The sequence below is a fragment of the Vicia villosa genome, linkage group LG3 (assembly GCF_029867415.1).
Source record: "Vicia villosa cultivar HV-30 ecotype Madison, WI linkage group LG3, Vvil1.0, whole genome shotgun sequence".
Classification (NCBI taxonomy): Eukaryota; Viridiplantae; Streptophyta; class Magnoliopsida; order Fabales; family Fabaceae; genus Vicia; species Vicia villosa.
This window is the reverse complement of record NC_081182.1, coordinates 22,613,489-22,685,577: the sequence shown is the minus strand read 5'-3', so window position 1 is coordinate 22,685,577 and position 72,089 is coordinate 22,613,489. Positions and strand designations below refer to the sequence as shown.

General features: G+C 34.4%; 2 protein-coding genes across 2 annotated transcripts; both read left to right on the top strand.

Moving 5' to 3' along the window:
- Positions 1-47,990: 47,990 nt before the first annotated feature.
- On the top strand, positions 47,991-48,305 carry LOC131657713 (stress-response A/B barrel domain-containing protein UP3-like). Its single transcript, XM_058927079.1, has one exon. The coding sequence runs from the start codon at positions 47,991-47,993 to the stop codon at positions 48,303-48,305; it is 315 nt and encodes a 104-aa protein (XP_058783062.1).
- A 2,842-nt stretch (positions 48,306-51,147) lies between these two features.
- LOC131655138 (RNA-binding protein involved in heterochromatin assembly dri1-like) lies at positions 51,148-52,258 on the top strand. The gene is made up of 3 exons (XM_058925043.1): positions 51,148-51,626; positions 51,738-51,856; positions 51,966-52,258. Exons 1-2 carry the CDS (start codon positions 51,211-51,213, stop codon positions 51,835-51,837), a joined length of 516 nt encoding a protein of 171 aa, XP_058781026.1. The 5' UTR covers positions 51,148-51,210; the 3' UTR covers positions 51,838-51,856; positions 51,966-52,258.
- Positions 52,259-72,089: the final 19,831 nt, after the last annotated feature.

Sequence of the window (72,089 nt, the reverse complement as noted above, 5' to 3'; positions counted from 1 at the left end):
AAGCAATCAGATCAAACAATTGAAAACATCGAAATGATCTATACTCTAAAGGTAACCCCTTTTGAAAACATTTTGAATTTGTATTCCCCAGCAGAGTCGCCAGTTCTGTGGACCGTCCTTTCGGGCCATACCCCTCCGTGGGTGGGATACGTGAACTGACTCTTTTTTGTCGATCGGACGCTTTCGCGTCACTTTTGAAAAAGTTTACAGAGTCGCCACCGACCTTTTATTTTATCCAATGAAGGAAAGGTTTATAAAAGAAACAGAAAAAAGACCTTTGAGAGATTCTGGGTAAGGGGGTAGGTTATACAAAGGGAAGGTGTTAGCACCCTTTGTATCCATGGTTATCCATGGGCTCTTTAGTTTGCTTAGCTCATTTGCTTTACTTTTCAATTGATTCGGAATGCTTTACCTGTGTTTTTGAAATACCTTTGCAAATAGAATTTGTAATGATCCTTGTGCGGATATATACAAATGCTTGTTTATCTTTCGAAAGATGTTTTGAAAAGATCGTTAATTTTGTAATGATCCGTGCTTGGATGTATACAAAATATTGTCTTTTGGAAAATTCGTTTTGAAAAACAACAGTGTATGAGAATTTTGTTTGTTTTGATTTTGAGCAAGCAAACTAGGAGGTCTACCCTGAGTTAGGAGGTCTTTATCCTTGTTCCCTTTAAAAATCTATCCATTCGTCGGATATAAACAAAAGGTTCGATTTTGTACTCGAAACAGTAGAAATGTAACTTTGATTTTGAAAAGAGTGAAAAGGGGTTACCCTAGGAGGTGCAAATGTGATTGTGATTGAATTCAGATATTTATCTTTGAAGTTAGTGATCTGACGGTTCAGTTTTATCTTTGACATACACGCAGTTTATATGGGTGCTGGAAATTAAAATGCGGAAATGTAAAGTGCAGAAAGTAAATCTACGCTATTACATCGATTGTGCGGGAAATGTAAACTAGCCTATTTACATGAATTTGACATCCTATACATTTATCTAGGAATTTTAAATTGCAAGAAATAAAAGGCATTTTTTTGTATTTTTTATGATTTATTTTAAATATAATTAATGCATTATTAATTAATTTAAAATAAAGAAAAGATGGAAATATGATTAAACCTAGCAAATAAGTTTAAAAATATGTACAAAAAGTTTGTTAATTGATTTTAGAACAAAACTAATTTTTTTGGAATTTTTGAAATTTGTTTTTGGATTTTTTAAGTTAATTAAAACATAATTATATAAATAATTACACAAATAATTAAAACTTAATGATAAAATTATCCTAAATATGTACAAAATTAGTTTATGATATATAAACAATATTTAACACAAAGAACAATTTTTTATGATTTTTTGACTAATTAAAATAATTAATAAGCAAATATATAAATACATACTAATTAATTATGAAAAATATTGAAATTTTGAAGAAAAATAAAATATTTTTATTTCAGAAAATAATATATATTTTTAGAAGTTTAAAATATTTTTTGTGGAATTTTTGGAAGTTTTTAACTATTTTTAATTAATTTATCAAAGAAACTAAAATAAAATAGAAAATAAAAGAGATACTTATCGTGTGTGAAAATAAGTGAAGGTGCATGGTGTGGATCACTTGTCTGGTGCGTTGGATTGAGGGTTAGTGGAGATCAAAGGCTCAGATTGCATGGAACATGGTAGGCCTAGATGGAAGTGATCACGTGGGATCACCAAGACTTTTGATAAGTCAGCTGGGCCCCACTATGCACGCGTGGATGTGAAGAATGGTTGACTGGCGAATGAGAGGCGCCAGAAGTGCCACGCGTGATGGTCAAACTTTCCAACATACTATTCATCTTCTTCAACCTTTTACCTATGGATTTAGCTGCGGATTTAGCTGCAACATTACCTGCGGATTTTCTTTGCTTTTTCCATACTTTTAGCAACCTGCAAAGACGTTAGTTCCAAACAATAAAAGCAACCCAGATCCACTAATTAGGATGCTCTGAGTTCATTGGTGGTGTTAGTTTTGATTGAAACCCACTCTATCTATGAAAACGAAAGCTTTACATCTTTAGAGTTTAAAAATGGCATACGATGCTCTAGGGTGTATGGCTCACATGTGATACGTTGGATCACCTCTATATCATGTTATTAACCCATTGAAATGATCAGTTTGTATTATAGTTAAGCATACATATGAAAACGAAAGCTACATGGCTATGAACATGAAGATGATCGTGAGCATGTTTAAGGTTGTTTCAATCACATGTTATGAGTCAATCCTTACCTATGATGTTATACAAGAGTAATAGGATGATTATTTTGTATTGATAGTAGCTGGAATATGGAATTCGAAAATTACAAAGTATATGGAAATTTTGAGAATTTTTGTGAGATTTCTTGCTATACTCTTGCTCTCTTCGTGTGTTCCTCTCTATTGTGGATGTAGAAGAGCTCCTTTTATAGCCCAAAGGCTGCTTGGAAGTGAAGCAAGAAGCTTTGTTGTCTTTGTTGAAAGTTTGGTTTTTTAATATTTAAAAAACCTTGAATTTTGACTAAGCCTTGACTCCATTCAATGCTCTTGCCTTGGGCATCAATTTTCTGCAGAAAAATGAAGACTTTGGAGGTGTGTCATACTTGGAGATCAAGCCATCAATTATCCATGCAATTTCCTTTAATTTTAATCTTAAAATAAGATAAAATTATGTCAAAAATGGATAATATAGATGTGGGCTTTGTCTTGGTCGTGGGAGGCCCATAGTAACATGGCAAAGATGTTTGGACCATAAAAACTTGGACTCATTTGGAAAAAAAACATTTTTGAGCAATGTTGATTTCATGCATTTTCCCAAAATTTAGCCAACTTCAACAAGGTGTAAATCCTTCAATTTTTGTCATATGAAGGAGATCTTGCACTTTTTGGAAACCTCAAAGAGTCCTCTAACCAATGTCTTTGGTCTCATATCAAAATGATTTTTGGTTCTCCTTGTGTGTCCATTTGAAAAAAGTGTCTTTTTGTTGACTTTGAAAATGACCTGTAATGTCTTTGGCCATATTTTTCAAATGGTGAATGCTATGACCATGGGATCAATTGCATTTGAAAGATAATTGAATTTCCTTCAAAATGAGCTTTGGTTGACATTTTTTGGATGAAGGATGAGAGAGTTATGATCAGTCAAAGTTGAGTTGACTTTTCAGGCAAAAACCCTAATTTTGAATCTTAGGGTTTTGTTGATTTTTGATCTTTCCTTGATGAATTGTGATCATCCAATGATCAAATGTTGAATCCTTTGACAAAATATGGACTTTGACAAAAAATTTCATTTTTGACTGTCAGTTGACTTTTTTGGTCAAACGGGTCGTCTGTTGACTGTTTGAGCTGCTGACGGTGCGTCTGAGTGAATTGAAGTTTGAAAATTTGTATGATGGTACTTTGAGATGTATGGATGTATATGAAATCCATTTGAGCTCTCAAAAACTTGTTGCTCCTGTTAAAACAAGAAAAACCCTGATTAGGGACTGTCTGTATAGGAGGCAGTTAAGCGTACCTGATTTTTGTGCAGTGCTGAGTTTCTGCTAATCATGTGATATTCAGAAGACTTCTAACACAAAAATCTTGGAAATTTGAATTGTGAATGATTGATTTGATTGATTGTACAAATCACTGTGAATTGTACTGTCTGCAGTTTGTCTGTCAACCGACTGTTCGTGTACTGAAGCAGCAGTTAAAGTGAAAAAAAAAATCAACTGTCAAAGTTAATTTTCTTTTTTTGTTGTTATTTTTGTTTTTGTTATATGTGAAGCATGAAAAATTTATTTACATGACTTGTTAGAAAACAGAAACATAATAACAGATATTTACAGTATGCGGGTAAAATTACCGATAATAACCTGAAAATTGTTAAATGCACAGAAATAGAAATATTTGACTGGCAGAAACACACAAAATATTATCTTAGTAATTAAGCAATATTATGACAAATAGTACAACATTTAATACTGACAGCATAAATATTACATACTATTGAACAGTACGACGAATAGACGGTACGTTTAAGAAAATAAGAAACACGGCAAACTTTAAAAATGACGGTTGATGAACCATGCTATGATCAATAACATGTAGATGATTGGGAGCATAACCATTGCAGGTCCACACTCCTCAGGACTATGCAGGCAGAAGAAAGTCATGATCACCGTAGCAATGGTGATGACTGTAAGAAACAGTGTCTCTATCCACTTTGCCATTCTTGTCAGGGAAGAAGAGAAAATAGATATGAGGTAGGAATTTGAAAGATGAATTGGAATTTGATGTGAGATTTTATGAAAGAAAATGAGAGGTATTTATAGAATGGAAAGAAGGAAAGAGACGTTGGGGAATGATGTGATTCCGTACAAAAGGAAAATTTGAGTGGTAGTGAGATTTGAAAGAAAGTGTAAGGTATTGTTGGGAAAAGAGAGATGGATAGAATAAAGTTGAGATTTGAATTTGAAAGGATAGATTTGAAAAGATTTTGAAAATAATGGAATATAGCACAAAAGTTAGTGGGAAAACAAAAACAATTGTTACCAGTACAGTGTGAGTTTCCTGCTTTTGCGCCTGCAAAAAGATTTAACCCTGCATGAACTGTGTTAGTACTATTTATCTGTAAAATAAATAAATAGTATTTGTGAGGTAAAGAACAGTATTTGGCGTTTGCGTAAGAATAAATTCCACTGTAAGCCAAGTTACTGTGTAAGAAAAATTCTGAAAACCAAGTTCTTCATATGTCAGGATATTTTGAAAAAATCCATGTTTATATGAGACTCTTAGTTTTCATATTGAAACTTTCCTGAAAAAAGAAGTGGGCAAATTTTGGGGTATAACAACAATATTAAGATATTTTGTTTGCAAGACTTTTGAAAGTTCATTTGTGATATCAAACAACTTTAACATAAGCTTCAAAATGAAAGCAAATTTAAAGCTCTCCATTTTTTCTATCAAACCTGCCGCTTGAGATGGTCCACGTCCATCTTCATCAACAATACTAAGCACATCTAACACGGATGACCACATTTGATCCAAACGAGTCAAGGTAGTATAATGTGAACCCCATCTAGTATCCCCGGGTCTAGCGAGACTAGATGATTGGTGCAAGCCCTTTCCTTGAGATATCTCACCACTCTCAAGTCTATTCAAAATATCTTGGTGTTATGCCTCCTTTAAAGCATCCTTTCTCTTGCAAGATGCACTTGTTGTGGTTACAATCAAGGAGATGTACTCAAAGAAATCATGAATAGATTAGCAACTACTAGCAACAGACATAACCACCAATTTCAAACGGTGAATATAACAATGAACATAGAAAGCATAAGGGTTTTCATCTAGAATATTTCTTTGTAAACTATATATTTGAAGCCCATCATATCCTTTCCCTCGTATCCTTGAAATAGATAACATGTGACGATCGAGAATACCATAAAGAGCATCCTTTAGTGCCTCAGATGTAGTATATTTGACATGATGTAGAGAAATAAACCGTTCCACAACTTTCCCTTTGTCGTTCAAGAACCTAGAAATATAAATAAAAATTCAAATGTATTCATCTAAATTTGAATGAAATTTACAAGTTTAAGTTAATAATTGTAGTAGTTTCAATTACAAATCATTGTACTAATCTCAACATCACTGTCATTTGTTCTTTGACAGATATATCACGTGACTCATCAATAAGCACATAGAATTGTCTATCGCCAAGCTCTTCCATAATCACCTTGGTAACTTCATTTGCACAACACGTTGCAAGCTCCTTTTAAATGTCACCGGAAGTCATTATGCAATTTTTTGGACCACGATCAAAAACATCTCTCACTTTTTCATCATTAGATTTTACCAAATCCACCATCTGTCTAAAATTTCCCTTGTTTAGAGAAGTGGAGCTTTCATCATGGCCACGAAAAGCAATGCCTCGTGCTATGAGATATCTAGTACAATCTAAAGAACAAGTCAAACAAATCTTATACAATTCTTCTGATTCCCTAGTTGCTTTAGCAAAGATACTTGTAACACTTTGTCTTTGATTATTTTAATCGTCATAGTGCTTCATACATGAATCGTGCTTACTATCATGAATACCAATATGATCTTTAAAGCCTTTAGATGCTTGCTTCCATAATTTAAATTCGTCTTTGTTGAAGACTTCATAACCAAAGTGTTCAGTCCTCTTGGGCGGCTTAAAGAGAAAGCAATAGAAACAATAAGTTGCATCCTTCGACTCACTGTATTCAATCCATGTATAATTATTATACCATGCTTTACAAAATGCTCTTAAAGACTTTCCAAATTGAGTACGAGAAAATCTTGCTAAATCTGGTTGCGTTGGACCCTTCAATATATATGCCCTCCTCACTTGGTCTCGAATATCCGGAGCATACTCATGAATTTGTTTCCTACATCCTGGATCATGCACAATCTCATTTGGATTAAACTCATCGCCCACATTAGGGGGTGTTTCTCCTTCTTCGGCTTCCGGTTTCTTAACATTCACTTTCTCAATACTTATTCTAGGAACCAAATTAAAAACCGTATGAAACTAACTTGAAAGTAAAAACCGTATCTCATTGATTCATTGAAATTAAATTAATTCATTGAACAAAATTAAAATTAAATTGAAGAAGAAATTAATTTATTGAATACAAAGCAAAACATAAATTAAATTTATCAAAGAAGGCAAATCAAAGCATAAACAAAATATAATTTCAAAAAACTTAACATTTTTATATTTTTTAAAACAACTCCGAATTATGACAGTACAATACCTATATAAATTTGAACCCAAAATAATTATAATTTGAACATTTTTATCAAAATATAACAGTACCTTTTTTAATAATTTGAACCTATATTACAGTACCTATATGCAGTACACAGTATTTGAACCTATCCTAAACCTATAATATATATAATATAATAATAAAATATTGTTTCTTAACTAGCTTCCTATATATAAAATAATATAGAACCGCCCTCCAAAGTATCTTAACTCTAAAATTGAAGAAGAAGAAAAATTAAGAGAAGTAATTACCTGTTAGGCGCTATCTTAAAAGTGACGAAGAGGGGAGAGATGAAATATGAACAGTCAGAGACAAAGAGAGGAGGAAGCCGGTCTATAGTACTGTACCATGATTAGTTTTTTTTTTTAATTTTTGTTCTAATTCATAAATAATTAATTGGGTTGGACTTGCCTAAACCATTGGGTATTCATCTATTTTAGTTTTCACACCCTTGATTTTATTAATTTTGCCCCTGGTTTCTTCTAAAAATTGACTATTAATTTGGAGGAAATACAAAGAAAGTAGGGGTTGAGCCTGTCGCACGCTCGCGAAAATGAACAGAGTCGCCACCAATATATTTATCCCAAGGAGGGAAAGGAATATCAGAAAACCTGGATAAGGATAAGAGAAGGTCTTGCGACCAGGGATAGGGTACGGAAGTCGGTTACGCAAGGGGAAGGTATTAGCACCCCTCACGCCCATCGTACTCGATGGTATCCACCTATGTTCGTTCTATTCTAAGGGTGTATAAATCTAAAGCTTAATTACTAAGGGAATGCATGCAAATGAAAGAAAAGAAACACGGGGAAAATAAGGTTTATAAATAATTGTGCTCGCTTAGGCCCCGCGACCCAATGCCTACGTATCCTTTTCAGGAATCAGAGCGCCGTAGTTCGGCTCTTTAGTTTTTGTTTGTTTTTGTGTTTTTTAGTTGAACAGTTACATTCGCACTCCGCTGCTCGACCTCTGGAGTCTTAAGCTGGGAATGGAGCGGAAATAACGTGTCTGATTAGGAGAAAGAATGCCCTGAAGGCAAGAGAACGAATGCCTCGGAGGCAAGAGAGAGAAGAGAGAAAATTGGTTTGTGTCTTTTAGGTGTAATTCCATGATGGACGAAAACCCACTACAAGGCTTCGCATCACTTCCTTACTTTGTTTAGGTTTGAGCCTTTATTAGATATTTTGAAATGTTTTTGGTTAGGTGTCTTTTAAGGGAAATTAATTTGTGACTTGAATCATGCCATAAAAAAGAGTTTTTTGAGTATTTAGAGAATGCACATCGAGGCCTACGCCACAATCGTTTCTCTAAATAAAATACAGTTTTTGAATATTTAGAGAATGCACATCGAGGCCTACGCCACAATCGATTATCTAAATAAAATACAGTTTTTGAATATTTAGAGAATGCACATCGAGGCCTACGCCACAATCGATTATCTAAATAAAATACAGTTTTTGAATATTTAGAGAATGCACATCGAGGCCTACGCCACAATCGATTCTCTAAATAACAGTTGAGAAATACACCGAGGCCTACGCCTCAATCATTTCTCTTCCGCTAAGTGGGAAAGAACATACATCGGGGCCCACGCCCCAATCATTTCTTTCACACTAAAAAAGGGCATTAGCATGATTCGTGTCGTCCTTTATTAATGTTTTAAAGTTGAAAAGAAAAAGGAGAAGAAAACTAGCCTAAAATGAACAACTAGCTTAATGTTATGGGAACCTCTAATTCCTAAAGTTGTCATGGTTTCTACCTGATGGTTAGGAGCAAAAAGTGACATGAGAGTATAAGCATAAGCGGAGATCGAAACTACAAGTAAAAACACAAGTAAATAACGATACAAGAATTAGTATAAAGTGGCAAACATAAACACTTGAAAATATGGTACAAGACATGAAAGTGAACAATGCAAAATAGTACAAAAATCGAATTTAAAATACTATTATTTTTTTATATTGGTTTTTTATGAACGAGGATTGAATTAGATCAAAACACAATTAGCCTAAACTAATATTTTTAGTGATTATTTTTATGTGTCAAAAATCATGTATTAAAGTCTAAAATGATGGTGAAGATAGTTAGTTTTATTTACTAAAAGGAAATGGCAAAAGTTTAGTTACCTAAATCAAAACTAATGGAAACAGGGGAGTGTGAATCGAAAATGGGATTGTGAATAGCAGCAGAGGCGTTAGGCCAACAAGGCAAAGCCCAACAGAGTTTATTTTTGTTCATGTTTCTTCAGCATACCAAAAATGGTGCGTATGGGCCTCATGGGGGTGGAGATAGCGGATTCAGCCCAATGTTTATTATTCAGATTTTAAATGCCCAATTTTTATTGTCAACTATAATGAATCAATTAAACATTAAAACCTTATGTTATCAATAATATGCCAATTAAACCTTATAGTAATTGTAATAAATTAACTAATCAGATTAATAACACTAATTAATAAAAATAACAATGAAATGAAAAAAAAGGGAATTAGGGTTCATAAAGCGACCTTTCGACTTCTCTCCCTCTCAGCCTCGTCTCCTTCTACCTTCGTGAAACGGCGCCGGAGAAATCTTCTTCTCCGAGCGGCCACCGTCGCATGATACCACTCAAACCACCATCTCTCTTTTTTCGCCCTCCGTCTCGGCAAAAGATCTTTACCGTCTCCTCTCATAACACAAACCCTAAAAGCCTAACGAAACTGATCAAGCGATGAAGAAGACGAATCTCGCATCAAAACTATAGGGGAAATATCCAGGGAGATTCGCCCTTCACAACAATGACGAGAACAAGCGAAGAAGATGGAGAACATAGACTCAGAGAGCTTACCTGAGGTGCGAACTGGAGATGACCTTTGAAGAAAACCAGAGGTAATATTAAGCATCCAATCTTCTTCAATTCGCTGATCTTCTTCTCGCTCTTTGCTATTTTCTTTTTCTGAAACTCTATGAACCGCTATTGTAACCTTGAATGAAGGTGATGAAAACCGTAGTTGCTTGATGAAGACGATGATACCGCTGAGGCGTGTCAAAGATTGAAGCTTGGATGAACGTGTTCTGTAGATTGAAAGAGGCTCTTAGGGTTTCTTGTGACTGAAATGGAAACACATTCAATGGAGGTCTTCGGTTTTCAGTTTTGAGGAATTGATGAAGGAAATGGAGCGTGAGGTATGAAGTTGCAGTATGAAGGTGAAGGTAGCAAGATGGAGGTTGAAGAGCTTTGAAGTGATGAAGATGGTGGCGATTTGAAGGTGATTGAAAATGGTGAAGAAGCTGAGAGTGGCTGAAGAGTGTGAAGATGATGAAGAATGGCTGAGGATTGAATGAAGCGAGAGGATTGAAGAATTGTGGAGTTGTGAAGTGAAGGAAGAGGTGAATCGTGGAAGAGTGAAGAGTGTAGAGATTGAGGTGATGGAGAAGTGAAGAATTGTTGAAGAGTGATGAAGAATGATTATGGAGGAGATGAATGAAGAAGATCCTTTTGCAGTGTGGTGATCCTGATTATATAGAGGTGAAGGTTGAGACTCTCTCAGATTCCAGGTTAATTAGCATCTGACTTTCTCTTATCTGTTGTTCTGTTAGTTAACTGATTCTGGTTGCAACCCTGTGTAACTGATTTTTTCTGCTGTTAAAAAGTTGTTTAGAGATGGTTAGAAATCTGTTATAGGTAGTTAGAAGTTTGTTATGCAACTGAAAGTTAGTTAGACTTCTGTTTTGGTGGTTATGTGAAAGATTGTTGTTAAGTTAGTTACAAGGTAATTTGATAGCTGATTTAATTGGAAACTTGCTTTGGTAGATATCTGAATTACTATGAATTAGAACAGGTCTGAATAACTGAATGTGTGGGGCTGGTTTTGATGGGTTAAATACTGAATTGAACTTGATGATGATAGATATAAGTACTGAGCTGTGTGTCTGACTGTTTCTGTTCATCCCCTTCTGCTGATAGTTTTTTTTTTCTGTTTTTGAACTCTTCTGGTTATGCTGATTCGGTTCTCAATGGAACAGGGGTTTGGTTTGATTTATGCAGGGCTAAAAAAGTATTATTCTTTGCTCTTGAATGTGTAAATGATAAACTGATATATTTGAAATGGTTTGAATTATGGCAGGTTTGCTGCAGAGTCGGTTTATCCGGAGGTTGCAGCTCCGTTTGGACATGACACAAAGATTGGTCCATATGGAAATAAGTCATGAAGCTGAAGGGGCAGTGACTCAATGGAAATAAATTGAAGCAGGCTTGGAATCAAGATAGGGCTAGAATAGGTTTATATGTACATGTTTTTTTTGTAATGACAATGATGTCGTAATGGATATTGGACTCTTGGTTTATGGATTTTGAATGAGTATATAAATGTATCTTTGAATAGAATTTGGATAATGGATGTTTGAATTTGCTCTCGGAATTGTGATGGTTTTTTAATGAACTTTGAATAATATACTCAAAGCGTCTAAGTTTCCTTATGAGTTTCTATTGAGATTCCAATGTATTGTCAAATCAAAAAATGGATGAATATAATCTTTTAAAGAAGGAATAGATTTCTCGACCCATGAAAACACCTGATTATTAATCCACGAAGTAAGTTCGACAACCCAACTGATTACTAATTATTTAGGGAAACAAGCTCCAAGCCAAGAATTTTATTTGGTTGCTCGTATAAATGAATCATGAAGTCCCTCTATCTAAATATCACGTACCACCTGCTTCTTTACTTATGACACGTGGACGAATAAATAAACCTCATTATGATGTTTCTCCGAGCTCTTTATTATTATACGGGATAGGGAAATAAACCCTGATCCATATTCCAGGAGAACTTCAATTGAAGCGGACTTACAAAAGATAATGAAAGCCTAATTCGTCCCAAGACCTTTGATCTCATGCCAAGTGATTGATTAATGAATGAATGATGTATTAGATGATCTAGTGAATGTATGCAGATGAATGTGAAACTTTAAGCCAATTAGAATAAAATTAGATGGGCAAATTTTGGGGTGCAACAGCTGCCCCTATTTAATCATCTTAAACATGAAAGTGAGATTGGCGCTAGCCTTTCGAACATTCAAGGTAGAAGAAGATTAAATATCAAGAGAACCTGAAAATTTGCCTGATGAGAGATAAGATCCACTGGGGAAGAAATGGTGTCAACTCCACTGAGGAAAAGTGTATCAATTATGGATTGAACAAATTAACTCTGGGTTAGAAATGAAATAAACATCAACTCTGGGTTGAAAAAGAAAAGTGGGTCGACTCTGGGTCGAAGGATAAAGGGAAGTCAACTCTGGGTTGGACGAGAGGTGAACATCAATTCTGGATTGAGAACAGAAAGGGAAATCAGTATTAGTGGGACAAGATATAGGCATCAACTCTGGGTTGAGAGAAGAAAGGATGAACAATTAGAAATAACCGTCAACTCTGGGTTGAACGGGAAGAATATAAGGTGACCGTCAACTCTGGGTTGAGTGGGAAAGGAAAAATATAACCGTCAACTCTGGGTTGAGTAAAAAGATAACCATCAACTCTGGGTTGAGGAAGACAAGTGGGTCAACTCTAGGTTGAAGAATAAAGGAAAGTCAACTCTGGGTTGAATAAGAGGTAAACATCAATTCTGGATCGAGAGAAGGTGATTCAACTCTGGGTTGAAAGAGGAAAGGTGAACAATTAGGAATAACCGTTAACTCTGGGTTGAGTGGGAAAAGGAATCAACAATGAATAACCGTCAACTCTGGGTTGAGTGAGAAAGGAAACAAGATAACTGTCAACTCTGGGTTGAGAAAGAAAGGAGAAAAGATAACCGTCAACTCTGGGTTGAGAGGGAAAAGACAAAAGATAACCGTCAACTCTGGGTTGAGTGGGAAATGATAAGAAATAACCGTCAACTTTGGGTTGAATAAAAGGTAACCGTCAACTCTGGGTTGAGAGGGAAAGGAGGAAAGATAACCGTCAACTCTGGGTTGAATAAAAGGTAACCGTCAACTCTGGGTTGAGAGGGAAAGGAGGAAAGATAACCGTCAACTCTGGGTTGCGTGACAAAGACAACAGATGACCGTCAACTCTAGGTTGAGTGGGAAAGAGAAAAAAGATAACCGTCAACTCTGGGTTGAGTGGGAAGACAAAAGATAACCGTCAACTCTGGGTTGAGTGGGAATAAGGAGAAATCAATTCTGGATTGAATAAAAGGTAACCGTCAACTCTGGGTTGAGTGGGAAAAGGATAATCAATTCTGGATTGAACAAAGGACAACCGTCAACTCTGGGTTGAGTGGGAAAAGGATAATCAATTCTGGATTGAACAAAGGACAACCGTCAACTCTGGGTTGAGTGGGAAAGAAAGACAATAATCAACTCTGGGTTGAATAAAAGATAACTGTCAACTCTGGGTTGAGTAAAAGATAACCGTCAACTCTGGGTTGAGAGAAAAACAAAAGATGACCGTCAACTCTGGGTTGAGTGGGAAAAAGGAACTAATCAATTCTGGATTGAATAAAAGGTAACCGTCAACTCTGGGTTGAGAGGGAAAGGAGGAAAGATAACCGTCAACTCTGGGTCGAGAGGGAAAAGATAATTAACTCGGAGTTAAAAGATGAGTGGAAAGTCAACTCTGGGTTGAACACAAAAGTATCAACTCTGGGTTGAAGAAAGATGAACATGATTGACTTTGGGGGATGACACCACAATGGTAACTCTGAGTGATCCAGTGGAATATCAATTGATTGCTTGTAGGGACCTCATCTGATGAGTAACATGGCTTATGCTTCACATGCAAATGTTTGATTTATTTGTGCACTTCTGGAGATGCTATGCAATGATTGCTATATGCAGTGTACTGATTGGATGTTTAGGGTTTCTGCTTCGTATGGTGTAGATTAGATGGAGTTCTGAACTCTGCTTGATTCAAGATAGGGTGGATGCCCCAGCTTTGTTGATGATTGGATTATTGAGGGAGGTATGCCAATGAGAATGCGATGATATGCATGATGTATGTATGATTATGAATGAAATGATTGCTTCCAGGATACAAGGAGTGAATGAAGTGTGCCCTTGCGGAAAAGTCATTGCTTGTGAAATTGTTGGCGAAGGTGAGGTGTTTGGCTTGACCCCTCGACACTTGTCTCGATATCTGACACTTGATAGAAGATGAAGAGATGAATTATTACTAGCTTGCCCCAGCTTGTAAGATCTCTTGAGAAAGAACTTTGATATGCTTGAATCATGGAGATTTGCAATGGTCTTCCCCAGTGTTGATCATGGAACGAATGCCCCAGATTGAAAGGAACTCTTCCACCTGATGGATGTTTCAGATATTTGCTTAGTGGATGACCAACCTTTGCCTTTGTAAGATCACTCGGTGGAATTTCAATGTTAACTTTCCTTGGTATCAAGTACTTGCTTTCATATTAGAGACAATTCTGTTTTGAAAGAGATAATGAGAATGCAATGCACATGTTAATCTCAAAAGAAAAGTTTTATTTGTCAAAATGTTGTATTGATACTAACACAAATGAAAAGCAACATTAGGAGTCAGTTTGACATGATTTTTACAGTTTGTATGCTTTCGGAACGAACCTTGCTTCAATTAGGACTTTTGAGGGTTGTAACGTGGCCGGGTTCACGGTTTGAGAAACAAAGGATAAAGGCTCAAGTTCTACTTAACCCACCCCTCTTCGTGATGTCCTCCAGTCCTACGTTCAGTTAGTTTGACACGAGTGTTCATCTTTCAGGAAGGATTGTGATGGATGAGGATCCTTTGTAGCTTGGTGGAGGTGGCAGCCACCCTTTGATTCTTTTGTTGATGGTCACAACAACTTGTCCCTTGGAGGATTTTTCTTTTGCTTTGTTTTTTACTTCCCCTAACTTTTGCCTGGACAAAGAGTTTCTTTTGAATTTGGTTTTCGTTGTCCAGCGGGATATGCCCTAATTTTTGCCTAAGTCATTTGCTTCAAAGCTTTGTTGTTGTTGTTTTTTTTTTTTTTTTTTTGACTTAGCGGGCTATTGCTTCTTTCTTTTTTCTTTTGATCATGATTCATAACTTTCTTTTTTCTTTTTGTCTCGTTTGGGAACAAGTTGTATGACTTTGATGCTTGACTTGTTGAAAAAGTTGTGACTGCCTTTTCTCAATGAATGAGAGACATCCATTGTGGATTGTGCTCTTCTTCTTTGTTGTGAGAGATAGAATATGATTGATCCTCTGATGGAATACCTGAAATTTGAACGCTCGGTCGCACTAACTGAAGACTACCCTGCCCCTGGTAAAGATTGAGGGTTTTGCATTTTTTGAAAAGAAACTACTACTCCATAGGCTCAAAGGGGTTTACGAAGGTTTCACTCCCTTATAACTCCGGTGTTTAGGAATTGAAACAATGCCTGTACATCGTCAGCAGGATCTTGTTCCAAAGGCATACAATTAGTGATTCATGTGTTTTTGATTTTCATCATTCTCCTTTTTTAGTTGCTTAAGACAAATGAGTGAAGTATCAATGAACATAATGACAAAGATGAAATGATTTGAGAAAAACATGTATATTACATTATTTTTATTTATTCAAACAAAATGAGTTTCTTACAATGAGAAGTACTTGATAACAACAAAAGTAGTACAATTGAAAATACTAAAGAAATCTATACAATGGCAAGTTTGGCCTTATTCTAATGCAAATGAAATGTTTTCTGACAAACATAAAAGTCTTCATGTTCCACTGGTGGAAGCTCCATTGTGAGGTGGCATGGGATTGTTGACCACATTAGGTGCCACAGGTGCGAATGTAATCTCTTTTGCATCAATCAGATCCTGAACCCTGTCCTTGAGAACTCTGCATTCTTCAGTGGTGTGACCAGATCCTCCAGAGTGGAATTCACACTTGGCATTAATCTTGTAATTTGGAGGGAGAGGGTCAGGAGGAGGCCTCGCTTCAGCTAATTGAAGCAGTTTTTGATCAAGTAAAGCGGCGAGAAGTTGGCTATAGGACATTGGTACACGATCATACACCCTTTTAGGCCTATTCTGCCTCTGTTGACCTTGTCTCTGCTGATAACCTTGTTGTTGGACATATTGTTGATACGGAACCCAAGGTTGTTGACCAACAGGTGCCACATAAGCTTGAGGAGCGGTGGCGGCCACTTGATAGCGAGGAGCTTGATCTTGAGCATAGGTGGCACTGGTCTCGCCTTCTTTCTTCTTGACAAAGTTACCCTGAGGTTTCTTGTACCCATATTGGTTTGCAGCAGCAGCATTGGCGGGATTCTGGATCTTACCAATTTTCAAACCATTCTCAATTCTTTCACCAATCCTGACTAGATCGGAGAAACCAGAAGAAACACTACCAACCATTTTCTCATAATAATGTCCTTGAAGAGTGTTCATGAACATGTCAACCAGTTCGGATTCAGAAAGTGGTGGATTCACTTGAGCAGCCATTTCTCTCCACCTTTGAGCATACTCTTTGAATGTCTCATTGGTCCTTTGCACTTGATTTTGAAGTTGCAACCTAGTCGGTGCCATGTCAATGTTATACTGATATTGCTTGAGGAAAGCATCAGACAAATCCTTCCAAGATCGGATTCTATTACGCTCCAGATTCATATACCAGTTCAGAGATGCCCCAGATAAGCTATCTTGGAAGCAGTGAATGAGCAATGAGTCGTTGTGGATGTGAGAAGCCATCTTACGACAATACATGATGATATGGCTCTTCGGACAGCTCAAACCCTTGTACTTCTGGAAGTCGGGAGTCTTGAACTTAGGAGGGACAACCAGATTAGGAACTAGACACATATCCTCAGCATCCATCCCATATGCACTGAATCCTTTAATGGCTCGAATTCTTTCCTCAAGAATCTTATACTTCTCAGCAGATTTCTCAACGGGTCGAGCTCTTTCAGCGGTTGGTATTGTTTGCATTTCTGGATTAGCAAACTGAGTACCACAGAAAGCAGGAATAGGAATCTCTGTTTGAGAAGGTGGAGTAGGAAATGGGAAAACAGGCCCGTTCGTGGTTGGCACTCCAGAAGTTAAGGGCATGGACCCTCCTTGGCTTGAAGCTCCAAGGGTATCAACAGTCATGAAGTTGAATGGCATCCCAAGAGTAGCATTAGTCCTTGCTTGGAACTCAAATGGAGTAGAAGAAGGTGGCACGACCTCAAGTTGGCTAGCAGCAGCTTGGTTACCAACAACGGGAATCTCTTGTGTAGCAGGAACCCTTTCAGTTCGCAAGGCTTGGATAGCTTCCAGGATAGCATCGACCTTAGTTTTCATTTGATCCATCTCTTCTCTAATGGCAGCTTGATCTTGTTCATAGTTCTCCATGATTCTTCTTCTGTGAGCTCTTGTCAGATATCGGTGTGGAGGAATCGTCTTGATTGATCTGATGGAGAGGAAGAGTGGTAAGAGTCTTGGTAACCATGGATGCACATGCATGAATGCAAAAATGTTAATGAAGATGCAAATGTATCAGGATCAAGGATCAAGGCTTCTTGGATAACAACTTCTCATGGCCAATAAGATATGGTCGAACCCTCCAGATTCAGAGGTTCGACGTTGCTTTCTGGATAAACAGCTTGTGCGCAAGTCAAAGGTGGTCGAACCCTCCAGATTCAGAGGTTCGACGTTGATTCTGATAGATAACCTTTGCATAAGTCACATAAGGTCAAACCTCCAGATTCAGAGGTTCGACGTTGATTATGATAGATAACTGATGTATAGCTTCTGTATAAGTCAAATGTCCCAGGATCAAAGGTTCGACGCCTTTTTAAATACCAGGAGAACCAATAGTCACCAACAGGACATGAATAGTCACCAACAAAACCGAGTCACCAACGGTACCTGTCATGTATATCCCTCCCCACTCACGGGTGTAGTCTAGGTCAGGGTAGGTCAAAATGGCAACCAGCGTTATCAGTTCTCCTGAGATACCACCATTGTTGCATCTATATGCCAACGATGATACCCCATTTGAACCTCGACTGGGCGTGGGTCTCATGATCGCACTAGACAAGACCTGACATCTCATCGGCGTCATGACTATCCACTCTATCCTAGGTATCCTGTGTGTCAACTCTGGCCTGGGTATTGGGCCTTTTACCTCATAGAAACAACCCACCCAACCTGCAAACAGAGAGAATATGTGGCCCCCACGGGGACCCATAATATAGTCCAGAATGCGAGAAAATAAACATGATATGCGAGCAGTAAATAGTCATGATATGCAAGGCATAAAGAAATAAAGCAATAAAGCATAAAGGAATAAAGCAATAAATCAATAAATGAACACCCAAAGAAAAGAAAACAAACACAAGCTAGGATCGACTAAGCTAGTTCCCCAGCAGAGTCGCCAGCTGTCGCACGCTCGCGAAAATGAACAGAGTCGCCACCAATATATTTATCCCAAGGAGGGAAAGGAATATCAGAAAACCTGGATAAGGATAAGAGAAGGTCTTGCGACCAGGGATAGGGTACGGAAGTCGGTTACGCAAGGGGAAGGTATTAGCACCCCTCACGCCCATCGTACTCGATGGTATCCACCTATGTTCGTTCTATTCTAAGGGTGTATAAATCTAAAGCTTAATTACTAAGGGAATGCATGCAAATGAAAGAAAAGAAACACGGGGAAAATAAGGTTTATAAATAATTGTGCTCGCTTAGGCCCCGCGACCCAATGCCTACGTATCCTTTTCAGGAATCAGAGCGCCGTAGTTCGGCTCTTTAGTTTTTGTTTGTTTTTGTGTTTTTTAGTTGAACAGTTACATTCGCACTCCGCTGCTCGACCTCTGGAGTCTTAAGCTGGGAATGGAGCGGAAATAACGTGTCTGATTAGGAGAAAGAATGCCCTGAAGGCAAGAGAACGAATGCCTCGGAGGCAAGAGAGAGAAGAGAGAAAATTGGTTTGTGTCTTTTAGGTGTAATTCCATGATGGACGAAAACCCACTACAAGGCTTCGCATCACTTCCTTACTTTGTTTAGGTTTGAGCCTTTATTAGATATTTTGAAATGTTTTTGGTTAGGTGTCTTTTAAGGGAAATTAATTTGTGACTTGAATCATGCCATAAAAAAGAGTTTTTTGAGTATTTAGAGAATGCACATCGAGGCCTACGCCACAATCGTTTCTCTAAATAAAATACAGTTTTTGAATATTTAGAGAATGCACATCGAGGCCTACGCCACAATCGATTATCTAAATAAAATACAGTTTTTGAATATTTAGAGAATGCACATCGAGGCCTACGCCACAATCGATTATCTAAATAAAATACAGTTTTTGAATATTTAGAGAATGCACATCGAGGCCTACGCCACAATCGATTCTCTAAATAACAGTTGAGAAATACACCGAGGCCTACGCCTCAATCATTTCTCTTCCGCTAAGTGGGAAAGAACATACATCGGGGCCCACGCCCCAATCATTTCTTTCACACTAAAAAAGGGCATTAGCATGATTCGTGTCGTCCTTTATTAATGTTTTAAAGTTGAAAAGAAAAAGGAGAAGAAAACTAGCCTAAAATGAACAACTAGCTTAATGTTATGGGAACCTCTAATTCCTAAAGTTGTCATGGTTTCTACCTGATGGTTAGGAGCAAAAAGTGACATGAGAGTATAAGCATAAGCGGAGATCGAAACTACAAGTAAAAACACAAGTAAATAACGATACAAGAATTAGTATAAAGTGGCAAACATAAACACTTGAAAATATGGTACAAGACATGAAAGTGAACAATGCAAAATAGTACAAAAATCGAATTTAAAATACTATTATTTTTTTATATTGGTTTTTTATGAACGAGGATTGAATTAGATCAAAACACAATTAGCCTAAACTAATATTTTTAGTGATTATTTTTATGTGTCAAAAATCATGTATTAAAGTCTAAAATGATGGTGAAGATAGTTAGTTTTATTTACTAAAAGGAAATGGCAAAAGTTTAGTTACCTAAATCAAAACTAATGGAAACAGGGGAGTGTGAATCGAAAATGGGATTGTGAATAGCAGCAGAGGCGTTAGGCCAACAAGGCAAAGCCCAACAGAGTTTATTTTTGTTCATGTTTCTTCAGCATACCAAAAATGGTGCGTATGGGCCTCATGGGGGTGGAGATAGCGGATTCAGCCCAATGTTTATTATTCAGATTTTAAATGCCCAATTTTTATTGTCAACTATAATGAATCAATTAAACATTAAAACCTTATGTTATCAATAATATGCCAATTAAACCTTATAGTAATTGTAATAAATTAACTAATCAGATTAATAACACTAATTAATAAAAATAACAATGAAATGAAAAAAAAGGGAATTAGGGTTCATAAAGCGACCTTTCGACTTCTCTCCCTCTCAGCCTCGTCTCCTTCTACCTTCGTGAAACGGCGCCGGAGAAATCTTCTTCTCCGAGCGGCCACCGTCGCATGATACCACTCAAACCACCATCTCTCTTTTTTCGCCCTCCGTCTCGGCAAAAGATCTTTACCGTCTCCTCTCATAACACAAACCCTAAAAGCCTAACGAAACTGATCAAGCGATGAAGAAGACGAATCTCGCATCAAAACTATAGGGGAAATATCCAGGGAGATTCGCCCTTCACAACAATGACGAGAACAAGCGAAGAAGATGGAGAACATAGACTCAGAGAGCTTACCTGAGGTGCGAACTGGAGATGACCTTTGAAGAAAACCAGAGGTAATATTAAGCATCCAATCTTCTTCAATTCGCTGATCTTCTTCTCGCTCTTTGCTATTTTCTTTTTCTGAAACTCTATGAACCGCTATTGTAACCTTGAATGAAGGTGATGAAAACCGTAGTTGCTTGATGAAGACGATGATACCGCTGAGGCGTGTCAAAGATTGAAGCTTGGATGAACGTGTTCTGTAGATTGAAAGAGGCTCTTAGGGTTTCTTGTGACTGAAATGGAAACACATTCAATGGAGGTCTTCGGTTTTCAGTTTTGAGGAATTGATGAAGGAAATGGAGCGTGAGGTATGAAGTTGCAGTATGAAGGTGAAGGTAGCAAGATGGAGGTTGAAGAGCTTTGAAGTGATGAAGATGGTGGCGATTTGAAGGTGATTGAAAATGGTGAAGAAGCTGAGAGTGGCTGAAGAGTGTGAAGATGATGAAGAATGGCTGAGGATTGAATGAAGCGAGAGGATTGAAGAATTGTGGAGTTGTGAAGTGAAGGAAGAGGTGAATCGTGGAAGAGTGAAGAGTGTAGAGATTGAGGTGATGGAGAAGTGAAGAATTGTTGAAGAGTGATGAAGAATGATTATGGAGGAGATGAATGAAGAAGATCCTTTTGCAGTGTGGTGATCCTGATTATATAGAGGTGAAGGTTGAGACTCTCTCAGATTCCAGGTTAATTAGCATCTGACTTTCTCTTATCTGTTGTTCTGTTAGTTAACTGATTCTGGTTGCAACCCTGTGTAACTGATTTTTTCTGCTGTTAAAAAGTTGTTTAGAGATGGTTAGAAATCTGTTATAGGTAGTTAGAAGTTTGTTATGCAACTGAAAGTTAGTTAGACTTCTGTTTTGGTGGTTATGTGAAAGATTGTTGTTAAGTTAGTTACAAGGTAATTTGATAGCTGATTTAATTGGAAACTTGCTTTGGTAGATATCTGAATTACTATGAATTAGAACAGGTCTGAATAACTGAATGTGTGGGGCTGGTTTTGATGGGTTAAATACTGAATTGAACTTGATGATGATAGATATAAGTACTGAGCTGTGTGTCTGACTGTTTCTGTTCATCCCCTTCTGCTGATAGTTTTTTTTTTCTGTTTTTGAACTCTTCTGGTTATGCTGATTCGGTTCTCAATGGAACAGGGGTTTGGTTTGATTTATGCAGGGCTAAAAAAGTATTATTCTTTGCTCTTGAATGTGTAAATGATAAACTGATATATTTGAAATGGTTTGAATTATGGCAGGTTTGCTGCAGAGTCGGTTTATCCGGAGGTTGCAGCTCCGTTTGGACATGACACAAAGATTGGTCCATATGGAAATAAGTCATGAAGCTGAAGGGGCAGTGACTCAATGGAAATAAATTGAAGCAGGCTTGGAATCAAGATAGGGCTAGAATAGGTTTATATGTACATGTTTTTTTTGTAATGACAATGATGTCGTAATGGATATTGGACTCTTGGTTTATGGATTTTGAATGAGTATATAAATGTATCTTTGAATAGAATTTGGATAATGGATGTTTGAATTTGCTCTCGGAATTGTGATGGTTTTTTAATGAACTTTGAATAATATACTCAAAGCGTCTAAGTTTCCTTATGAGTTTCTATTGAGATTCCAATGTATTGTCAAATCAAAAAATGGATGAATATAATCTTTTAAAGAAGGAATAGATTTCTCGACCCATGAAAACACCTGATTATTAATCCACGAAGTAAGTTCGACAACCCAACTGATTACTAATTATTTAGGGAAACAAGCTCCAAGCCAAGAATTTTATTTGGTTGCTCGTATAAATGAATCATGAAGTCCCTCTATCTAAATATCACGTACCACCTGCTTCTTTACTTATGACACGTGGACGAATAAATAAACCTCATTATGATGTTTCTCCGAGCTCTTTATTATTATACGGGATAGGGAAATAAACCCTGATCCATATTCCAGGAGAACTTCAATTGAAGCGGACTTACAAAAGATAATGAAAGCCTAATTCGTCCCAAGACCTTTGATCTCATGCCAAGTGATTGATTAATGAATGAATGATGTATTAGATGATCTAGTGAATGTATGCAGATGAATGTGAAACTTTAAGCCAATTAGAATAAAATTAGATGGGCAAATTTTGGGGTGCAACAGAGCCCGGGCGCGTGCCCGGACTCGCTGGGCTATAGAACCGCCCTTGATTCAAACAGCTCCGACACCAAAGAATTATAATAGTCCAAAATCAAAGATGACCTATTTTTTCATACTTATTATACTGACAAGTAGAACATTGTTTGATGAATGCTTTAACGTCAATTTAGAGTTTCGGCCAAGCAAATGAGGTGCTGATTCGAGCAAGGGTCGATTTTACTCCAGAAAGGCCAGAAGTGAGGGTACTGTGAAACTCCTCAATAAGTGCGAGACACAACTGACCACTAGAAGGCATGTAAAGTTTGTTTTGTAAGAATAAAAGACCCTTTGAAAATGTGTAACACTCCTGTTGTTGTGCTTTCTGTTTAACTAACTGTTGACCTTCCAAATTAGTGGCATAGTCATGGCGGAGATGGGATAATATATCTGGAATGGAAGAGGAGAGATCCATCAAGATAGGTTCGCTGTTAGAGAACTTGCGACTAAGGGGATCAGCAACTAAGTTCGACAGACCAGGTTTGTGAAAAAATGCAAAGTTAAATTCTTGTAGCTATGTGTATATCTGAAATTTTTGTCCAATAAGATACTGACGCCACTTCTTGACAACTTCTGTGATAGCATACATCTCGCGAACATAGATCGAGGCAACTTGCATGCGAGAACACAATTTCATGATGAAGAAAACCAGTGAATGACCATCTTGGGAGAGAACAGCACTAACAGCTACTCCAGACGCATCGGTTTCAATAATGAATTGTTTTATAAAATCTTGCAAAGCCAGTACCGGCACGTCAGTCATTTTTTAAAGCTCTGTAAAGGCAAAATCAACCTCTGTACTCCATGAGAATTTAGTGGAACGCAATAAATCGGTGATAGGAGCGGAGAGAGTGGCTTAATGACACATAAAGCGTCAGTAAAATCCGATGAGACCGAGAAATCCCCTTAATGTCGTGAGTGAACGTGGGATAGGCCAATCCAACATTGCCTGGACCTTTTCTAGATCAGCAACAACACTACCATCTGATATGAGATGACCTAAGCAATTTACCTTGTTAATTGCAAAAACACACTTGAAATTTTTTGCAAGAAAATACTTTGATTTTAACAAGTTAAAAATAATATCTTAATGAACCAAGTGGTCACTTAGTGAGGAGCTGTAAATTAGAATGTCGTCAAAGAACACTAAAACAAACCGTCGAAGATAGGGTCGTAATAGTTAGTTCATAGCTGATTGAAAAGTAGAAGGTGCATTTGTGAGGCCGAATGGCATTACGAGGAACTCGTAATGCCCATCAAACATACGAAAACTATTTTATGAGTATCTTCGAATGAAACACTAATTTGTTGATATCCTAATCTTAGATCTATCTTGGTAAAAATCTTTGCATTGCGTAGCTCGTCTAGAAGTTCATCAATGGTAGGGATAGAAAAATAGTCCTTGACTGTAGCAGTGTTTAAAGAGAGATAATCAACACAAAAGTACCAACTACCGCCTTTTTTTTAAACATGAAGGACATGGGATGAGAAGGGGATGGTAATGGGGACAATGACCCCTTCACTTAGCATCTCTTGAATGAGGAAAGTCATTTCATTTTTTGGGAGTGAAGGATAACGATAAGTTTTGACATTAATGGATGGGGTATTTGGGTTGAGGGGAATTTTATGGTCATATGGTCTTGAAGGGGGAAGGGCAGGTGCACCGCAAAAAACAATAGGGTATTTGTTAATTAGATTAGAAATATTGGGGTCAAGTGTGGGTGAGGGATGAACTTTTGGTTTGGTGTTTGATTGTATAATTTGGTCCTCGTTTTGAGTCGGCAGAAAAGTCATGAGGTGGAATGTGGCAATGAAGTTGGTGTGGATAAGTTGTCTAAGTTGGTGAAAAGTTGTCATAGAGGGAAGTGTTTTGGGGTCACCCTTAAGAGTCATTTAGGTATCTTTGTGGTTAAATGTTAATGATGGAACGGAAAAATCAGAGGTAATAGGTCATAAGGTTCGTAACTATGCCATTGTAAGAACGACATCCACACCTTCACTTTGTAAAATGTTGAAGGGTAGGGAAAATGGTTTATTTTGGAGGGTAAGTTGGACATCGTTACAAATGCCCTCACATTGAAGATGTGACCCATTTCCAACCATAAGTGAAAATTGGGGAATAGAGGTAGTTGGAAGATGAAGATGGCGAATAATTTTTGGCTGGAGAATGTTATGTGTGCTACCAGTATCCACTAGAACCATTACCGGAAACCCACCAATAATTCCTTTGAATTTGAGGGTTTGAGGTGAAAATTGGTCTGTCAAAGCTTGAGGTGATAGTTGAAAGTAGGCGTCATGTGGGTCTGTCTCAACAGCCTCCTCATGAGGAAGTTCATCCAAGTTGGTTATGTCTTGTGTGTCCTCATCAGCAAGAAGTAAAAGAAATATGTTAGGACAACACTTGCGACCAGTAAAAAACTTTTCATCACAATTAAAAAAAAGTCCTTAAGCGCGGCGCTCTTGCATTTGCGAGTTAGATAAGTGGCGGATGGGCAGTTTGGCAGATTGTGAAGAGGTAGGATTTTTAGGATCGGTGTTAGTGTGTGGTTTGGTTGGGTTGGGTATCTTGATGGAAGGATTGATTCGATTAAAGGGGGTGGAAAATTGTTTCTAAAATTTGGGCTTTGTATCGTGTAGCTTAGATTCGATGAGCTTAGTAAGTCCAATGGCTTGTGAGATGGAAGTTGGGTGATGAATGGCCATTTCATTATGTATTTCCAAATTCAAACCAAAAATAAAACAATTCAGAATTGCATCTTGGGGTAGCCCAATAACTTGGTTACCAAGTTTCTCAAACTTTGTTTGGTAATCCACAACTGAACCATCTTGTTTCAATTTAAACAACTCAACCTGGTGATTATCATAAGTAAAAGGACCAAAGCGTAATTCCAATGCTCTAATAAAGGAAAACCAATCTGTTAATAAAAATAATTTTGATGCATCCACTTGAACCATGATAAAGCATCACCTTTCATATAAAATGAAATTAAGGATAACCAATTTTCTGGAGGAAAATCATAAAAATTGAAAAAATTGGTCAGTTTGAAATAACCACTCCAATGGGTTGGAACCATCAAACAGAGCAAGTTCAAGTTTGGGAGTATGAAATGGGGGTAAAGGGGGAATTTTAGGGATTTTGGGGTATGGAATTTAGTGGGTAAAAGAGGTGTTATAGGCTAGGGTGAAAATGTGTCGGGGAAGAAGGATAGAGGAAATGGTGGTGGTTGTGGTGGTTGTGCTGTATTTCGCGATGGTAATGTAGTAGTGGGTTGTGGTTGGTTATTCGAAAAAGTTGCTGAGTTTCTAAGGGGTGCGTGTGTAGGGGTTTAAATCTGGGGAATGAGGGATGTAACCATAAATAAAATAAAGATTTTGAGTGATACCTGAAGAATCAGCTGCTGAGTGAACAGTAGCACCATGAACAATACCGCCATGAATAATAGCGGAGTGAACAATAACAGGATGTTGTGGTTCCTTTTGAGTGAGCAGTTTGTGGAGATTTGTCATGATAGATTCATGCCTAGAATCATCAATTTGTTTCTCATTGTCGAATCTGGTGTGAATCTCTCCAATCTAGTGTGCTAGATCAGCAACAACAACATCAAACCGTTCATCCATTTGCATTTGGGTTTCTTGTAGAGCATTATTTTAATGGAGTTGAGCTAAATGGATAGTTTCTTCTACAATTTCTTTAGAAGAAGGGTTGATAGGTTTAAAAAGAACCATGGAAGGGTTGAAGATAAAAAATGAAAGCACCAATACTAAATATTAATTGGAATAATAAGAAAATCTAAGTTTCTAAAAAAATAAACATAAAACAACTTTTAACAATCTTCTCCATTGATTGAATGCAACCAACTATTATATAGTAGGATTTTCTCAAAGATAATGAGTCTGGGCTTAAGTTAAATTAAATAAAATTAAAGCAAAATAAATAGAGACAATTATTTACGTACTCTCCAATTACTATTAAATACACCCGTAAATTAAATTAAAGCTATTTGGGTTGTTTCTTATTTCTCTTGGGCCTTTGTATGGGCATCATAACATATAAGCCCAATCTAATATGAACTTTTATGAGAATTTCTTTGTACACCCGTATAGGAAAACACCATTAAAAACTCCAAAATACTCTTCGGATATGTATATCCGAAGGCACTCCAAAAAAAATTGTATATTTTGGTTAATTCGAATATGCATATTCGAATTCACTCTAACAAAAATTTGGGATATTGATTAATTCAGATATGCATATCCGAATTAACCAAAATCCCAAATTTCTTTTGATTTTATTTTTAAAAATATATTTATTTATAATATAGTTATAATATAATTAAAGTGAATTATTATTAATAAAGAATAACTTAAATATATTTTTTTATAAATAAGAAATAAAGAAATAAAATAAAATTTTAATTTTGTAATATTTTATTTGTCATAAATTATAAAAGTAATTACTTTTTAAATGAAATTATCATGTTAAAAATATTCTCCTATTAACATTATAATTTTTATTTTATATTAATTTTTTTCTTTTTTATAAAAAAATAATATATTGATTTAAATATTTATTAAATTAATATTATTATTATATCTTGATTATAATGGTATATATTTAATTATATATTTTAATTAATACAATTAATTATATTATTAATTATAGTGATTCACCTCGATTTTAATTTTTTAACAAATATTGAGTTATTTCAGATATGCATATCTGAAAAATTCCAACACCTAAAATTGAAATATTTCGGTTATGCATCTCCGAAGTCAACTCTTTTAAAAAAAAATGTCTTCAAATATGCATATGCTAAGTCATATTATTTCTAAAAAAATGTATTTTCGAACATACATATCCAAAATATAAGAGTATTTTAAAATTTTCACTTCGGGTATGTGAAAAAACATATAAATGTATAGAGAATTTCCCTTATAAAATAATAATCTAAAGATGGACTCTTATTACTTTTAGAAAAATAAATTTTATAGTATTAAAAAAAACAATATATAAATTTAAATAGCTAGGTTTAGCATTGGATAGAGTGTGTCGTCCCTCTCCACATAAAGTTAATACTGTAGAATCAGTACAATATGTATACGTTATGTGTTCGATGATGTGGTCATGCATGGAAGCATTTCCCAATGAGAGAATCGAATCAGTACTCTCCATATACCTTCTTTTTGCTTTCAACAGCTTGCTGCAGCCTTCTTTACCATTCTCCAAGAAAAATAAAATGGTGAATCATTCATTTCTATTACTCATTTTCTTATGTTTCATTGTTTTCTCTCCTCTTTTATTTTCCCCTCACAAAAGGGTGAGAGAATATGTGAAAGGAAAAGGAACAAATGACAGCTAAAAAGCCATGTAAGTGTAATAAACCAAGGGCAAAAAAGAAAAAGAAAAGATGGTCAAAATTTCAACCTCGAATACTTCTCTTCCATCATCATCATCATCTTCAACTATCTTTATCGAAACTATACCAAGTTTTGTTCTCCTTTCTTTGGTTTTTGAACTATTCCGTCCATTCCAATAGACATTTAGTCTTCAATGAGAATATCACTAAATGGACGTTCTTCTTGAAGTAATTATCATGCAACTTTTACTTTTACTTCGCCTATGTTTGTTTCCACGGTGGAAACTACTCTAAACGCACTTTTACTAAAAGCTAGGATTTCCAGCTTCATAAAAATCACGGTGGAAGTGCATTGGGAAGCGTAAATGGCAAGGCAAACGTGGATCCAAACATATACTTCATCTACGTCTTGGACCTATACATGTTTTTGGAAAATCTTTAATATTTTTACCATGCTCTCAAACAAAATCAGTGAGATAATCGAAACAAACTCTATTTATTATTGTAGTTTTTGAATATTTTTTTATCAATACATCTATTAATTTAAATATATTTTTATTTAAACATACAAAAAACCAAAATAAAATAAAATTTAGGGGTAAGTTTTTTTTCTTGAATAGAGCTTAAATATTCAAGGAGAAATATTTTAGTACATAACTACACATTTTAAATATTCACAGCCCAAATATGATCCCCAATATCATGATGACATTAATATATGCATTCTCGGTATTCTAGGGCTGAGACAAAGTATATGTGTTACATTAAAAGGCTATAATAACCATATATATTTAGGACCACATACAAAGAGAAGGATTGATTGCATAACATTTCTAAAATTATAAATCCAAAATTAGTAGTATAACATTACTAGCTATTTACTCCCTTTGGTCCTATTTATAAGAAAAGATTCACTTTTAGATACATTGAATAAATAATGTATTTAGACAAACATATTTTTCAAATACATTATTTATTCAATGTATCTAAAAAGAGAATTTTTTCTTATAAATAGAACCGAAGATAGTATGTAGTAGGAGGGGGTGGAGGGTGGTAAGAGAATCTCCTCGGGGTAGACAATGATTTACTATTAAATGATTTGGTATATTTGGAACGTGCCGTTATTATTATTTTATTTTTGAGAAAAAGTTAAGTAAAGTGTGCCTTATATTAGAGCTTCCAATTAGGGGTGTAATCGGATCGGTTTGGACCGGTTTTTGGTCAAAAAAAGGTCCGAACCAATAATATCTTCATCGGTTTGGTTTGGTTTGGTTTTTAATATTTTTCAAAAATGGAACCGAACCAAACTAATTGGTTTGGTTCGGTTTGGGTTGGTTCGGTTGATCGGTTTTTAATATTTTTTCAAACATTATATTCATCAATGTATTTTCCAATATTATATTTTTCGGTATATTTTATGCTATTATTTTTTAAAATAATACATTTCATGTCATTTATTTCATGCTCTAATTTTTCAAACAACTTACAAGTTGCACTTAATCCATATATGAAACAATGACATAGTTTCATTGCATAATGAAATAAATTCACTATAAAAAAGTTGAATCTTGACATCGGAATGTTGGAATTAGATTTGAAAGTTTAACAAATAGAACACAGAAAAACACACACCAATTAACATTTTTCCGCCTTAAATACACATAAAAACTATTTTGTAACAAGATTAGAAGGAGTTTTGTTGAAGAAGAAATCAGAAAGATAAAAACAAATATGAAAATTAATGAAGAGAATTTGAACCCGAAGAAGGATACCATAACATATCATAGTGGCGATAGTGAGAGCAACATTTGAGGTAGACAACTAGAGAAGTAGTTTAGTGAAAGCAAGTTTTTGTGACATATGATTTTTACTTTATATGTTTTGGAGTTTAGTTCTAAATGCGTGTTTTGCTTAAAGAAAGCAAGTGAAAACAAAGATGGAGAATGATTGGAAAGGTACAAATTGAGCTTAATGAAGGGTTGAATAAAGCATTTAGGGCGTAATTATTTCCATTGGTTCGGTTCATCGGTTTGGCGGTTCCTAAAAACTAAAACCGAGAACCGAACCAAACCACATCGGTTTTTATTGGTTCGGTTCGGTTTTAGAACCGAACCATAAACAATCGGTTTTATTTTGGTTTGGTTTGGTTTGGATTGTCGGTTTAATTGGTTTTTTCTGATCCGCTTACACCCCTACTTCCAATTGCCAGCAGTTTGTAAGGCAAATCTTATGTTGTTTGGTTTTGAGGTAAAAAAATTTGATTTTAAGTAAGTTAATTTATTTAAAATTGATTATATTTCACAGTAAGTTGAATGTAAATTAATTTATGTTTAGATAAATTTTTTCAAAATGAGTTAAAAAGTAAATTTTAGTGTAATAATGATGTTAAGACTCAAAAGCAATAAATTTTAATTTCAAGTAGATTCAATTGATTGTTTCCTCTCCATGGGAGATGGTAGAAATTAATAGGACTCTTTATCCAGATCCAGATGGAGTGTTGGTTGAGGTTATGGTACCTTGTTCTAGGGGAATGAGTTGAGCCCCTCGCTACTTTGGAGAGTTCCGTCGTGTTTAGTGGATTATCTATAGTTTATTATTCACGCTTGACCAGATTTTTGTAGAGGAGTCTTAGATTCCCTCATCTTGTTTCTTAACCAGTGAAATTCTACTTTGAGGACTGGCCAAGGGATCTTTCTCAAGTGCTTGTTGCAAGAGGGAGAATGATGATATTCCCTACTTTTCAGAGGTATAGTTAAAATAAGAATATTCAACTATCAGTTATTTATTTTTTCCTATTGATGTGGTGTCCTCTTGTGCCCCTGTTTTGGGGTGAATGGGTCTGTTAGTGCAATCTCTAATTAATATGGTGATCCAGTTTCTATGGTGATTTTTATAGTGTTAGTTCATATCATTTGAATGCTTTTCAAATCCTAACTAGATATAAGGTGATGGTTTTTATTATAAGAGGAATGGTTCTTTTTAGGTTTGGAGGTTTGTTCAATCGAAAAAGCGAGATGTTTTGGTTAAGTTTTTTAAGGAGACTGTTTATTTCCAATAGTTATAGGATCTTTTAACATTATGGTGAGGTTTACAGGGTAGTATAAAAAAAAGGAAGGTTAGAGAGGTTATTAAGTATCATCATTTAGATTTTTTTTAGTAACTCAAGATGTCAAAATAGGAGAGGTTGGGTGGATGGTGTGTTCTTTTAGGGATAAGTTGAAAAATCTCAAATCTTCTCTTAAGATTTGGAATAAAAAGGCATTTGGTAATATTGATTTTAATGTTATGAGCTAATAGCCGAGTTGGATGAACCGACCTCGCTAGAATTGGCAAAAAGGTTGTTAATAAATCAAAATCTTGGGGATCTCCTTAAGTATCATAACTCTTATTTGTTCTAGATTTTAAGGTATACTTGGCTTAAAGAGGGTGATGCTAATATGGAGTTTTTTCATGTGTGTGTGTGTGTGTGTGTGTGTGTGTGTGTGTGTGTGAAGTAGAGGAGCGAAAGACATAGTTTAATTTCTCTTCGGGCAGAAGATTAGTGGTTTGAAAAATGGATGAGGTTTGGGCGAAGATATCTAAGTATTTCTAGGAACACTTCTCTAAAAGGTCTGAGTTTGCACCTACCCTTAATGGTGTTACTTTATATTGTCTCACGCAAGTATAAGTTGATTCTATCTCTACTAGGTTTGTTCCCTTGGAAGTGTGTGTTGTGGTTATAGAGATGGGCGTGTGTATGAATTCAGTCCTAATGGGTTCAATTTTGCGTTATATAGGAGGTTTTAGAGTTTACTTAAGGAAATAATGTATGTCATATTTGATCAATTGTTTGAGGTAGAGCGGTTCTTCCTATGAACGTATTTTTGTCGCCTTAATCCCAAAGGTGGAATGGCCATTTGGAGTTGGGGTATTTTTGGCCTATCTCCCTCCTTAGGTACCTTTATAAGCTGATTAATAAAGTATTATCTCCTAGGTTAGCCAGGTGATGGAGAATTTAATATCCCCGAAACAATAAGCTTTTATTAAGGGCAGACAGTTGGTTGATGGGGTTGTGGCTCTAAATAAGGTTATTGACTTTAATAAAATTTCGAAGATGGAGTGTTTTATTTTTAAATTGGATTTTGAGGAGGCGTAAATATCAATTAGTTGGTCATTCCTGAATTATATGTTGAGGAGGTTTGGGTTTATTGGGAGGTGAAAGGCTTGGATTAGAGCGTGTGTTTTCTCAGAGAGTCTGTTTATGATGGTTAATGGTTGTTCGGATGAGGAAATAAATATCCAATGGGGTTTAAGCAAGAGATTTGTTGGCACTTTTCTCTTTTTTCTAGTTATAAAGGGCCTTAGTGAAGGTGATCTTAATTGGGGCTTTTTCAGGGTTTAAAGTGGGTTCAGATGGGTTGATTATTTCTCACGTCTAGTATAATGACATTATTCTTTTAGGGGAAGAGTTTACTGAGAATCTATGGTCAAATAAGGCTATTATTAGGAGTTTCTAGTTAGTGTCATATTTAAAAGTGAATTTTTCCGAGAATTGTATCTATGGTGTTAATGTTGGTGGGTCTTTTGGGAGCTTACTGAGAACCTTTTCCATTGAAAAGTGAGCTCCCTTCCTTTTAAGTATTTAGGGTTTCCAATAAATGAAAACCCAAGAAGGTAGTGGAATTGGGAGCCTATGTTAAGTTGTTCACTAAAAGGTTAACTTCTTGGAATAATGGGTCTATGAGTCTAGTAGTATGTTATTCTGCCTCAATTCAGTTTGGAACTCTATCCTTGTTTTCTTCCTTTCTTTTATGAAGATGTCACAGTCGACGTTGAAGAAGATTGCTGGTGTGCATAAATGCTTACTTAGGGGTGGGGGGTGGGTTCCACTAAAGGGGTCAAAGTTATATGGGTTAAGTGATGGACGTGTGTAAGGAAATTTTTTTGGGTGGGTTACAAATTAAGGATTTGAGACAAGTCAATTTGGCCTTTTTGAGTAAGTGGCGATATAGGGTTTTCAAGGAATGACTTTCATTGTGGAGGAGATTTCATTTATGAGAGGTATAGTTCGTTGGTGTTCAAGTCTGATCTAAGGGGAGGAGGTCTTAGGAAGATTTTGCATTTTTGAAGAGATGTTTCTCTCCTCGGCTTGTAGAGTCGTCTGATTGGTTTGCCTTATCTATTAGTAAGGTGGTTGGGAGTAGTTTGGAAACCCAATTTTGGCATGATATTTGTGTAGGGTCGATTCAGTTGTGTGTGTCCTTTGAGATGTTGTTTCTTATTTTTAAGCAAAAGTACAAAATGGTGGGTAGGATTTGGTCATGGGTGAAAAACAGTTGGGTTTATGGAGTTTAGATGAAGGTGTAGTTTGTTTGTTTGTTCATGAGGAATATCTTTTCGGAGTCTTGGTTTGATCTCTTTAAGGTATGGTCAAACAGGATCATGAGGATGAAAGGGTTTGGAATATTGATTCCAATGGTGGGTTTTTGGTAAGGTATGCTATGATAGGCTCTCCATCTTTGATGATAGGGATGAGAGTAAGATAGATCGAGTGATTCAAGGGTTGCCTAGATATTGAAAGACTTGAGTGCCTTCCAAACTTATTGTTTTCTTAGTGTTGTTATTGTAGGACATGTAGGCAACTAGGCAAAACCTTGGTAGGCACCGAATTTTACAAGCGGACAGTGGGTGGATTGTGTTGTATGTTTGGGTCAGATAGAATCAGCGGATCACTTATTTGTTCTTTGTGATATTGCGTCAGTTATTTGCTATATGGTTTTTAAGTGGGTGCGTAGACCTCTGCGTATTAATTTTCTAGGTCAATTTTAGAGGTGTTCGAGGTATTTCAGGGTTTAGGTAGATGTACAAGAGTACCTTTAGGTATGGTTTTGATCTCGCGTATGCGGTGGTCTAAAATATCTAAAACTTGAATAATAATGTTACTTTTTGTCAAGAAAAGATTATTGATTTATCATTGGATGACTACTATTTTTCTTTTTCAAACGTAAGTTACTCTCATTCTTTTTTAAAGGTGTGTCTTCTCTTATGTTTTTGTTTTTGGGTTTTTTTTCTTCGAATTTTCCGCACATCAAGTACCGAATATATATATATATATATATATATATATATATATATATATATATATATATATATATATATATATATATATATATATATATATATATATATATATATATATATATATATATATATATATATATATATATATAAATAAAAGTATATTCTTATTTCAAGAGTAAGTTTAAAAGAGTTATTTTAAATCTTAACCCTAGATATTCATTAATGTAAAGACTTTAATTGATTTTTTATACAGAAAAATATTTTCAAAAATAATTAGGTTAAATGATAAATTAATATCGTTAAATTAATTAAAACAAGAATTAAGATTTTATGTAGCCTGGCAAAAAATTTCCACTATTGATTATTCATCTGTTTTAATTTTCACACCCTATTTTTATTAATTTAACCCCTAATTTTGTCTAAAAATCGACTATTAAATTGGAGGATTACAAAGAAAATAGGGGTTGAACCCGGACGTCTGTCCGGGCTAGCGGGGCCTTGGCTCCGGCCCTATATATATATATATTCTTAAAAAAATATGGGTATATTTAACACTCAACTTTTGTAAGGAAAAATTATTAATATTTCAGATTACATATTCTGTGATATTGATCATTAAGTAGGTTTGTAAGATGAAACGTAAGTAAATAAACCTAATATTGATAAATAATGAATTTACAATATACTATAACATTTTGACTTACGGCCAAAAGAAATTAAGTCTCAAGTACAAAAAGAGGAATATTCAAAATTAAAAAGCATGACTAATTTTTAACATATGGTTTGCGACGACCCTCATAACTCCTGGCCTAGGTTGTGAAAGTATATTATTCAAAGTGAGATGTGACATATATTAATTTTTAATATAAGCTACATGGGCCATACGAAGCAGGGGGTCAACAATCTGTTCTCTGATCATTCTTAACGTTTTCTTTTTCCAAATATGAGGAATATTCATTTTGTCTGGTAGTAAAACAAAATTCTCATTGATCACTAACATTGAAAAAAGAAGAAAGCAACAAACTTAAAACTACGAGACCATGATATTAGGAGCATTTTCTTGTGACTCTTTCCCCGCCAATTCACTCTAAATTAATAAGGGTCTAATTATTATAGTTGAATAAAGGATTAGGGAGTTTAAGATTATAAAGGTTTCAATTTTTATTTTATTTATACAATGTATCGGTTCAAAGTATTTTAAATTTGAATTTGATTTTTTTTATATTTTTTTTATTAGAGTGTTGTGAGATGTAGTTAAATATTTGTTTTGGGAGGTGTAAGTGTACTGAAGTCTGAGAGTGGTTGAAGATAATTTATGTATTGTAATAATTATCATATATAATTAATCTCTAATTATCATTTGACAACACTCATAATTTTTTCTTTGAATTCAAAATTTCTACGTTAAACCTTTGTGTTATTATTGTGTTCTTTTATTTTCTATTTTTTTTTCCAACACACAATGTGGTTCTATAGGTTACAATACATATTAAAATTTGCTTTTTAAGTAAAATTTGCTTTTTAAGTTTGATAAAGTTGAAACAAATAAATAACATACTTAATTTTAAGAATATTTAGAGTATTAAAATGATCTTAACAAAATTAAAATTTGATTAACTTTACTTATATTGTACACTACTACCAATACAACATTTTAATTAAAAAAAGGTTTTTACTTCAGTTGAGTGATTGAGATAACATAGAGTGTCATGGAATGTGCGTTATTTGTTTTCCGGGCCACTGACAACAAAAGGGAAAAGTGTCTTTGATTTTGGGTTCAAATTTCAGTAATTATATTTTTTCCTTCACATTAAACAGTCTTAACACCGCTGACAATTATGTAAAATATGTGCACCTCGTATATAACGTCACTTCATTGTCATTACATAAAATATCATACACATGAGTTCTTCTAAAAGAATCTTCTCCATTATTACGAATCATATCCTCTAATCAATCATCCATATCTACACCAACTTTTTCTCTATGTGAGGCGGTTAGATTTTTTTCACTTCATAATGCCACATCCATGTCGTATAATGTTGACTAAATTCATCACAACATATATGATTGAATATTTATTTATTTGCAAGTTTTTCCGTATTCCTTCAAAAAACAATAAGGATAATAAAATATTCAATTATTTTTAGAAAATTTTCTTTCATCAAATTAAAGAATTTCAACCACTCTATTCTCATACTCCACACTTAATCTATAACCTTTCGTCCAACTACAATTCAAAACTACTTTCTAAAAATAAAATCAAAATACTACACAAATCATGCATTTTGAATGAAAACTTTGCTAAGTTTAAAACTTTGCTAAGTCACATTTTAATGCCAAAACATTGCTAATTATAATAATTCTACACACCTATATTAAATTAGACACACATTATTAAGTTACATTTATAAACTATCCATTTTAACAACAAATTCAACTTTAATTTCTCCACACCTTTAAGGGTCCGTTTGGAATAAGAGAAATTGAAGCGAAAGAAATAGGAGAGAGAGAAATAGGAGAGAGATGAGGCATTTCTTATGTTTGGAACAACACATAATCAACTATCTAGCTATTAATGGAAGATGCCACCATTATACCCAAAATGTCCTTCACTCTTTTAAAATTTACAAAGCAAAAAGGGTATAAGAGTATTTACATAAAGATCAATATAATCACACTCTCTATTCAATAAAGTGTTGACACTTGGCATTACAAAACCACTTTCTCATTTCAAATTACATTTTCCCACCTTTTTCAAATTAAATTAATTATATTTTTCACTTTCTCTATTAAACACTCTACACACTTCATAATTTTCATTTTAATTTTTTCCTCCCTCAATTTTCTTTTTCTTTTTTATTTTTTTAAACATAAATAAATTAATAAATTAAATCTTTTTTAATAGAACGAAGAGGAACAAATTTACTCAACGAAAGCATAATTATTTTATGATTATTAAAAAAATATTTATAATTATTAAAAAAGTTATTTTCAAATGTCTTTTTACCGACGGGCCACTATCAACAAAATACCTTTTTTATTTTAATTAACAATTGTCTTTATTTGAGACACAATTATTATTTTCAAATGTCAAAATTTTATTTTTTTACAGGACATTATCAACAAAATACCTATTTTATTTTAATTAACAATTGTCTTTATTTGAGACACAATTCTTATTTTCAAATGTCAAAATTTTTAATTTTATTACGGGACACTATAAACATGTTACCTATTTTATTTTAATTAACGATTCTACACAAAATAAATACACAAATGAATGACAATTATATATATATATATATATATATATATATATATATTCATTGCTGCATAAGATTATTATTTAGCTTTGTTATGATTTTTACAATATGTATCTCAAAATCATATTACAACTTACTCATTATAACTTTGCACGTGTCTTTAAACTTATGGGACACAACAAGTTAGATCTATGAAATAAAACTTGTATAAATGTTAATTTGCACTTGATAAAGTGACACTAGACACAATCGGTTAGATCTAGATAAAGAAATATTTATAAATTGACCCTTTTAATGATGAAATATTTTAAATATTAATATGTATTCTAATATTTTCATTCTGATATGATTGAAGAACCGAGTCATTCTTACTCTCAAGATAATTTGTTATTTAATAGGTGTTGAGTTATCACCCATTCGCAATTGTCTTTAATGTTGAAAATGTGAATTAAATACTTATTAAGTGTCATAGAACACAACCAATTAAATTTAAACAGCTAAACATACATAAACATAACTCTAAAATTGCAGTATAATTTTACACTATTAAATAATTTTTACCCGTGCGGACGCACGGGTATATTACTAGTTAGTGTAGAGAGAATAAGATCCTGTGGGTCCCACCTTTTTTAAGTTCTCTCCAAAATGGGAAGAAAGGAGTATAGATATTTGAATTCTCCTTTATATCCTTTCAACTAGGGTGTGTTTGGTGCAAAAGAGAACTTGTGAAGAGAGAATTATGTGAGAGAGAGTATGGGAAGAGAGAAGTAGGAAAGAAATTGAATAGATTTGAAGTATTGTTTGTTATAAAAGAAAGATAAGAGAAATAGGGGAGATAGAAGTTTTGATTAAGTATAAAAGTACTAAACTATTCTTGATTTGAAAAATATTTATAAAATTTAAATTATTTATTTATTAGTTAATATTAATATTCAAATGATTAATTAAATTATTATTTAAAATGAATAAATAATATTCTTTTTTATTTAATAAATTAATAAGTAAATCTTTTAACACACCACTATTTTAAATAAGTAATTGCTTAAAAAAATAAAACGTAACCGTGCAAATAAATAATATATCAAACAAGATAAATAAAGGCTATTAATGGAATAACAATGAATTTGTTGCTTTCTTCGCATTTATGAGGAGAATGAAAAAGTTTGTGGACCCTACATATTTTACTCTCTCTTCTGTATTTCTCTGCACTGCCAAGCAAGAGAAATATGCTCTCTCTCTCTCTCTCTCTCTCTCTCTCTCTCTCTCTCTCTCTCTCTCTCTCTCTCTCTCTCTCTCTCTCTCTCTCTCTCTCTCTCTCTCTCTCTCTCTCTCTCTCTCTCTCTCTCTCTCTCTCTCTCTCTCTCTCTCTCTCTCTCCAAATTCTTCTATAACAAACACACCCTTAATGCACGAAAATTTAAAATTTTCATGTGTGCACCGAAACTGTACATTGATTTTTTTCAATTATATAACTAGCCATGTGTATATTTATTTAATTGCAATTTTTTTATTATAATAATTTAATAATAACAACTAATGCAATGTAGTATTTTATAAATATTAAAATACAGATTAACTTAAATGAGTTGTATTACAAATTTAAATATTAAATTTATTTATATTAAAATTATTATTTAATAATATCAAATATATATATATATATATATATATTTTCAAATAGTTTATTTTCTTTAATCATTTAAAATTAAATTAACAAAATTAAAATAAAAAATAACATTTAAATAACATAAAATTATATGAAGGGTATTTTTGTCATTTTACAAATTAAACACATCTCTTTCTCACTTCTTTCTCTTTAACCAATCAATATATCAAATCTACTATACTTATCTCTTTTCACACTCTTTCTCATCTATTTCTCTCTTTACAACTTCTTCTCTCAACCAAACATACCCTAAGAGAGATGTCAAAACTTTGATAATTTAACACAACAACAACAATTAAACTTCAATCTCACAACCACATTAAACCTTCAATTTCAACAACAACAATATTAAACATTCAATCTCAATAACATTAATATTAAACTTTTTACTTAACACAACAACATAAAATCTTTAATCTCCATCTCAACAACAACAACATAAAACCTTCAATCTCAATCTCAACACCAACAATGACAAATATTAAACCTTTAGGGTTTAGGGTCTCAACAATAACAACAATATTAAACCTTAAATATCTCAACAACAACAACAATATTATTTTTACATGCATAGAAAAATAATTCACATGCTGGAAATGTGATTAAGAAGTCAAAGAAATGAGATTCATTTAAATTTTATCTTTCCTTCTTATGAGTTTCATTCAAGTTCCATTCTTCGCGTTTTATTCGAGTCTCCTTCCTCATTTCCTTGATTCGTTTAAGTTAGAGAAAAGAAGATGGATTTTCTGGAAAAAAATGGTGTTTTAGAGTTTCGTGATATAGAGAAGATGAAAAAATGAAGTTTCTTTCGTTAATGGAAAATGGTGTTTCGATTGTACTTGCTAAAATAGTACAATAAGGGTAGCCTTGTATTTGGAGGATTTTGTATGATGGTTAGGGTTGTTGGTGGTGCTTAGAGCTAGCTCACACAAAGTGATGAGAAGCTCTACATATGTGGTGTATGGGTGAAAAATTATTCTCCCCCTCAATCTTAAGGCTCGGGTATTTACAAAGGTTCATTGGGTCCGTGTTACAGAGTGGTTACCTTCGCTCCTATCTAAGAAATATGGAGAGTAAGAGAGTTATTCTTCCTTGGATCATGGAGGCGACATTTATCCTCTTTGAACCTATCTTCTGGTCCGTTATGATGGGACACCTAATCTCTTATGTTCATTGGGCAAGTGGATAATTGGAGTAAGTTTAGGTAGGATAAACCAACCGGGGGGTGGATACTAGGATCCAAGCGATCTCATGGCCTATTTCGGGCGGCTAATAAGATTTATGTGATCTCATGTTGTTAAATGAATGTTGCAGATGACTCCTAAAAAATAAATCATTGATAAGAAAAGGCAACCATGAATCGAATCATCACGATTACCTTATGACTGTAACAAGTTCAAAATACCTAACCATGGAGAAATCTACAACCAATTAAGAAACAAACAATTCATTATCGAGAGAATAGTTCAACTCGAGGGCCCAAGTGGATTTTCTAACTATGTGCAAGAATTTGACACTAGAGGATGAGGTGTGTTATTAAACCCCTAGAAGAAATCAATCTAGATATCGTAAGAGTGTTATAAACCTTCGAAGGATGATGCCATGATATCAAGGGTGTCTTAGGTATTGGTTCGACAAGTCCCATAAGATAGAGAAACCATGGATGAATACTTGGAAGACACTTTCGTGGAAAAACCCAAGAAGGTAAACTCTTTATCTAGGTAAGTTGTGAGAAATAATTGGGACTATGATAAGATCATAACTGATATCTGCATTAGATATGAAACCTATGAAATAGAGAGACTTGACAGACTTATCCAATTCAAGAAATCCAACCTCACCATAGAAGCTCAAATGTGATTAACCTTTATCTTATTTAATGCATACGAAAACTTAATACATCTTCAGCAACCCTACCTTCAACCCAACTTATCTTGTATATTTGACTAAACAAGAGATAGACATATCCAAAATTATCTCAAATATTCCATTCCATAAGCTCTTTAAGCCTTCTCGAGATTGATCAATAGAATTTGTATAACATATGAAGTAGATCTCCCATACTACCACCATCTTTGCCTTGATTCAAATATAGACGAAGATGTTTTTCAACTCTATTTTATGGCAAGAAACCCCCCAGAACAAAATCATCCAACCATTCCATATGCACCACCCCAAATACACCAACGAGAATCCTTAAGTTTGGAATCTTTGAATCATAACTTGCACTCCTACTTGAGATATTAATGATGCATACCACATAGGTTTGATTTTCATACATGATTCTATAAGTAGATTAGAGATGCAGATTCAAGAACCTCATTCTTCTTACGATCATCTACCTGCATATGAGGATTTTATTAGTCATCTAAAGTGGCCTATGGATAGGCCATTTTATCTAGAAGATAAGGAAGTGATTCAAGTGGAAGTGGAAGAGGCAATTTTATAGGAGAGGATGGAGAATAAGAGTATGAGGAAAGTGAAAAAAAGACAAAGAAGAATGGGAAGAATATGAGGAGGAAGAAGAAGAATATGAGAATTGAGTTGTTGCTATGCCTAGACCTCTAACATTGAGAATTTTATTTGCTTTATTGTACTAATTTCTATTTAATCTTAAATATTTGTTGAATTTTTTTTGTGTGTTTTATGTGTATTACTAACAATGCCATGGACTAGAGGAATTGAGCATGTTGGTCATTTTGTACTGATTACATAAGCATGTCTAAATTCCAAAAATATTTTAGAATATGTTAGAGCCTCATCTATGTTGAATGAATTTGTGTTTTTATGAATGTGTTTTAAAATTTAAACAAGTACATCAGGTAACACTGAAAGTAGTAGAAAACTCGCTAAGAGGGTTTTGTGGCATGCTAAGCAAGTTTTGCTACATCAAACTCGCTTAGTGAGATTCACCTAGCTTAGTGAGTTTTGTTGTGTCTTTAGACATCAACATTATCCTAATGACCTGAAGGCAGACCGAGATTTTTTGTAGGGGGTGTAATGTAATAAGAGATCTGAAATTGAGTGTACACGCAAAAAACACCTATGATTTTATAGTAAGTACTTGTTTTAAATTTTTGTGAATTTTTAATTTGTTTGTTTGCAAATGATTCAGAAAATCCAAATGCAGATGAATCAAAGTTTGGGATAAAGAAAAATAAAGAATGATGGCATAATACAAGTTATATTCTTTTAAATGCTTCATTCATGACAAATATTGTGATTATCTTTAAATTAATAACATGATGATAAATTAGTTACTTAATTCAAAATTTGACTTTACTACTTGTTTGATGAAAACATGCCAATATAAGTCAAGAATCAAAAGCCTAAAGTAGTGGGATGAATGCATACCTCATGTTTTACATAAATGAATCGGAGTAGATATGAATTATAACTATGAAAGTTTTTCATCATTCCTGATATTACTTAATGTATAAGATATCATGGATTGATCAAAGAATTGTTTGATTATTGAGTGAAAACTACTGGACTAAAAGCCTACTTTGTGAGGTTTAGATTCTTTGAAAAACCCCTTTGAGCCTTAAATGTGAAAATTTTGTTTTTGAAAAATTACAATCTTGAGTCAATTTTAAAAGAAAAAATGTTCATACATTGTCTTGAAGATATGAAAGCATTAGAATTTCAAGAGTGTACAAATATGATAAACTCGGGGAGAAAGGAAATGTTTGAAAAAGAAAGAAATATAGTAAATGGTGATTATGATGAAAAAAAAAGAAGCATTTTGGAAATAAAAAAGAAAAGAGAAAGAAAAGTAAGAAATGTAAACTTTTACACAAAAAGGAGTCACCAAAATAATAAATGGTAAGGTGAAACAGAAAATGAGATAATTTGAAAAACAAATACAAACATAAATATTGCTCTTTTATCCGAAGGTGAGAAAAATACACAAGAAGGAAAGGGGGTTAAATTGTGTATGGTGGAATCTTTTGCTTCTTTTGCAATAGCTTCTGAAACTGAATAAGTTCATAGTCAAAGCAAGGAGAGATATCAGCGAAAATAGTTAAAGCACAGAAGGAATAAGTAAAACACACACAAAAATTATCATGATTCCTCTACAATCGAGAGTAGTCCAATCTCCTTGTCCCAAAATTATCAGCGAAAATATGCAAACCAACATAAGACTTCCTTGCTCAATCTACCTAGAAAGAGACTTCTGCTCAAGCAACCTAGCAAGAAACTTCCACTAAACCTCTAAACAAATAGTTTAGATGAATAGACAAAAAGATGCACTTGATATACAATCAGAAGTGCACAAAGAATACAACACAAAAAAAGACTTTGTTATTTGAGATTTCTAAGATATACAAAGATAAGAAATCTCCAGACTATGTGCAATACAACAAATATATACGAAATCTTAGTGATCATATAAGTTCTTGTTTTTTTTTGTAATATCTTGTTGCTATCTTCTTTCAAATTTTCAGCTCCTTATATAGAGGAAACAAAAGAGAAATTGAAGATGACTTGCACAAGTGTCTTTACTTAGAACCAGTTTCTAAAAGAGAGAGACGTTGGAAGTTGGTACTGTTAAGATTTTCATCTTCTGAGTAAAAGCTTTATCCATATTGTCTTTCTTAAGCTTGGCGACCACAAGCATGTTAAAAAGGTCGTGTCACTAAAAATTGATCCTTTCACTAGTAAGCCCTAGTTGACTTTCTTCGTAACCTGGCTTTTAATAAGATAGATCTTCTTTTCACAGAGTACGAACCAGAGGTGATATACTTTGTTCTCCAGGTCTCCATAATCAGGGTTGTCATTAGAAGCTAAGAATCAAAGTGCTGAGACATCAGATTTTGATCCTTCAGAAGTCTGAGTCATTTGCTTCTCTTCATAAGCAATTTAATAGGGTTAGAACCAAGTTACTTTAGAGCTTATGGTCATACACACTCAAACAGATGTTAGTATACCCAATATTTGTTATCATTAAAGCATATTAGTCTATGTTGACGGTTTGTTTCTTGCCGAAAATAACTTATCTAAAATAAATAATATCAAAATTTTCCTTGATAACAAGTTTATCCTCGAGGGCTTAAGGAATCTAAAGAGTTTTCTTGGTTTTCAGATTTCTAAGTGTTTATTGTGGAATTTGGTAAACAACCGCTAGTCCTCCCAAAGCCTACAAACTAAGGGTCACTTGCAGAATTGACTAGTTGATTCTAAGACACGTGCTAATGCAACTAAGGTTTGACTTGTTTAATTCGACACAAACTTGACTCTAAGAGAAACGGTTTCCTACAAAGAGTTTAAATAAGCTAAGTTTTCCACAAAAGGTGTTAATGTTATCAAATTAACCCGCTCAAGTCTTCTCTTTGACATTATCCCCTGGCGTAAACTTAATCAAAATTATTCTAAGTCTCAACTTTCTATATGGTCGACAAAAAAAGGATCGACCAATTTTCCAGGTTGTGTCAATTTTTCCTTCTTTGGCAACTTGACCCTTTGAACTTTTCTCTATCTTTCTAAAATCTCTTATAGATCCACTTTGTAGGGCCTAAACCCTTGATCTATGGGAAAATGATTTTTCTTCAACATTCTTCACGTTTATTGATGAAATACACAAACTAATATCATTGCAAAAAATTCAAATTGATGAGACAAAAAATGTTAGATCATGGAAAACCCATCCCTAACCCTCAACTTACCATCGAGAGCGAGAAACAAAATTAAAAAGAGATAAAAATTAAAAACCAGAAATTATGTCTCTCTCTTTTTGATTTTCTAAAAAATTTATATTAAAAATCTCTTTCTCTTTCTGAATTTTAAAAGAATCGACACTTTCTAAGAATTTGAGTGAAATTTTCCATTTGACTAACTAGCTTTAGGCATGCAAAAGAATTTAATTAATCACAAACTAAAACTTTTTAAATCACATACACGCACATGATATTCACAAAAAGTTACATCTTGTTTTGGAAATTCAAAAAATTCCAATCAACTTACATCCTAATGGTCATTAAAATCTTAAAATATTTGTAAATTGTGCTTATGTACCAATTACAAGGAAATACAACATTTTTCTACAATTGGCCTTATTAAGCGGGAAAGTTCATCTGATTTTTGTTAGCATGAACTCCTCGTAGATGATGGTGATGGATGATCCATGTTTCTAAGGTTCATATGGTCACTGATGTTCGATCTATGTTGCAAAGGTTTCTTCATGAATTTGAGTTTTGATGTGGTGATTGAAAACCTCAAGTCATATTGGGTGTAGTGTCCCACCATATGTGTCAAATTTATTGTTAAATTGTGAAATTTTTGTTGAAATTTCGCTTATAACTCTCAGTTGTGATTTTTTTTAATTCTTTAAACGATTGTTTTTGGTAGGGAATTGTATCCATCAACCATGGATTCTTTAACTACTCTAAAAATCGTTTAATAGTGAATGAGAAGTTGAAATATTAGTATACGAAATGTACAGAAACAAGTAAAGCACAGAAAATAACTTGATTAATTAACTGAATGTTCTTGAAGACTTTACAAAGTGTGATATTTATTGAGGAAACATTCTTCTTAGGCTTAACATTATGTCTTACAAAAAATAATGCCTCATTCAACTACTTATGCAAGTAGCGTGTGATAATTCACTACAAGAAAGATGCATTTTAGCGTCGGCCCCAAAACCGATGCTATAGCGTCGAATTTGTGTCTCTCTTGCAAACGATAAAAGGTAACCAAGATTTTAAAATTTTGAATAAATATTTAATTGTAGTGTCGGTGGAGCAGACACTAATGTTCTTAATTATTTATATATTTATTTATCTTTTTGTTTATATATTTATCTATTTAGTTGTATATTTATTTATATATTTATCTATTTGTTTATACATTTATTTATTTATTTATTTTATTTTTTGAAAAAATAGCATTCGTCTGGCCGCCGCTACCGAAATTCTATCATTTTTTAGATTGGCCTTGGCTCAGAACTAGCCTTTCAAGTTCTAGCTTACGACTTTCGTTCTCCTGCTGGCAACTAACTATTTTACATCTTCTTTATTTATAATCACTAACTCATAATATACTAGTAATTCAGCTTTGCCATTGTATATTATTTTAAATTTCAAGAAAACAATTATTCATAAGATTATTCAACTTGATTTCAGAGCTCCCACTGTATTTGTTGCTGGGTATTTTATGTGGTTTGGTATCATTGACCCTATTTTGGCTTCATAGTATTGTTATATCCTGGAATACTCTACTAGGGGTTTTAGAATGTTGTCATTTTGTTAGAATCTCGCCCATTTGTAAAAGGCATCTCCATAGACCTATTACTTCAGCTAGTAGCTATGTAGCTGTAAATATAGTTGCTACTTCTCTTCGTCGGGCTTCTGGATTAGTAGGAGGCTATTATGTCCCGTCTCTCTTTATTGGCGATGCAACTGGTATGGCTTACGAGAAGTTAATTGCCTTGGTTGTTTCTCACTCTAATTATGTGATTGACCTCTCTGTTTTGGTAGTGGCATCGCTATAAGCTTATGGCATAATATGTACTATTCTTCCCTATTTGGCTATATATTTTTTAGGTATTATATGTTTGGATTGGAATGATCATATCTTTATTCACTTTTGGATGGGAGATCAATTTGATCTTTCCAACGTAATAGTGTAGGACAAATCACATAGGATAATACTACTTTAATACAATTTTGAAATCTATTGTAAAATTTTATGATATTATATGATTTATTGTTTGATGATACAAAAGATGAAGCACTAACACAAGACTCCTTAGGGAAAAAGATCATAAGTATAGTAAGGAAATATAAAAGTTAATCTAAGATATCCTAAGATGGGAAGCTAATACTTTAAGATAATCCAAAATAGAAAATGCATTCAAGATAATATAGATTAACATCAAACAGAAAATTTTATATATTTAAGCATTAACCTGGAAAAAAGGAGAGAATTTAATCATATCCTGTGGGACTAGATTTTGTTTGGTCTAAATAGCTCCCCACTCCAGTTTAGAGTTGAAAACAAATTTTGGAAAATTTTGGTCTTTAAGGTTACAATATATGGTTGTCAATGCTAGAATGCTCGGTTCAGGCACAACTTCATATAGTGAGTTCGAAGTTGGTAAAATTTGTCGTCATGCTTAACCGCGAGTCTATTATCAATGTCTAAGGTATGGTTTCCATTACAAACACTTTTATTAAAGGTTCCACATGTAATGTTGATTTTGTTATCATGTTTTTTACTCCAACTTGTTTTACCTTAAAAACTTTGTTAATTAAGGTCATTGATGTATGTATGTTATCATGTTTTCTTACTGATACATCAGTAACTATGTGTGCGGCTTGACCATGTAAAACCAAAAATAGAAATGAAATTGGTTTTCTTAGTTTTCATTAGTTATTATTAATATTAAGGTTAATACCTATTTTCACCCCTGCCATATGGGTTTGGTTTAAAATAACCCCCTGCTAAAAAAAAGTTGTAAGAATGGCCTCAACAAATTTCAAAAGTTTCATTTTGGCCTTTTATCAGGCCACATAACAAAAGTCTGATGTGGCAGTGTTTTTTTTAACTTTTTAATGAATGGAATTTCCACATCATATATTCAGCCAGTGCAATGACATTAATACCCTTATTAGGGTTCTTAATCTCTTCATCTTCCTTCCTTCTCAACGTGCATTCGTAAGAACAAATTTAAGTGCCTCTTTCCTTTGTAAGACAACAACATTCAATGAATTTATATTCCAAAAAAACAAATAAAAAACCAAGAAATTCGATTCAACATCTTATGACTCATCACCACCAACCAATCACTATCACCACACCATTTCCGTTGCAAACAAACAATGTTGTGTTTGAAAATACACCTCTCTTTTCCATTCCGCACCCTTCATCACCATCTCCAAAACACCTCACACACCACCTCCGTTCCTCGCCGTTCAAATCCACGATCAAAATGTCATCATCAACCCAAACCAAAACCAAAGCCATCGAACACATCGTCCTCTTCAAAGTCAAAGAAAACACCGAACCCTCAAAAGTAACCTCCATGGTTAACGGACTCAGTTCCTTCATCTCCCTAGATCAAGTCCTCCATCTTACCCTAGGCCCTCTCCTACGCAACTACTCCACCACGTTAACGTTCACTCACATGCTTCACAGTCGGTACAAGTCCAAAGAGGATCTCGAAGCTTACTCTGCGCATCCGAGTCACATTGGTGTCTTTAGAGGAAGCGTTCTCTCGATTATTGATGATCTAATGGCGGTGGATTGGGTGGCGGAGGATGTTGACGGAGGTGAATTGGTTTCGAATCCGGGGTCGGCGATTCGTGTGACATTTTTTAAGTTAAAGGAGGGTTGTTAGCGATGAGGTTGTGGTTTTAGGGTTCTTAATATCTTCATCTTCCTTCCTTTTCAAGTGGTTTTAGGGCTTGATAAGGAAACTCATTTAAGTGGAGAATGGATGCCTACATGGAGCAGTGGTGATTTGTGGCAAGGCCATCACCCATATAATGGGTTGCAGTGGTGATTTGAAATGAAACTACTCCAAATGCACAAAATTCTGGGTTTTTGTTGATATAATAACTAAGGGTATTAATGTCATTGCACTGGCTGAATATATGATGTGGAAATTCTATTCATTAAAAATTTAAAAAAACACTACCACATAAGAATTTTTGATGATGTGGCCTGATAAAGGGGCAAAATGAAACTTTTGAAATTTGTTAAGGCAATTCTTGCAACTTTTTTTTTTTGGCAGGGGATTTTTCAAACCAAGCCCATATGGAAGGGGTAAAAATAGGTATTAACCCTTAATATTATTACTAATGTTATGCACTCACAAGAAAAATTAAACCAAAGCCATTGAATTTTCTTGACTGACTTTGACTTTAGAGTCGGTTAGATCGACACTAACAAGGTTTCATTGATTTTCTTCGGTTGACTATAGAGTCAGCTGGGCCGATGCTAATAAGTTCCATTGACTTTCCTTGGTTGACTATAGAGTCGGCTTAGCCAACGTTAAGAGAAATTGTTAACTTTAAGTCAGCTTGGGCAACGATAAGCATAATCGTTGACTTATCATGTTTTTGAAAAAATATAGCGTCAGACCTTTTAGTGTCCACTAAGCCTCGGTTTAGCTGAGGCTAACTAGCCTTGGTTTCTTTATAGCTGTCCCATTAGCTTCGAGGGTTTTATACAAGGCATGACCCCGACGCTAAATTCATATTAGTGATTGTTTTTTCACCTTTAACGTCTGCAAACGATCGACGCTAAAAAATATTTTTCTAGTGGTGGTTCCCTTTACTCTTAGAATATGTAGCACCTATGTTTGCCTCTTATCTTATGCTTTTTGGTGTTTTCTTGGATCTGTCCATGGGTGTGCTGATTTCTCTAATCAGGATTCCACAATCTTTGTCGTCTTCGGTTAATGGAACTATAAACATAAAATGTTGTCAAATAAACCTATTTATACGATCCAATTTTGATTTTGATTAAGTTTAGATTTATGACTAAAAATATAGATCCCAACAAACTTGAGAAGGTTCCATTGATCCATGCTCGACCAAGAGATCATTGGCTAATAACTTTAGAATCGCCTGACTACATATTTTAGCTCACAATTTAATTATTTATAGGTCTAAATAGAACTTAAAATGTTAGTGAGATGAAATGAGCATTCACATTGTAATTGTGTGCCTCAAAATCTTAAGTTTTGAAGAGAAGGAAACATGTTTCGGGACAAATGAAAATATAAATGTGAAAGAGCAGCAGAGAAGTCGACAAAAGCGCCTGAGTCGTGAAGCATCCTTGTGGCAGGTCGCGACCAACAGTGGTGCCATAGCCATATAGTAGTATAATCTAGTAGTGGATGCTTACAACAGCGAAACGCGCAATCAATGTGCGGCCTATGGGGGCATTAGAACTCCGATGATTCGCACGACATTGTTGTTTTGGTAGCAGTATGGTTGTAGTAGGACGACATCGACTCATCAATTGTCCGAACGGATCGTTGGTCTCGGTTGGGTTGGTATGAGTCACGGGTCCATTTAATGATGGGTCGTATTTTGGACTTGTTTCCCATCTGTTAGGTTTTAGCATTATAAGTTTCCCATCTGTCCGTTTTTTCTGCACTTTATTGCGAGACTGGTCAAGGTTTTAGGCCTGCAACCTTTGATTTGTCAGCCTAAATTTTTTTCCGGGATTTTAGCCTTAAAAGATGCAGTGCTCGTGGGCTCACTCCACACCACCCTAATTCTTTTGGGGGGCAAGCCAATGCTTTAGGCCCGCACCATCAACTATACCTGCTTCGCTCCATACTATTTTTTCTCCGAGTTTTTGCGGGGCAGACAGTTGCATGGCGAGCCTAAACGGGACGGGTATGCACATTTTCTACCCCTACTTTTGTTAATTAAGAGACAAAGACATATGAAATAGTTGTATTCTTATTTAGAGAGTCAATGTATAAATTCATTAGAATTTGTGATACTTTGAAGGCATTTAAGGAGATTGAGAACATTTTTTTGGACTGATCGAGAAACTCTTTTAACCACTTTAATTTATGTGAATCATATGTAGAGTGAGAGAGATTTAAAAACACTTAGATATAAAATATGGTTGCTTTTAAAACCTCATGTAATTATTTTCTTATAATTCATTTGTAATTTCTTATAACAACTTTTAAAAACTATAGTGAATCAAAGAACTTCTATCTTTTCTATAATAAAATATTTGATTGAATCGAATAAACAAATTCTTTCTGTCCTAATCTTTTATCTTGCTCTTGCCTTTATATTATTTAAGATGCTATATAGTTTTAGATTATTTACAATGTAGCTTTCAATATGGTGATTTCCACGTTTTAAACTAAAAATAATAAAATTAATATATATTGCATACTTTGTGTTATTGATATGAAAACATGACATATGTTGAAATGTGCATTAAAGAGCTACTGTACACGGGTGTGTATATTAAGGGATATCCATTCAAAAAGAAAATTCTTTGACTCCTTTATCTAAATATAGTTTATGATGAAATCACAAATAATGGTTTGAAGGAATCCAAAAAGAAGAAGGAGGCTTACCCTACCCTACTTGGTGCGCACTGGCTAGAGATCTGTCCAAATATCGAGGAGAGGGACTTAGAATTTTGGCAGTATATAAACTACCACAATCTCAAACACTCTTCCCACCTTCAACTATAGTAACTCCCTCTACTTTCTCTCATACTTAGAATTTTGTATTTTCTACAGTTTTTTTAAGGGAAAGATGAACAGACCAGGAGATTGGAACTGCAGGGCATGCAACCACCTCAACTTCCAGAGAAGAGAATCTTGCCAACGATGTGGTGAATCAAAGTCGATGTCTAGCGGCGGCGGCGGAGGAGATTACGGTGTAGCCGCCTTCGGTGGTGGAAGAGGCTCTAGTTCGCCTTTTCCTTTCACCACTGGCCCTGATGTCCGCCCAGGTGACTGGTATTGTACTGTTGGCAACTGTGGAGCTCACAACTTTGCCAGCCGCTCTAGCTGCTTCAAATGTGGTGCCCCTAAGGATATTGATACCTTCTCCTCTGACTCCTCAGACATGCCAAGGCTATTGAGATCACCATACGGCTTTGGAGGTGGTGGTAGCGCAGGCGCCTCCACCCGCCCCGGATGGAAATCCGGTGACTGGATATGTACCAGGTTCTCATTCTCAATATCATTTCTTTTATTTATAAAATATGATATATTTAATTTATATATAGATCAGATATATCCGTTATTCAATGAAATAAAAAATTTGTGAACGTGTAGGTCTGGTTGTAACGAGCATAACTTTGCGAATAGAATGGAGTGTTACCGATGCAATGGCCCGAGAGACTCTAGTTCTGGAAGGTCTTCTTATTTATCTTGAACTTCATTCCTCCATCATGGTAATTCATTTTGATAATATATATATATACATTTTCCCATGCATGTATATGAGACTTACATTACATTACATGCAAGTATATTAATGTGTATTTATTTTCTCAATTTCAGGTTTGGTGTTGAAGAAGAGAGAATTGATAGAGGCTATTATGTTTCCTAGCTAGAGATAGTTATTTATTTTTGGTCTCTATCAATGTTACTTTCTTCATATTTTTTTTCCCTTTTGTTTTTGCTTCTTTTGATTTTGTTTGATCGAGCTAGCTAGCTAGAAAGGAATCTTGTTTAGGTTTGAATAATATTTTGAGTATGGTTGGTGCTGATCAGTGTATCTCGGCAGTTATCTAGCTAGCCCATGTACTTTTTTTCAGTATCAGCAGTTTAATATTAATTAGTACTATGATTAATTTGGTGCAAAGATATTGTGTTGTGTTGTTGTTTATCCAAGACGTGTTCTCAAAAGAATATAAGATGCTCTCTCTTCTCTTTCTCTTTTTTACTACTCTCTTTAGTGGAGACGGGTTCCAATGATTTTTTTTTGGATTTTGAATATTTGGCAACGGGTTCCAATGATTATAAAGCAAGAAAAGGCCAATATTATGCTTTTAGTTTTGGTTCTATCTGACCAATTTAGTACGTTAGATTCTTTTTTTCAATAACAAAATCTAAAAAAAAAAAAAGAGTATAAAGGATACTACGTAGGCAGAATTAACTGTCAAGAAAACCTTAAGCGAAGGGCCACACAATAGTAACTTATCATATTTATAACAGAAATTGAAATTATTTTGTGGATTGAAACTGACTCTCAATTAGTCACACTGACTTTTCATTCACAAAATTGTTTATTGTAAATTAAAAAGTATATTGTTTAATTGTTTGAAATTCACTGGTAATATAAATTTTATCATATACCATTATACATATAAGTTGTTGTTTTAGGTATTGAAATTAATGACATGCATTGGTTGGATAAAATTGAATTTTCTATTATGGATAATTATATTAGGAATAGACTTAGCATTCCAGAATATATATTTGGTCGGTTATTCTTCTGCTATGAAACTAGATGATAATCGGATAGGATGAATGATAGGAGTGTTATGGTGGTTCAACATGCCAATGTGGGAGAGGGGGTTGACTTGCAACTAGGGGTGACAAAACGAACCCGACCTGTTGGGTATGTCTGTTTTGTCCGCACTTTTGTGCGGAGAGAGTTAAGGTTTTAGGTCTTCACCCTCTAGTGTGACCGTCCCGCTCTGCCCCGTTTTTTATACGGACACGTGCATTAACGTAAATTTTGAAATTTTAGGTTTAAAAAGTGCAGTGTCCGCGGGCCTAACCCGCTCCGCCCTCACTTTATTTGCGGGGAGGGTCAAGGTTTTCGGCTCACACCCTCAACACTGATCGTCCTGCCTCGCCCCACTCCGTTTTCTTGCAGGCTTTTGTAGGGCGGGACTAAACGGGGTGGACATGCCCGTTTGCCACCCCTACTTGTAACGTTAGCATTTCAATGCTCAAGTCAATAAGAGAGTGAAAAATAAAGTTTTGATGGAGAAGAATTTGAATACCTATGGAGTGACGCGTTTTCCTCTTTTAATTGAGGAAATGATTGGTAATTTCATATGTGTGGACGGCGTACGTGGGATGCATCCAGTCGTTAGATTGATTTGAGAGATTGACATGATATCCTCGTGAGAGATATTCTGCGGAGGGAGGGTTTGTGGCATGCGTTGTTATCGGGCCACGGGATCTGTGGACATTGAAGTCCTAGATGGAACATTGATGTTCTTGAGAATAGGCGCATCTTTGAAGTTGTAACGTAACGTTGGGAGTGACTGGCATGTTTTTACTCGCTAGCTAGAAACTACGGTCATCCTTCTTTGGATTGCTTGAGGTCATTTCCTTCACATTTCACATCTAGAATCGTGATCACTCTATCTCACACCTCACTCTCTCTCTAAAAATATTTTTCAACTTTCTCTCACTTAAATTTAGCCATAAAGCTTATGAGAAAGTCATTTTGTTTAGGAATTCTTTATAATTCTGAAAGTCCTTTTATTTAGGAATTCATTGAGGAACATTTTTACCTTGGTTGAATAATTTATCCATAAGGGATTGTTTGTTTGGGTTCAAAGCTAAACCTTTTAAAAGCTTTGGTTTAGGAATTTAGATTCTAAGTCGTCGTTTTGGTTCGTAAGCTCAACCCGTTCAAAAGCTTGCTTCGGTTTGAGATCAACCCGAGTATAAAATCTCAACTTGATTCGTGGATATCTTAGTAAAAACCTCGATTCGGTTCGTAAGCTCAACCTAGTTAATATCTTTCTTTGGTTCAAGATAAGCCCGATATTAAATCTCAGTGCTTCATGGTTAGCCTATTCAAAGCCTCAGTTCAGTTTGTGAGTTTAACCTAGTTTAAAAGCTCACCTTTTTTCTAGATAAACTTATGTAAAATCTAGGTTTAGATTAGGGGACTTACCACTTCAAGTTGTTAACTGGAAAGGACTAACCACTTAAATCTGTCGTTTGGTAGGAAGACTAACCTCTTCTCTTAACTGTTCACGATTTGGTTGGAAGTTAGCATGAAACGTCATTTTTCAAAATATAAGGGGGTTTGAGAGTTCAACATAATAAAAGCTCTTAAGAATTACTTAATACTTTCAAGAACAAATATTGGGGAGAGGATTTGGTCATTTCATTTTTTACTGAACCTTTTTAATTCCTGGTGTTATTTCTTTATACCTTACTTCTTTACTTTTCGCATATTTACTCTGTGCTACAAATTTCTCAAACGTTATAAAAATGTTTTTAAACTCTAAAAATGATCCTAAATTTTTTTCAAACTATCATTTTTCAGAAACACACAATTCATCCCCCCACTCTCTTGTGTGTGAAGTCACATGTCTAATAAGTGGCATCAGAGTCTAACTCCTATTCAAGGACTAATATTTTCATGAGGAAGGTGACTTCCAACACATTTTTAAAAAGAGCTCATTCCTAAACACACCTCTATCGTTTGATGGTACTAGGTTTGAAATCTGGAAAGCTAGATTTATAATCTTTATTCAATGTATCAATAGTGAATTATGGGAAACTCTAATCAACGGTCTGTTTATTCCTACTCACTAAATAGATGGAGAAGTAGTAGATAAATCTGGTTCTCTTTGGACTGTATAAGGATAGAGAAAAATTGAAATAGATTACAAAGCCAAAAACGTTCAAGTGATGACTTTATATGATAGTAAGTTTCTTTCTGTTTATAATTGCAAAACTGCCAAACAAATATGGGATACTCTTGAAATGATATATGGAGTCTCTCCTAGTATCGAATAAGAGAAAATGAACATACCAGACGAAGAAGATGACGGTATCATTCATCAATGTTCTTCAAAGCTTAGAACTGCTAGAAATTTTATTGGAACATTTGTTACTAATCAATATCTAAGAATTAAGAATTGGAAACTCAATCCAATCCATAAATCAAAATATGGGAGTGTATGTGAATTTCGGGAAAAATCAAAGAAGGAGTAAATCATTAAAAAAAATTGAATGAACTAGTTCAGTTACTTGAAGTTGAAGGTACAAGCTCAAAGATTGAAGAATATTCAACAACCTCATCAAACTTCTATCAGATAACTTACATGGTCTTCTTTGAAGGAACACACCCAGTAGTTGAATGATCTTCGAAAGATTTAACATCAAATGAAGGAACCTCATCTATGAGAGAATGTGAAAAAGAAGTATTATCTAGTGGAATCTTCTAAAGAATAAGAGAAGACGAAGCATTCATAAATCAAGAAGAGTCAACCTTAGGGAGAATCATAGAACAATCCTCTTCAAACAAAGAATATGAAGTTTTCTCAAAGACAACCTACGAGGAAGATGATTATAAGGTTACTAAACCACCCTATCAGAAATGATTTAAAATTAATTCTAAGTTGGTTTAAGAAAATGATAGGATTAGAAAATGCAATAAAACGCTTATATTAGAAATTGCCAACATTAGAAACTCTACAGAAGCTTATGAGACTTATGTCTCATTGAAAAAGGAGGTGACAGATTTGTCAGAAACCCTAAGTAAATTTACTAAGGGAAAAGAAAACCTTGTAAATTTGATCTTATCAAGTCAAAGGCCTTCCTTAAATAAAAGTGGACTAGGTTTTAAAACAAATAAAACACCTAGTAAATGATTAAATAGGAAGAAAAAGAATCGACCTATTTATAAATGCAAACATTGCAACGAATTTGGCCATTTAGAAACTTTTTTTGTTTTGATAAGTTGAAAAGGTCTAAAGGTAACAACCTTAGACCTAGTGGAAGAACTAACGCACCTGGATCCATGAAAATTTGGGTAGAAAATATGAAATCCTAGTATGTTTTGCAAGGTTACTTTGCATATCGAAACTTTAATGGATATCAAATGGAATTTTGCAAAGCAAAGAGCATACCTTCAAGTATTCATTATTTTTTAAGTCTCTGATCTAAGAATGATTGATGATGGTGAATATCAATGATAATGATCAAAGCAAGGTTTTTCATTGATGATATCTCAACATTTCTTATACTTAATGTTCAGCATACCTCATAATAGATTGAGAGGATACGTCTGCGGTGGACATATTCGTCTCGTTGTTTGAACCAAATCCCACATTCAACGATTCATAGAGAAGGCCACGCCACAATATGTTGGTGTTCCTTTTAGGAGAAGATTTATCAAGACTTCTTGATATGTGAGGTAGTACACTATTTTAAAGATGAAATGATCGGAAAACTCTGATTAATTCTTTAAAATTATGGATTTAATTTTGATCATCAAATAAAATCAATTTAGTAACCAAAAAAATGAGTTTTTAAGTTTTTATATAGGGGAGGTGCAAATAAAATTGAATAGGGGTGCAAAAAAGTAATAGCCAAAAGAAAATCCAAGACAAGGCCCAAAAAGCACCTTGAAGGATGATTGACGTAAGCCCAATCAGTTGGCATATTGAGGAAATTGATTGGAGAGGCTCAGCCCGCATATTTTCATATCAAATCCAAGCTAAACATAGTCTCTCTATGGAAATCAGATCCTCGCATTAATGATACATGTTCAATTTCTTGAAAGATCTAATCATCCAATCGATTGGAGCCCCAAGCCAATAAATTGACACACCAATTTCATAATTAATTTGATCTGATGTTAAATATGCACAATCTCGATTAATGGCTTGCAAGAATTACACGCTCAAATTGTTGGAAAGAACTCTATAAATAGGTATACATCTCTCACTCTTTTGCATTGCATACTTTTCTCTCAAATTGTGCGTGTATTATTCTATCAAAATCCTCATGGCTCCTAGAAGGCTAATCTTTTCCTCTAATCTTCTCTCTGATTCTTTCACTACTCAACAACAAGAAACGAGATTCCTTCAATATTTTGCCAACAGAAACATCATGAGAATTCACACCTTAGATTCTGAAGTTTTAAGAGAATGTGAATTCTTTAAGACTTTTGAAGAACTAAACCTATCTACCTTATTTTTCAACCCCTCTAGCAAGGCGTATCCATCATTAGTTAATATGCTCTTTTCAAATATTTACTTCTTTGATAGAATAGTCAATTATTAAGTAAAGAGGCATAGGATATCTCTGTCACTAGAAGAGTTTGCAAACATCCTAAATCTTCCTCATGAAGATATTGTCCTTCATCCCGGAGATAAAGGATACAACTTCAACCACAAGAATGTTTCATCCTTTTAATGAAGAATCCATCACCCTCTATATTAAATCCATTCGCTGTTGGATACATTATCCCTGATAGTCATATGATCCATTATATGACCAATCACATACTTTTTCCAAGAAAGAACAACTTTGGCCTCATAAATCAATTTGATGTTGAAGTGATATGGGTGATAGAGACAAAATCAAGGCAAACTAGGAAAATCAAGTAATTTGATACATGATAGGAAGCAAGAAAGAAGGAGTGTTCCTACCATATGTTAATCTGATCACAAAGATTCTGGAACACAACGGATTTAACTTTGGAGAAGAAGAATATGTAGAAGTTGTAACAAAAAATAGGAAAACAAGTGTTAACAACAGTGAGATATGATTCATCGATGAAAAAGGGACTAAAAAGCCCTCAAATGAAAAGAAGAGAAATATGGATATGATCGAGAAGCACCTATATATTTATAGAATTTTGACTTCATTATCCCTTAATTGTCCTCAATTAAAGTCATACTCATAGTCATAATGAAGAAGCTTGATGTGACAAATGACAAGATCGGTTTCATAACCCATCACTTTATCAAGGATCCATCACTACTACCTCAAGACATGATCTTGAATGATGATTTTGACCTAGAATAATCTCACTTATATTTTCTTTCAGTGTGTTTCTTTTTTTTCCTGTTATTTCAAAATTCCGCAATTTCCCGCTTTTTGTACTTTGAGTTTTAACAATTTAAATTAACAAAGTGTGACATTTTCCTTTCCTAAATGTCATTGTGCTTATGTTTGCATATTTAAATTCTCACAATGAATCTTTACCAGCATTATTTATTTTGACAAAAGGGGAGAAGTATACTCTCAGAAGGAGTAGAGTATACTTTCTACTTAATTGAGGGGGAGTTTAATCACTTCAAATATATTTGTTTATTTCTTTTACCACCTCCCTGGGAGATTCACTGTCATCATAAAAAAGGGGGGCATGTGGAACCATGTTTTACAGGTTTATGTAGCTCTCATGCTCTTAATGATAAATATGCTTTTGATAATAACAACTAAATACAAGCATAACAAACAGTTAAAAATGCAAGCAGAATAAGTAGGGTTTGAGGATTACTACAAAAATACTATAATGATAACACTTAAATGGAATAAAAATCAAGCCTCATCTTCAAGAAGAATTCAATCAAGTGTCTATAAGATTGGATTACTTGACAAGTTCTTAAGCTTCAAATTGTGAAAGCTTGCCTTATCGTGTCTGAGTGAACAATATGTTGTATAAGCATAAAGTTGTTTTTTGTATAGTTATACGGTTAAATTACACACACACACCCACACACACAAAAATGTTTTCAAGCTTATTTTTCCTAAAGAATTATTCTTTAAAATGTTTTAAAGTCGTGTCATGTGAATTAGGAACTGTTTGAATAATTTTGGATAAAATTTGTATTATCCAAATGATTGGCTCTTATACCTAAATGGTTAGTGTCATACCCCAAAATTTTCCCATCATATTTAATCATATTTCAGTCCATCTGACTTTCAAATGCTCAAAGATACACAAGAAGGAAGCATGTAGTCGCTCTCCTAAACAACAGCCTCTAAACTAGGGTTTTGTATTTCTCAAAGTAAAATCAAGTTCTAAGACCTCAAATGAGTCCCATGGCCTCTCATATGCTTCAAAGGATCCTCATTCCAAGTTTCAAGCTCTGATTCATAGGATTGCTCAGTCAACTGCTCAAATGATCAATAGGCGACTGGTTTGACCTAAAAGTCAACTATGGTCAAAGTACAGTCAAAATTCCTGATTTTTGGTCAACATCCTCATTTTGAAGTGTAATTCATCATTTGATCAAGGATTGATCATGATTCATCAAGAAAAGCTCCAAAATCATCAAAAACCTAAGTTTCTAAATTAGGGTTTTTAAGGAGAAAGTCAACCCAACTTTGACCAGCCATAACTTTCACATGGAACATCAGAAATTTCCCATCCAAAGATCAGTTTGAAGGAAATTGAATTCTCTACAATTTTTTCTCTCACAAGCCAAGTCCAAAAATGCTTCATTTGAGAGATATGGATGAAAATATTATAGGTCCTTCTAGAATCTCGCAAAAAGCTGTTTTTTGTCAGAAGGCATATCATCAAGATAAAATCTCCAAATAAAAAATATGTTCCAAAGTGGGTTGCAAAGGACATCTTGGGCTTTCCAAAAAGTCCTAGAACACCTTCATAAGATGAAAATTGAGTGAGTGATGATCGTCAGAATTTGGGGAAATTTGAGGAAATGCATGAAACCCTAAGTGAGGAATTTTGGTTTGTTAAGTAACGGGCCCATATTTTTGTGTTATCCACGTGATTCCAAACTCCTAGGAGGCCCATAAATCTATTTATATTTATTTTATGATTTTTATTTCATTTATTTTGAGTTTATTTATTTAAATTCAAATAAAACCAAATAAAATCATAAATTAAATAACAAAAGATCATGAGTTTATTTTAAATCTTTTTCTCTCAATCTAAAATTATCTTGGGACCCATAATTTAATCTCACATAATTAGTTTTTGATTTTTATTCTTTTTATTTTGAGTTTATTCATTTAAATTCAAAATTAAATCAATAAAATCATAATTTAATTGGCAAAAACTATGTGATTGATTTTATTGATCCTAATTGATTCAATAACACATGAAAGGTGAGATTGGAAAGAGATTGAACAAATTTAGTAAGGTTTCATATGATTTTCAATCAAATATTTTCCATTTTTTTTTTTTACCAATCACATGACTTTTGGCCCAAGTTATGAACCCTAAATTCACCTCACATATATACCTAAGGTTGCAGCCTCACTGTGGACGAATCCTTGCCTCAAGAAACCCTTATTCAAAGTTCAAAAATAAGCAAGAAACTTGGAATTTCGTATTCTAACTTGCAGCCCTTTTCAACACCAACCATCCATCCAAAGTTTCTCAAGAGGTAAAATAGGTTGCGAGTGAACCATTAATATAGTCCCATGACGTGTAGAATGTTGGTTCCATGTTTATATTATTTTCATGCACTTTTTATTTTCGATCATCATGTTTTAATGCATATCCATTGAATCTAAGGCTTTATATGAGTTTATGAAGATGTTTAGAGAAGCTTATAACTAGTAAACAGGAGCAGGGACGCGTGAATCAAATTTCACCATTACTAGGGTTTCATGTTCGTGAAGCTTCGGATCTAGATTCCCAGGCCATGTTAGACCAAAAGAAATATTCCATGGCACTCGCAGCACTTGATTTAGTGGATTAGGGTCATCTTTGTTTCCCACCATGGCCGTTTTTTGTAGTTTCTGAATTCAGGAAATATTGGCTACGAATCTTTTTGCAGAAATCGTAGCAATTTCGAAGCTACGTTCGTAGCTATTTGTGTGTTCTTTTTTATGCAGGGTACAAGGAAGAAGACGGCCTGCGTGTCGCAAGGCCATTCGCCAGTCAACCGGTCCTCTTTCTCTTTCCAGCGCTGATTGGGTGGTCTATGCGTGATGGACCCAGTTGATTCATCTTTTGACTTTTTACCATTAATTTAAATCTTCATATATTATTATTTTGAATCAATTACATAACAATGAATGCGTGTAGCAGGCGTGGCAAAAGAGCGTTGGACGTGACCTTGGTGTCTTGGGTTCGATTCTGGCCTAGAGTATTAATTTTTAACAATCCATGCACACACAGATCCAGTGCATTACTCCTACGTGAGACTATGGCGTGCCCTCAGTTTCTAGCCTTCAGATCACCTGTGAGATCCATCCAACGCACATGGACGCGTAAGCGTACTGTAGACCCTCCAGACCTCACCTCACAGAATCAAGAGCTAAGTGTTTCTAATTTTTTTTATATTTAATTACATAAACTTTTTTTTATTTATTTTATTTTACTATAATTTCCTTTTTGTTTATTTATTTCTTATTTAGTTTACAAATTAGCGTTTATATAATTTTTTTAAATTATTTATTTTTAATCGAAAACTCGATTTTTCCATAAATTTATCAATAATTATTTTTTTAAACAATAAAAATTATTATTTTTGTATATACTTCTAATTAATTAATTAATTAGATTAAAAGCTAATAATTAATTTTCTAGGTTTGTTAACCTCGATTCATTTATAAACCTTAATAGCCTTAGGTTTACTGGTAGGTGTTGCCCATTAACCCTGGTTAACTTTTGTCCCATTCGGGGTTTGCCTTTTTCCTTGCCTTTTATTTGTTTGCCTAAATTATTTCTATTTTAATTTTTGATCTGTTACATTGTAATTGTGGAGATCTTTAATGCACTAACATTTCTCTTCTTTGTGCCAAATTTTCAGGGTTAACCAAGATCCTTAAGCCACGCGCGTTCATATCAAAAAGCTAAGTTTCTAACTATCTTTTTGTTTAAATATCATTTTAATTTTAATTTTTGCATTTTGATTAAGATAGGGTTTGTTCCAAATCGCCAATGAATCACTCATACACTAACCCTTACTATTTTCCTTTTAAATTTTCAGAGTCAATTGAGAGTTCGAGGAAGATCAAGGCATTCAAGGGTTTATATTAATTATTTATCCCTCTTATTCTTGCTTTTATTTCCCTTTCCCCGCAGGTGTTTATTGTAATAGCGTAGGACTTTATGTTTTTTCTGCCTTTAATTTATGCAATTCTAAACTGCGTGGATAGTAACCCTAGGGAGTGGTAAACCATGAATTGAACATAGATCACTAACTTTACAAGATAAATATAATCGAAGTTAACCACGTGATTGTGCACCCACACACCTTTAGGGTAATCCCTCTGGTTGCCTTGTTGTCTTATTACTGTTGCCTTGTTGCCTCTAAATGTACTAAATAGTCAAGTCCCTCGATTCCAAGGATATCTAAAGCAATGATCGCCTTATTCGTTGATATCATCAATTTTGTCCCTCGAAGTTGCCTCGGTAAAACATGATGATTGTCCCAATTGCTAAGGTATCCTCGCATGATGCCTAAAAATATTAAATTACTATTATATCCTTCCCTTAGACTACCTGCCCTCTTTATGGTAGGGACAGTTTTATGGCGAACGATATTTCGATGACCCGCACATCCAATTGAAAGACTTCCTGCCTTCTCATGGTATGGATAGACCCTTTCGCCCGAAAAGCTAAAAGAACAATCTTTCAAAACTTAGGGTAGGTAACTTTTAATTGCTTGCTCAATTCAAATTCAAAATCTTTTTCCACTCTTCTTCAAAAATCAAATTCAAAAAGACTACGCTTATTTACAAGATAAAGTTCTTCTTCAAAGGTTTTTCTATTCACACCCTACTTTTCAAACAATTCAAACATTTGGAAAACAAAGTGAGCTAAGCAATTAAGAGCCTATGGATAACCATGGATGCAAAGGGTGCTTTAAACCTTCCCTTTGTATAACCTACCCCCCAAACTCAAAATCTTTTTAAAGGTCTTTTTCTGTTCTTTTAGCCTTTCTATAATTTGGATAAACTAAAAGTCGGTGACGACTCTTGCTATCCGCACATTTCTTTAAAAGTCAGTTCACCGTATTACAGTTAGGTCTGGGCAAAAGTTGTCCTTGATCGTTTAGGACAATGTTTTAATGAACGGAAAAAGTTCTATATCCTTTCCTTCCTTTTTAAACATCCTAAATGATTATTTTGAGGTTTTCCAATTGATTAGAGCAAGATGCCAATGGATTGTCACATTAATTTTGGTCCAAGAAATTTTCCTTTTGTGTGCTACCCTCTAGCCTATGAATAAAGGTCATTTCCTTCATATTTTCACATCCAGAATCGTGAGCACTCTATCTCACACCTCAGACTCTCTCAAAAATAATTTTCAACTTTCTCTCACTTAAATTTAGTTGTAGCGCTTTTGAGATACTCCTTTTGTTTAGTGAGGAATTCTTTGTAATTATGGAAGGGTATTGTTGTAAACTCCCCAAGGAATTTTTTTTACCTTAGTTGAATTATTTATCCATAAGGGATTATTTGTTTGGGTTTGAAGCTAATTTATTCATAAGCTCAGCCCTTTCAACAGTTTTCTTCGGTTTGAGATCAGCCCGATATAAAATCTCGACTTGGTTCGTGGTTCTCTTGGAAAAAACTCTGGTTAGGTTTGTAAGGTCAGCCCAGTTAAAAGCTTTCTTTGGTTAGAGATACGCCCAGTATAAAATCTTAATTGTTCGTGGCCAGCCATATTCAAAACCTCGGCTCGATTTGTGAGTTCAGCCAGATTTAAAAGCTCACTTTAGTTCTAGATAAGCTAGTGTAAAATCTTAGTTTAACTTGGGGACTAACCGCTTCAAATTATTGTTTGGAAAGAAGACTAATCGGTTCAATGCGCCATTTGGAAGGAACACTAACCGCTTCTCTCCAGTATTCGCTGTTTGGTTGGAAGTAAGCATAAAACTCCACTTTTCGTTATATAAGGGGGTTCGAGAGTTCAACCCTACCAAAATCTCTTAAGATTTACTGGATACTCTCAAGAACAAATCTTGGGGAGAGGATTAAGTATTTTATTTTTTTTACTGATCCTCTATAATTCTTGGAATTATTTCTCTATTCATTAACTCTTTACTTTCTACTACAAACTTCTCAAAGATTTTTTTAAAAAATGATCCAAATTTTTTTCAAATTACCGTTTTCTGAAACACACAATTTACCGCCTCCCTTTTTGTGTGTGTAGTCACATGTTCAACACCTTTATGAACTTCCTTAACGAGTTCTCCCTTCCCCTATGATTTTAGTTTTTTTTATCCTTGAAGTAAATCAAAAAGTATTCTACTTGATTTTTTATCCATATTTTCCATTATTTCTATTTATTAGAGGATTTCTTAACACTAATAAATTGTTATCTACTTCTAAGATGATCAACCAAAGAAACAAATATATTTCATTAATGCATATAAGAAAATAAGTCACTAAAATAAATTCATATCACAAAAAAGATTATTTTTACATTAACCTTCACATTGACCAACACAATATTCATATATTTCTCCTCTAAGATCCAACCTTTTGACATAATTGTTTCATCCATATGTCGAACTCAAATTCTCCTTAATAGTTGTTCTTAAGATGTCAAACACCTATTTATTTCAACTCGAGAAATTTCCTATGATACTTTTTTTTTCATTAAGGACAAAGCTCATCCAATCTTAGGGATTGCAATAATTAGGTATGAGTAGTGTATTATAATATTCGTCCTCATACTTGCAGTTTGAAAAAATTCTCGTACTCGAGCCCATACCCGCGTAGGCACCAACCTTTTATACCCATACCCATACCCTATTACGGGTACCTAAGAACTCGTACTCGTACCTATTACCTGCAATTCTAGTAAAAATAAATATACCAGTTGAAAAATATCATATCATTTTAAAATTTTAACAAAATTAACAAAAAATTCAAAAAAAGATAATTTGTCTTATGAAATCATCAAACACTTATATTAAAATGTGTAAATGTTTAATTGTGTTCTATTCCTTTAAAGAGATGGACATGCATTTTTTATATAATAATATAAATTAAAATATATAAATATACATTGTGTGGATATGGGGCGAGGTGCGTACTAAGGTACTTCTACCCGCATTCATATCCGCTTATTTTAATGGATAATTATCTGTGTCTGTGCCGTACCCACTTTATGGATTCTTACCCTACCTACTATAGATATTTTTGTGGGTATCAATTGGATATGGTACAATTTCCATTCTTATCTAACCTTATAAATTCAACCCTAACCAACCTTATAAATTTAACTGTAACCAACATTTTAACAATCATCTCGAGATAAACTTTAAGTGTTTTCCTTGAATTGTGTAATTGTGAGTTGAATGAACATACAATATAGAATATCAATGTATATTAATTTTAGATAAAAAAAAATTAATTGGTCCTTATAAGTTGGCATCTTTTTTGTTTTTCGTCTCTATATTTTTTTTATAAAATTAATTCTATTCGGTTTTAATCCCTAAAGTTAAAATATGCGGACTTTCTATAAATTTTCTTGTGAATTTTAACTTAAAAAGTAATGTTTTAAAAACGAACCAAACCGGCTGATCGAAATGAAAATCAGAAGGATCACTTGTTTGATGATTCGTCCGATTTTAAAAACATTTCATTAGAAACTAAAACTATTTTTTTTTAATATTCAAAAATTATTTCTATAGAAGAAAATACAAAAACATAATAATTTGCAGGAATCATTTGACTATTTAAACCTTAAATTTAATATGACATCTAATGAGAAGTGTCGTGTCATTTTAAATACAATTATAAAAGTTGGGTGATGACAACATATTATATTTTCATTGAATATAAATGTAGAATTGATTTACATTGCTTGTTATATCTTTTAATTCATAAATTTATTTGATATAATTAGCAATGATATATATTGTGCACATCACTTCTTTTATATGTTTGTTACACTACTTATTAAGAAAGTAAAATAATCAATTAATGGTCTTCTTTTAATTATTGGTTTAGGACCTTACTATCTTTTTAAAAATAACATCATCATAAAATTAATAATCAATTTTTTGAGGTGGTTCAGATAAGTCCAAAGATCAATCTTCAGCATATGATTTTGATTTAAGCATTGATGTAATGAGTGCATGCAACTCCCACAATGAAATAATGATGGTGAATGAATGGTAATGCAATGAAAATTTGGAACTCCAAAGCACATGATTGAGCAAGCTAGCTAGCACAGAAGGGTACTTCACTAAAGCATATGAAGTAACATAAAGCTTAGACTAAAGTGAATTTAAAGTTTTAATTTTTATAAAAAAAAATAAGAAAGTGAATTTAAAGAATCTTGTTAAAAGCTATATAATGGAGTGTAGTAGCAGACAGTAATGAAGTTGTGGTTACTTTTGACCAATGAATTTTGCTATTAAACGTAATCCAACGGGTGAATGAGGAAACCCAGGGAATATTTATCATAAGCTTGTAAAGTTATGGAATCCTATGTTAATTAAACCTTAAAAAGAATATTTAATCTTTATCTGTTTGGTTGGAACCAGGAAGTTTAATTGATTTTGATTAAGCAAGGTGATTAAGCCCCCTCCGTTGAATAAATAATAAGAAATTAGTTATATGTATATTATGGGCCGGAAGGAACTTTAAGCTATCCATATATAATAGGGGTGGCAAAACGGACCGTGGTCCGCGCACCCGCCAAAAAATGGCAGGTTGGGTTGGGATTTTAGGCCCGCCGCTCGCCAAAGTTCGTCCCGCCAAAATCCGCCGTCCGCCATAGTCCGTCCTGCCAATGTCCGCCGCGCGCCATAACCCGCCCCTCCTCCAAAATTCCCTCTTTTTTAGTTAATTATAGTAATTCTAATTTTTTATGGTTTATTTTATATATTTATTTGTAAATATATGTAATATTTTTTTAAGTAAAATTTGTTTAAAAGTTGCTTTTATAAAAAATTGTTTTAAAAAGTAAGTGAAACATTTAATTAAAAGGTAAAAAAAAACCTATTAATATATTTAAAAAATGAAAAAAAAAAATAGGCGGACAAGCCCGCCGCCCGCCAATCCACCATATTGGCGGGGCGGGCATGATTTTTATGCCCATTTCACTTAGCGGGCATGTCTGCCCCGCTCGTTTTTTAGCGGGCTTAAGGCGAGACGGGCGGCGGGAGGGGCGGACGGCTCGTTTTGCCACCCCTGATATACAATATGATAAATTTGTAGGAGAAATTTTCAAAGTACTATGTATATTATTAAACAATATATAATTTAACATTAAATTTTTATTAAAAAGCAATTGAACATTCAATAGCTCTTCCATAAAAATGAAGTTATAAATTAGGGGGAGCGGTTTCCTCCTTAATTGGGGAATAGTTTCCTCCTTTACGGATATGGTCTAAGTCGATCCTTTCAAAAACATTTTATCTGTTACGTATTGAAGAAGTAGACCAACCATAAACATGAATTCAGGTCGAGGGACTCAAGTCATAGTCGAGCGACCTAGAGTCTCGTCCACCTGATTTCTCTAATGACCCTTCCATGGTTTGTTTGGGTTGATTTGGACATGGGTTGCTAGCCTCTAGGGAGGCAAGTCCTTTGAGCATAGTTTGGGGTGTGTCACTCAAGCATAGGTCGGGGTGAGTCCCTCAAGCATATGTTGAGGTAATTCCCTAAAGCCTTGCTTGGGGCCAGTCCCTCAAGCATAGCTTAGGGAGAATTCTTAAAACCTTGCTTAGACCGAGTCTCCCAAGTGCATTTTGGGGCAAGCTCATCAAGCGTTGCTACGAGAAGCATGTGTGACATTTAACGTTACATATGTTATCTCTTTTCTTGGGAAAGTGTGGTCATTGTGAGTCGATCATTTGCATGTGTTAATACTGATTTGTAGATGCTTTTATTCCCTAATTGTTGGTCTGTACCTATGGTAGGGAAATAATAGTCTATGTGACCTAGTTAATTTTCTTTATCATATGGGGTTTTGATCATTTTCTTCTCCATGCTCTCTCCACACATTCCACACTCTCTAAGCACAAATTTCTTCGTATATTTTTCAAGTTTAACTTCATCTTCTATTTTCACCATCCCAAGCGTGGGTCTTAAACTTCTTGCTTTCCCTCATTCATTCTTTTTCTGACATGGCGATTATTAGGGATTTTGACGAGGATGACAATGTGATAGATTCTTATACTCATGTGGAGTATATATAGGCGTGGAAGTACTTTGTGAGAAACTCGTTGAATTAGGGGAGTTTGGTAGTTATAATAATAGTTGTGATTTTAGTAGTGATAGTGACCCCTTTTCCCACTATTCTTTCTCAAGAAAATCAAGACTATTGATTGTGTCCAACTCTTCAATACACTTGGGAGTTAAAGATTACTAGATTATTTACACAATGCATGAGAAAGTGGACTCCTTTTGTTAGAGCTTAAATTTATCTCCCAATAGATGGGCCTTTATCAAGGCATTTTAGATCTTGTGTAGGAACTTAGAAGTCTCTCCTACTGTGGGTCTCCTATTCTCCTTCTATGATACCAAAAATGTGAGCAATAGAAATTGGGTAAACTTGGGCGCTCTCTCTGGGAAGTTCCTCTTCACCTTCCACTCGAACAATTATTAGAATTGGAAAGATATGCTAGTCATAGTAAGGGAGCGAGATAATCATTCTATGTGATGTTTGACAAGATCGGTGAATGTCGATTTATATTTTACAAGACAGAGGACCATGGCGATAAATGGTTTCAATTATGATTTTCTTACTGACACAGAACAATAGGTCCTTGATATCTTGGACAAATTTGGTATCATGAGCTCTCACGATATGGTAGAATTTGATAAAAGTGACGACGAAGATAAGAAAATAGGCAATTGTCTATGTAAGTTTAATGTTTATTCATGCAATCATAATTTAAATATTTTTTTGGCTAATAATTTACTCTTTGTTTGTGGGATAATGGCGCCAATGACTATTGAGCAAAAGAATATCCTTTAGGCCAAGAAAAAGGCTGATCGGGTGAGAAATGGTATGACAGTCCCCACAGTCATAATGGCGACTTATTAGTCAAGGGGAAAGGAAGACAAGAAATGGATAGATATGCGAGCTTTCATTATCAAGGTCACCATCCCAAAGATGCCCAACCAAAGCGCCCTATTGACTTGGAGAACCTAGAAACTCATGATCTGGATGGAACGCCTAAAAATGGATGTATTCCTTGACTCTTATTAGGGAGCAAGTTTCGTCCCTTTGGGAAAAAGACTTCAAGCTATAAGTTTCGTGAATACATGCCTTGATTTCCTTGTTGGCTTTCCCAATGATCGCCAATTGGTAACTCATATAGGATCTAAAAAGATATTAAACTTATTAGAGACTCGTATGTTAAGGGGTATCTTGTTAGAGCACATGAAGTCCAATTCCTATATCAGTAGGATAATTTGGTTGTTGATCTTAAGAGCAAAGTTCACACCTAACGGGAGATACCTATTGAGGCTCAAAATTCGCTAAAGTTCATTTTTGCAGAGTGTGACTAGTTAAAAGAATCATAAAAAAAAATATGATGCTACTAAAAGGATCGAGCAAGGGATCTCCCAAGTGATGGTTGAGCTAGCACCGCTGAAGAAGTTTGCAAAGGCATGGGCTTTTTTTTAAAATAAACTATAGAAAGATATGTAGGATGCCCATAATGATATCATTGATTCTGAAGAGAAATACTTTAAAAATGTGAAAGATCAAGTAGCTCATCTCTAATCTGTTCTGGATCTAAACGAGCTATACCTATTAAAGGTCATTAAAAATAGTCACTTAGTGGACTAGGCATATGAGATTGATTATGAATTTGATGTCCTTACTGAGGGGGATAAAGTCTCCTTTTTAGAGACTATCCCTACCAATAAGGAGAGGCGAGTTCAAGAAGACGGTGAACCACTTGTTTCGACCCCGCCCAACCTTTAGGATTTTGTTTGCTTCTTTTGTTGTCTTATCTTCTATTTATTGTAATCGCCTTTCTTTTGTTTTTTCAGTTTTGTCTATTTGTAACCATGCCCTTTGGGGTTTATTAAATGAAAAATGTAAAGCCTTTTGGAATTTTATTTTATGGAATTCTAAAGTTTTATTATTCGTAGCATCTTATTGTAGTCATGGGGCATGTTCCTCGTTAGGAATTGAATGTGCGGCCTATTGAGGTGGTGATGACTCCTTGATGAAGAAGAGTATTGGTTGCACGATAAAGAGGTAAGGAATCCCTCATGAGATCCAAAACAATTAATGATAAGGCGGAAATAATACTATTGTGAGGGAGAAAAAATATATTTCTTAATAAGTCGGCAACGATCCCTCTATGAGGGTCCATCAATGTATTTCCTAATAAGGCATCAAGAATCTCTCTATGAAGGTCCAACAATATCTTTCCTAATAAGACGACAAGGATCCCTCTGTAAGGGTCAACCAATGTATTTCCAAATAAGGTGGTAAGGATCCCTTTATAAGGACCCAATAATATATTTCCTAATAAGGGGATATGGATCCTTCTGTGAGGCATTTGGGAGGATTTCACCCTTGAGTTTTAGACTTTCCCACTGTTTGCTGAGAGCTCCCTCTTACAAAAAATTTCAATTCTTCTTGTATAATCTTCTCAATATATCTCTTGACTGGGTAGCATTCATTAGTATAATGACCCTTCACCTTGTGGTATTTTCACCACGTACTTGGTTCTGGCCCCATGGTGTTTGACTTTAGAGCTAGTGGAGGCGGGATTTTATGGATGTGGATTACTTCATTTCAGAACTGTTCTCGATGGGTAATGAGGGGAGCAAAGTTATCTGCAGACCTCCCACTACATTTGAAAGTTTCCATATCTCTGACTTGTGAGGTGTAGTTGCTTCTATGTTGCTATTGCAATGAATCTAATATGCTGAAGGCACGTTATTTGACATCCTTGGTCCCCTTAATGTAACATTTGGCCCGTTCCATGATCTCATTCATGGTGACAACAGTCTTTCGGGCGAGGTATTCCTTTAAAGACTTGATGTTCTCCTTGTAGACATTGAACATGATGGTTGTTGAAACCTTTCGGTGCTTACTCGCCGAAAACAGATGGCCCAATTTTTTCGAGAGGTCTTGATATATGATCACTAAAAGGTGGCGCAAGTTCATGATCCACCGGTGGGTCGCCTCCTTGAATGTTTTGGACAATGATTTTCACTTCAAGGAGTCGTATGTGCCTATGATTCTCACCTGAGTGTTGGTTGCGGTGGTGTATTCTTGGGGGTTCTCTTCCCATTAAATTTTTTGTGTAAGCCATATAGGCTAATAGTTTTATTAGAACGTGGTATTTATATTGAATTATTTACTAATAATAAAAATCATTTCTTTGTTATATTTTTTGTTTCAAACTAATAAAGTCCCTAGAATAACTAGTTCGTTTAATGAATAGTTAAGTGTTACTTAATCATAAGTTCTCACTAAACAAATGTCATTATTCTTAAAGTATCCATAGTCAAGCTTTATTGTGTGAAGTGGGATAATATTAAAGCATTGAGACTCTTATGTTGATAGGAATATGACCGCATCTCATGGACCATGGATAAAGAGTTATCAAGTATTCACATAAGTAAGAATATTAAGAGTAATATTTATACTCGATTGACCCACTGTGAGAATACTACATAGAATATTATGCAGGTTTCATAAGTTTTTCTCAAGGTGATAATGATGTATATCATCCTTCCACCTAAAACCTCTATGGACCCAAGATGTGGAGTCGAATACTTTATTGTCAATCAAACATTATTCGTAACATGATGACCATATAGATGTTTTATAGGTACTACACAAATCATGTTAAGGGACATTAGTGACTTAGATGGAATTTACTCATCCTGCATAACGAGATTTATGTCTAAGGAATCAATATTAAACTAGATAAGGGTGACACGATCCATGTCTTGTGTTCAATATAGACATGAGGGTAAAAGAATAAATGTACACACAAGCATTATCACGTAAAGGTTTTGTCATATAACATGAAATTTTAGTGA

Coding starts and splice junctions, on each gene's coding strand:
- LOC131657713 (XM_058927079.1), top strand. CDS start 47,991: ATGGTTAACGGACTCAGTTCCTTCATCTCCCTAGATCAAGTCCTCCAT.
- LOC131655138 (XM_058925043.1), top strand. CDS start 51,211: ATGAACAGACCAGGAGATTGGAACTGCAGGGCATGCAACCACCTCAAC. Junction 51,627..51,737: donor GGTGACTGGATATGTACCAG/GTTCTCATTCTC, acceptor GTGAACGTGTAG/GTCTGGTTGTAACGAGCATA.